The sequence below is a fragment of the Phodopus roborovskii genome, unplaced genomic scaffold (assembly GCF_943737965.1).
Source record: "Phodopus roborovskii unplaced genomic scaffold, PHOROB, whole genome shotgun sequence".
Lineage (NCBI taxonomy): Eukaryota > Metazoa > Chordata > Mammalia > Rodentia > Cricetidae > Phodopus > Phodopus roborovskii.
The window spans coordinates 1,970,921-2,043,009 of NW_026126629.1; the positions used below are offsets into that span (position 1 = coordinate 1,970,921).

The 72,089-nt window shown below is 40.2% G+C and overlaps 1 protein-coding gene across 1 annotated transcript; it reads left to right on the plus strand.

Annotated features, from left to right (window-relative positions):
• The first annotated feature begins 30,832 nt into the window (after positions 1-30,832).
• LOC127238278 (putative sperm motility kinase W) lies at positions 30,833-37,894 on the plus strand. The gene is made up of 3 exons (XM_051206829.1): positions 30,833-32,331; positions 32,979-33,131; positions 37,774-37,894. The coding sequence occupies exons 1-3, from the start codon at positions 30,833-30,835 to the stop codon at positions 37,892-37,894; spliced, it is 1,773 nt and encodes a 590-aa protein (XP_051062786.1).
• Positions 37,895-72,089: the final 34,195 nt, after the last annotated feature.

Genomic DNA, 72,089 nt, shown 5'->3' on the forward strand with positions numbered 1-72,089 from the left:
GACACGAAGGAGACACAGGAAAAAAAAAAAACTGTTGAAATTTGCCAAGACAAAGGTGGACAAGCTCCAAAAAGTTCCCCCCTCATGTAAATGTCTGCAGACATTCTGCAAACCGACAAGAAAGGTATGCCCAAAGTTTGCCAAAACAAGGAGGGAGAGTCCTTCAATCCCCTGCTTCATAAAAAGCCTGTCAGATATTCTTGGCCTGTATGCTGAAGATGGATGCCTCCATTTTGCAAGAGATACTTGAGTGAGTGTTCAGACATCCACATGTCTGTCCTTTCTATAGGCTTGGAAATGGCTTGCACTGCATTTGTTCTTTACTAAGTTAATATTATGTCCTGGGGCCTTTGATGGAGTTGGACAGTAGGTAGTTTTTTAGAAGGTAAATTAGGTAAAGAGCTTTGAACTTATCAAGACAGAGCAAATAAAGAAGTATATTCTCCAAGTATTCCAGCACATTTTAAATATAATTCTTGCCCCATAATTGTTCTGATTGTCTGTAGTTTTACTGTGTTAGTGTTAAAACTTTTTCTTTTTATTTAGGTAAAAAGAGATTAAAGTTGTACAATAATATTTTTGTATACCATGAAGAAGTGTCACTCAGCTTGTTTTAATAAAAAGCTGAATGTTCAGTAGGTAGGCAGGAATGACAGGACAGAGCAAACACAAGTAAGAAGGTTGAGTTGACAGCTGTTTAGAAAGGGAACAGACCTGTAGGAAAAGGGCAAAAAGCTATGAGATATTTGACAATATGTAAATAAATAAAAATGGGTTAGGATTTTTAAAATTTGTTTTATTTAATTTGTTCTTATTTTATATATCAATCCTAGTTCCAGCTCCCTCCCATTCTCCCATGCCTTGCACAGAACCCCATGCCATCCCCCATCTACTTCCTAGGGAGAGTGAGGCCTTTCTTGAGTGTCATCAAAGCCTGACAATCATTTGGGGGTAGTGCCTAGTCCCTTCTCCTTGTCTCTACATTAAGGAAGTATTCCACCATGTGGAATTGGCTCCTGAGGTCCGTTCCTGCAGTAGGGGATACACCCTGGTTCCATTGTCAGAGGTACCATATCACAGGTCTTTTGACTGAGACCCATGTTCATGGGGTCTGGTTCAGTCTTATGCTTGTTTCTCAGCTATCAGTCGGGGGTATAGGAGCTCCCCTTTATTTAGGTAAGCTGTTTCTGTGGGTTTCCCCAGCATGGCTTTGACCATTTTGCTCATCACTTCTGCTTCTCTGCTACTGGATTACAGGAGTTTCTCTCAGTGTTCAGCTGTGGGTGTCTAATCATGCTTCCATCAGCTACTGGAGAAGATTCTAGGATGGCATATAAAGGAGTCCTCAATCTCATTATCAGGGAATGTCATTTAAGGTAGCCTCTCCAACCACTATTGTTTGATTGTTAGTTGGGGTCATCCTTGTTGGTGTTTGGACATTTCCCTAGTGTGAGATTTCTCTTGAAACCTATTATGTGTCCCTCCATTATGATACCTCTTTTCTTGTCTCCTCTATTCCTCCCACGACTCAGTCTTCTGAGTCCCTCATGTACACTTTCACCCTCCTCCTCTCTCCTTTTGTTTCTCCTGAATACCCACTCAGGAGATCTCGTCCCTTTCTTCTTCTGTGAGGGACCATGTAGGTCTCTCTTATTGTCCTCCTTGTATCCTAGCTTCTCTGGAAATGTGGATTGTTGGTTACCATTTTTTGCTCTATGGCTAAAAACCAAATACAAGTGACTACATACCATGTTTGTCATTATGTGACAGACAGGGTTACCTCACTCAGAATGGTTTCTTCAAGTTCCATCAATTTGCCTGATAATTTCAAGATTCCATCACTCTTCCTGTTCTTTTCTTTTTTTTTCTTTTTCTTTCTTTTTTTTTTTTTTTAATTTTGTTATACTCTATAGTTCCCCATAGTATAAATGTACCATATTTTATGTATCCATTCTTTGGTTGAGCAGCATCTAGGTTGCTTTCAGTATCTGTCTATTAAAAACAATGCTGCTATGAATATAAATGAACACGAATGTGCATCTTTTGGGTATATGTCTAAGGGTGGAATCCCTGGATCTTGTGGTAGACTGATTCCCACCTTCTGGAGAAACCACCATATAGATTTACAAAATGGCTGTACATATTTGCACTCCCATGAGCAGTAGAGCACTGTACCTATTTTCCTTATGTTCTCCAGCATAAACTGTCATTGGTGGTTTTGAATTTATCCAATCTTGCCCGAGTAAGGTGGTATTTCAGAGCAGTTTTGATTTGCATTTTCCTGATAGCTAAGGTTCTTATGCACTTTCTTAAGTGTCTTTTGTCCATTTTAGATTTTTCTATCAACAATTCTCTGTTGTGTTTTGTACCCAAGTTTTAAATTGGATTATTTGTTGTTGTTGTGACTAGCTTCTTTTTTTGTTCCTGTATTTCTGAGATCAGTCCCCTGTCTGATGTAGGTTTGGTAAAGATCTTCCCTTTCTGTGGGTTGCTGTTTGGTCTAATTCATTGTGTCCTTTGCCTTACAGAAGCTTCTCAGTTTCAGGAGGTCCCATTTATTATTTTTTGATGTCAATCTGTGCTTCTGGTGTTTTGTTCAGGAAGAGGTCTCCTGTGCCAAGTTGTTCAAGGGTACCTCTCACTTTGTCTTCTAAGAGGTTCAGTGTGGTTGGGTTTCTGTTGAGGTCTTTGATCCATTTGGACTTAAGTTTTGAATAATGCGATAGATATGGGTTTATCTGCAGTCTTCTATACACCATCATCTAGTTGTGCCAGTACCATTTGTTGAAAATGCTTTCTTTTTTTCCATTTTAGCTGCTTTGTCAAAAATCAGGTGTTCATAAGTGTGTGGGTTAATATAGGTGTTTTTATTTCAATTCCATTTGTATACCTTACTATTTTCATGCATTACCAAGCTATTTTCAAGACTATAGCTCTATATTAGAGCTTGAAAACTGTGGTGATGATGCCTGTAGAAGTTTCATATTGTACAGGGTTGTTTTGGCTATGACTAGGAGACAAGAAAGATTCAGGGATAGGTATAAGCGTGTTCAACATGTAAGTCTTGAGAGCACTGGTGTCCAGAACCTCTCTTCTGTAAGATAGGCCATGTGGAAACACTTAAATTAATAGAAATGAATTAGTATTTAAGACAGAGTTAGCCAATAAAAGGCTAACAGCTTTATAAGAGCTACAGCATCTCCGTGTGTTATTTGTGGCTGTCATGTCAGTGGAACCGGGAGGGCAATAACTGCTCATAACAAAATGGCATCTGTAATGTGGCTACTAAGAACTTCCCCTTACATTTAACAAAAAACTTAAAAAAGGTCTTCAGAAACAAAAGAACAGAGACAAGCAAGGCTTGTTGGTAATAGTATTTTTCTAGTGGGCTCTGTTTTGTTGTAGACAATCAGAGATTTGTGTGGTTCCTTTGAGAGATATTTCCTGACTCAACATATAGGCAAAATACTACAAGTCTTTTAAAGAACTCTACTAACAACTTAATGGTGTTACAAGAGCTGGCTATGACAGTGACAACATCTCCAAGTCAGTTGCATGCACAGCTCACAGATCTGCCACCCCCTCCACACACACCCCTGTCATCTTTGATAGACTGCGGTCAATTCAGCTGTGGTTTTAGTTTAATCAAAGTTGTTTAACAGATAAAAGATCCATGGCAAGAAAAAGATTTACACTAGAGACAGATTCTGATTAAGAAAAACCTCAAAAGGTATATAATGTGTTTTAAGATATACATTGGCTTGGGAGAGAACATGATAAAGTGGTTAAAAAAAAATGGAAAGAGAGTAGCTGGGTGTTGGTGGCACATGCCGTAATTCCAGCTTCCGGGAGGCAGAGGCTAGAAGATCTTTGTGACTTCCAAGTGAACCTGGTGAATAGAGTTAATTCCAGGATGTGCAGTAGTTACACAGAGAAACCTTGTCTCAATAAATAAAAAAATAGAAATAGAAAAAATAAAATAATAAAAAAATCTACATAAAGATGGAAATCACCAAATGATTCTTGATGCTCTAAACTATTACATTGTCTTTAAATTGTTTGAATGTTGAGGAAATAACAATAGTTGTTTTAAAAAAAAAGCTGCTGGTTTAATCCAATTTATATATTTTAAAAATGCTTTGAATTCAAAATTTAAGTTCAAGGACAGCTTAGTGGGAAAAGGATTTCTAATTTTGTTTCCACAGAAATCAAAAGCTGTGGATTCCTTCCAGACTAACATGGTTAGTAAAGCAAGACCCCAAATGCATTGGACAAGAGCGCCTTGCAGACTACTATAGTCTGGGTTCGTACATCTTAGAATCCCATGACAAGACCCTCTACCAGGAGGAAGCAGTTTGGAAGGAACGATGCCCAAATTCCCAAATACTGCCTATAAATATATGTTTTCATTAAATGGGGTTGACTATTGATAGTTATTGACCACAACCAGTCTTTTTCAATGTATAATGGGGATTATGGCATGTATATGAATACCTTTTTTGGAATGTACTACAACCAGTCTTTTTAAATGTATAATGGGGATTATGGCATTTATATGAATACTTTTTTGGAATGCATTATCACGTATTGATACAAATTTAACATCATTTTTGTGATATGTATATTTTTCACTTGTTTAGCTATTGTGTTTATATAGCACATTGAGAAAAGAAATGTATTGCTTTTTTTCTGTTTTTTTTCCCCCTTTTTCGCCAAGCCTCTGCCTGAGGTGAGGCTGGGGCAAATTCAGGCTGCACCCCTTTCCTGAAAAATCTCTGGGTTAGTTCCAAATGTCCCTCTCCCTTTAGCCTATGCCTAGAAAATAGAGTCTTAATACACTTCTCTACACCCTACCCCACCCAGAACCTGCCCTTCCTCTACCCTTTGTTCTACTGGGCCAGCTGATCGAATAATCTGGTTGAGTACTGGGCCAGTTGGAGGTTCCACAACTCCTCCTTCTCCTGAGAACTTCCAGGACCTTTTCTAAGCACACTGGATCCGTGTATTCATGTGAGACCACCCTGAGACTCTGCTTACCTGATCTTTGACCCCCATCAGTGGGCCTCTGCCAGAGGTGAGTGTGGGACCAGTTCAGGCAGAATCCCCCTTACACCTTTCTATGGAACTCCCTGGGTTAACCCAAATCTCATTCCCCCCTATATCCTTTCCCTAGATAGTACAGTGCCAGTACTCTGATCCACAAACTACCCCAACTAGAACCTGCTATGCCCCTACCCTGTGTAGTTCTGGGCTGGCTGACTCATGGCTCTGGTTGAGTACCTGGCCAGAGTGAAGGTCCAATAGGCCTCCACCTCTGGGGAACATCCTGGATCTGCCACTAGCACTCTGGGTCTGCCTATCCATGCGAGACCACCCTGTGTCTCAGCCTGCTTGATCCTACCCTTTGCAGGGCTTCTGATGGAGGAGAGACCTACTAGAGAGGATGTGCTACATCCAGAGTGACAGAAATCAAATTCCTGCTCCACCTATGCGCACAGGGAGAGTAGGAGAGAGAGAGAGAGAGAGAGAGAGAGAGAGAGAGAGAGAGAGAGAGAGAGAGAGAGCCTCCATTTGTACCGACTGGAAGAAGTGATAGAAAGACAGCAATATAAGAAAACACCCAACAAGAGAAAGACAAGCCTGACACCACCAGAATTTATGGACCCTACACAAATTAGACCTGAAAACACCAAAGCAGAGGAAGTAGAAGCGAACAATGTAAAAAATTACTTATCAAAATTACACCTGACTTCTCCATGGAAATTCTCAAAGCCATAAGTTCCTGGATAGATGTTCCACAAGTACAAAGAGTCCACGGATGCCAGCCTAGACTTCTATACCAAGCAAAACTCTTAATTATTGTAGACAGAGAACACAAAATATTCAATGTCAAAGTCAGATTTTCACAATACATATCACAATACAGCCCTACAGAAAGTTGGCAAAGAAAACTTCAACTCGCTGGTTTGTTCCCTGATCCTGCTGCACCTGTGTCCTTTCCCCATCGAGAACACCCTTGGAGCTCTGATACACCCCCACCCATCCCCACCTCGAGCCTGCCCCACCTACCCTGTGCCCTACCTCGCCCACTGTCCTGCTTTTCTGCCCTGGTTGAGCATGGGGCAGAGGGTGGAGCCAACAGTCCACCCAACTTTAGAGACTTCTCAGAGCAACTCTGAACAAAGGAGACCTCTCTATCCTTGTGGGACCACTGGTAATTTCCACCTGCTTGGTCTCTGACCCTACCTCCAGTCCACTGCTGGAGTCCCAGGCCCCTCCCAGAGATCTGCCTATGTCTGCGGGTCCACTCTGAGTTCCTGGAAGCAAGATCCTTGACCCCCAAAGCAGGGCCTCTGCTAAAGAAAGAGGCCTCAGCTGGAGAGTGCCAGTTTCAAGTGAGATCAGATTATCCTGCAGAAACTTCCCAAGTTTCAGCTCAGCCTTTGTCCTCTTCCTTTTGCCATTGCCTAGAGCCATTGGCTAGAGGCATCTTCTACTGGATCCTCAGACCTGACCCCATCCCTGGGTCCCTGTCTGCAGAGAGACCTCCTATAGAGAGAGCATCAACCACCCAGAGATACAGATATTGAATCTCTGACCCACATAAGCCCACTGGGAAAGTACCATAGAGAGAGGAAGAGACACCTATCAAAAGAAGTTATGTGAAGACATAAATACAAGAAAACACCTAACAACAGAAAGACAAGCATGACACCACCAGAATCTAGGGAATCTACTCCAACTAGAACGGAAAACAACAACAAAGCAGAAGATGCAGAAGGGAACGACTTAAAAAATACCCTAATAAAAATGATATAGGCTCTCAAAGAAGATGTGAGAAAATTTTTAAAGAAATGGAGGAAAAAAAAAAACAAAAAAAGTGGAAGAAATGAACACATTCCTTAAGGATAGCAAAGATAGTACAAAAAGCCAAGAAAAAAAAATAAGAATATGAAGATATTGGTTCAAGACTTAAAAACTGAAATAGAGAAACTAAAAGCAACACAAACCGAAGAAATGCTGGAAATAGAAAAACTGGGCAATATCTCGGGAACTACAGACACAAGCATAACCAAGAGAATTCAAGAGATCGAACAGAGAATCTCGGGCTCAGAAGATAAACTAGAAGAAGTAGATACATCGACCAAAGAAAATCATAAATCCAACAAATCCTTAACACAAAACATCCAGGAAATGTGGGACACCATGAAAAGGCCAAACCTAAGAAGAATAGGCATAGAGAAAGGTGAAGAAGCCTAGCTCAAAGGTGCTGAAAACATATTCAAAAAAATCATCTGCTCCACAAGGAACCTTCTCTAAAATCGACCACATACTAGGTGGCATAAGAAACCTCAACAGATACAATAGAATAGGAATAGTCCCCTGTATCTTATCAGACCAATATGCTTTAAAATTGGAATTCAACAACAGAAATAGCAGAAAACCTGGAAACTGAACAATGTGCAATTGCACTACACCTGGGTCAAAGAAGAAATAAAGAAGGAAATTAAAGACTTTCTAATATTCAACGAGATTGAGGACACAACATACCCAAACTTATGGGACACCTTGAAAGCAGTGCTACGAGGGAAGTTCATTGCACTAAGTGCCCATATGAAGATATCAGAGGATAGTAACATAAGAGAATTAACAGCACAACTGAAAGCCTTAGAACAGAGAGAAGCAAACTCACCCCATAGGAGTAGATGCCAGGAAATAATCAACTTGAGGGCTGAAATAAACAAAATAAAAACCTGGAGAACAATAAAAAAATCAATGCAATGAAGAGGTGGTTTTTTGAGAAAATCAACAAGATAGTGAAACCTTTATCGAAACTCACGAAAAAGCAGAGAGAGAACAAGCAAACTAACAAAATCAGAAATGAAAAGGGGAACATAACAACGGACATAGAAGAAATCCAGACAATTTTCAGGTCATACTTTGAAAATCAGTATTTACAAAAATTGAAAATTCAAAGAAAATGGACAAATTTCTGGATAACTATCACTTACCTAAATTAAATCAAAAAAAGACAAACAATGTAAATAGTCCTATAACCTGCAACGAAATAGAAGCAGTCATTGAAAGTCTTCGAACCAAAAACAGTCCAGGGCCAGATGGATTCAGTGCAGAATTCTACCAGACATTCAAGGAAGAACTAATACCAATACTCCTCAAACACTTACAAAAAACAAAAACAGAAGGTTCATTGCCAAACTCTTTCGATGATGCAACAATACCCTTGGTACCCAAGCCTCACAAAGACACAACTAATAAAGAAAACTAAAGACCAATATCCCTGATGAACATCGATGCAAAAATACTCAATAAATACTGGCAAACAGAATTCAAGAATACATCAGAGAAAATATCCACCATGACCAAGTAGGCTTCATCTCTGGAATGCAGGGATGGTTTAACATATGAAAATCTATCAACGTGATCCACCATATAAACAAATTGAAAAAGAAAAACCATATGATTCTCTCCCTAGATGCGGAAAAAGCCTTCAACAAAATTCAACACCCTTTTATGATAGAGTTCTTGGAGAGGTCAGGGATAACAGCAACATACCTAAACATAATAAGAGCAATATACAGCAAACTGACTGCCAACATCAAACTGAATGGAGAGAAACTTAAGCCAATTCCTCTAAAATCAGGAATAACACAAGGCTGCCTTCTCTCTCCATATCTCTTCAATATCATACTAGAAGTTCTAGCTAATGCTATAAGATGACAAAAGGAGCTCAAGGGGATCCAAATTGGAAAGGAAGAAGTCAAACTGTCTCTATTTGCAGATGATAGGATAGTTTACGTAAGTGACCCAATAAACTCTACCAGGAAACTCCTACAGCTGATAAACACCTTCAGCAAACTAGCACGATACAAGATAAACTCAAAAAAATCAGTAGCCCTACTTTTTTCAGACAACAAAGACACAGAGAAACAAATCAGAGAAACATCACCCTTTACAATAGCCACAAGCAACATAAAGCATCTTGGGATAATGCTTCTTAACAAATAAAAGACCTATATAATAAGCATTTTGTGACTCTAAAGAAAGAAATTAAAGAAGATACCAGAAAATGGAAAGATCTCCCATGTTCTTTGATAGGTAGGATTAACATAGTAAAAATGGCAATCTTGCCAAAAGCAATCTACAGATTAAATGCAATCCTCGTTAAAATCCCACCACATTTCTACACCGACCTTGAAAGGATAATAATCAACTTTATATGGAAAAACAAAAGACCCAGGATAGCCAAAACAACCCTGTACAATAAAAGAACTTCAGGAGGCATCACCATTCCTGACTTTAAGCTCCACTACAGATAGTTCTGAAAACAGCCTGGTATTGGCATAAAAACAGACAGGTAGCCCAATGGAATCGAATTGAAAATCCTGATATTGACCCACACACCTATGAACACCTGATTTTCCACAAAACAGCTAAAATTATATAATGGGGCGAAGACAACATCTTCAACAAATGGTGCTGGCACAACTGGATGAGGATGTGTAGAAGACTGCAGATAGACCCATGTCTGTAGCCAAGCACAAAACTCAAGTCCAAATGGATCAAAGATCTCAACATCAATCCAGCCACATTGAACCTCTTAGAAGAGAAAGTAGGAAGTACCCTTGAATAAATTGGTATAGTAAACCCCCTGCCTGACATAACTCCAGGGGCACAGACATTGAGAAAAACAATTAAAAAATGGGACCTCTTCAAACTTGGAAGATTCTTTAAGGCAAAGGACACAGTAGACAAGACCAAATGGCAGCCCACAGACTGGGAAAAATTTTCACCAATCCTATATCCGACAAAGGGCTGATCCCCAAAATATACAAAGAACTCAAGAAACTAGTCAACAAAACACCAATTAACCCTATGAAAAATGGGGTAAGAACTGAAGAAATAATTCTTAAAAGACAATATCAAAAAGGCTGTAAGATACTTAAGAAAGTGCTCCACATCCTTAGCTAATATTAAAAACACCAATGACGACTCATGGTGGAGGGGATGTGGAGAAATGGGAACACTCCAACACTGCTGTTGGGAGATCAGTACTGCGGTTCCTCAGGAAAATGGGAATTAGTTTACCACAGGACCCGGCAATCGCCCTCTTAGGTATATACCCAAAGGATTCAAATCCATGCAACAAAGACATCTGTTCAACTATGTTCATAGCAGCACTATTTGTAATAGCAAGAACATGGAAGCAACCTAGATGCTCCTCAATTGAAGAATGGATAATGAAGATGTGGCACATCTACACAATGGATTACTACTTTGCAGAAAAAAATAATGGTATCTTGAAATTCGCAGGCAAGTGGATGGCACTTGACGAAACCATCCTGAATGAGGTAACCCAGTCACAAAAAGAGGAATATACTATGTACTCATTCATATATTGGCTTTAGACCTAGATTAAAGGATCACCAGCCTATAATTCACACCAGCAGAGTAACTAGGATACAAGGTGTATTCTAAGAGATTCATATACAGTCCCTCACAGAACTGGGATGTGACAAGTCCCCCAGAGCACAGTAGAAGTGGGGGGGGGGGAGTGAATGGAGAGATAAGTACAATAAAAAGAGGGGAGAAAAGGAAAACACATGCGACTAGGAAGATTGACCCTGGTTAGGAATGGAAGGCAAGAGAGAGAGAGAGACAGAAAGAGAGAGAGAGAGAGAGAGAGAGAGAGAGAGAGAGAGAGAGAGAGAGAGGGAGCCAATATTGGTTTGAAGAAAAAATTGAACACAAGGAAAGGTCTAGAGAACTACAAGACTGCTGCCAAGTAATAATTTGACCTTCCCTGGAAAGGCTACCATAAATGCCCTTCCCGGAGAGTGAGATCGACAACTAACTTATCCATGGAGCCCTCAACTAATGCCTGTTGAAAACAGGATCAAACACCCATACATAAACACTGAGTCGAACTAGAACCCAGATGCAGATGGAGAGGACAAGACCATGCGGGAGAAACACATAGAGACAGCTTACCTGAACAAGGAGGAGCTAAGGGCCACTAGACTGATAGCTGGGAAGCCAGCATAGGACTGACTCAGGCCCCCATGAATATGGGTGTCAGCCAGAAGGACTGAGCAGTCTAAGAGACCTCAGACAGTGGAGCCTGGATGTATCCCTTGTGCACAAAAGGACTTTGCAAACATATCCCCCATGGAGGGATAACTGCCTTAATCTAGAGACAGGAGAGAAGCCCTAGTCCCTACTTCACTGGACCTGTCAGATCTTCATGACCCCAACTGTATGGCATTCCCCTACATATCGAATTGGGGTGGGGGGATGGGAAGGGAGGGTGTTTAGAGTGCATGTGAGAGGGCAGAGAGGGTAAAAGGGAGGGAAGGAGGGAGGGAAGAATGGCGGGAGGGAGGGAGGGAGGAAGGGAGAGGGATCGACATGTAAAATAATAAATTAAATTGAAAAAAAAATGCTTTGACTCCAAAATTTAAGTTCAAGGACAAGTTACTGGGAAAAAGGATTTCTATTTTTGTTTCCACAGAACATGAAAAGATGTGGATTCCTTCCAGACTAATGTGGTTTGATCACACCAGACCGCCTGAAACATAGTACAAGGAGATCCTACATTAAAAACAGCTGGACAAAACAGCCCTACAGACTACAGCCAGGATATCTGAACCTTCTTCGAATCCCCCATGACAGCGCCCCTTACCAGCAGGAAGTAGTTTGGAAAGAACAACGCCCCAATTCCCAAATATTGTGTATAAATGTTTGTTTTCATTTAATTGGACTTTGTTATATAAAAGTAAATAAAATAATAATGAAAAAATAAATTGGAGAGGAAGAAGTCAAACGTTCACTATTTGCAGATCATATGATAGTTAAAAGAAATGGCTTGAAAACTCTACCAAGGAAATCCTACAGGTCTGTGATTGGAGGGGGAACTAGGAGAAACAGAAGGGGAAGAGAGGCAATCCCGTGGGACTAGGAAGATTGAGTCAATGGAGGAAGAGAAGAGACAAAAAAGAAGAGAGAGAGAAAGAGTGAGAGAGAAAGAGAGAGAGGAGAGAGACCATAAAAGAGGGAGCCATTATAGGTTTGAAGAGAAATGTTCAGAGAACTATAAAACTGACCCCAACAAAAAATTGAGCAACAGTTGAAAAGGTCCATAAATTTCCTTCCCTGATAATGTGATCCAGGACTAAGTTATCCACCATTATGGAGCCCTCATCTAGGAAACAGAAGCAAACCCCTACAACTTTGTGTTCTTTTATGCCTTTTATTCTTAGGTTTGGCCTGTTCTAGGTGTTCCTCATTTTTTATGTGAAGGATTTGTTGTATTTAAAATTTCCTTTTTTGATGAATCTATTTCCTCTAGTTTATCCTTAGCATCTGAGTGTCTGTCTTCCATGGCTTGTATTCTGTTGGTTATGTTTGCACCTGTAGTTCCTGATTATTTTTCCAGTATTTCTTTTTCCAGTATTCCCTCAGTTTTGTGTTTTCTTCTTTGTCTAATTCAGTTTTCAAGTCTTGAACTGTTTGAGTTGTTTCCTTCATCTGAGTGATTTTTTCTTCTTCTTCTTCTTGGCTTTCCTTATTGTCTTGAAGATATTTATTCATTTCTTGCAATTTTTTGTTTGTTTTTTCTTTAAGTTATTTTCTCATATCTTCTTTGAGTGCCTATATCATTTTTATGAAGTTATTCCTTAAGTTGTTCTGTTTTGCTTCATCTGCTTTTGTGTATTCAGGTACAGTTGTAGAGTTTCTAGATTGAGGTTATGTCATGCTTGTCTTTCTCCTGTTGGATGTTTCCTTGTATTGCTTTCTTCCCATAGCTTCTTCAATTGGGTGCACGAGGATTCTTTCTATCTTCCCTACTCTCCCAGCGGGCATAGGTGGGTCAGGTTTTGATGTCTGTAACTCTGCATGGTCCAAGCTCTTTAGGAGGTTTCTACTCTGTCAGAGGCCTGGTGATGGGGTTCAAAGATCAGGAAGGTAGAAGGACTGAGTTTGGTCCCACTTGGATAGGCAAGTCCAGTGTTATCAGAAGAGATCCCGGAAATTCTTGGGAGGTGGAGGGGTTGTTGGAGTCCCACTGTGGCCCAGTGCTCATCCAGAAGCAATGGAGCTGCAGGCCAGGTAGGACACATGATGGGGGGAAGCTAGGGTTTGGGTGGGGTGGTTGTGCATCAGATTACTAGGACTGTACTGTGTAGGGCCAGGATATAGGGGGTAGGGAGATTTGGGGGTTACCCAATGAGTTAACCATGGTATGGTTTGTGGGCATTCGCCTGAACTGGTTTCATAGTTACCTCCATCAGGATAAGACTATGGGGGTCAAATATCAGGGAGACAGGGACTCAGGTTGGTCCTGCATGAATCAGCAAGTCCAGTGTACTCAGAGTCGACCACAAAATTCTCTGGATGTGGAGGCATTGTTCGACATGCACTTTGGCGCAATGCACAACAACTGCAATGGAGCATCTGCCTAGTGAGTCACAGTGTGGCATATATTAGTGTTGTTTACATGGCAGTTTTGTGAGACTACGAAGAGTGGGAGTTGGAGTGTCTCTTATTCATTTGTCTGCTCTTGAACCCCTTTACCTCCTATTGGGGTGTCTGGTCCAGTCTCAATATGAGGGTTTGTTCCTTGTCTTATTGTATATTTTCATGCACTCTAAGGCCTACTCTTTCTGAAGAGAAATAGAAGGGTGCTGGATCTAGGGGAGGGGCAAATAGGGGAATCTAGGAGGAGTGGAAAGGGGAGAACTGTGGTCAGGATGTATTGTATGAAAGAAGCCTTTATTTCCCATGAAAAAATTAAAAAATGTTTTTACAGAGGTCCTGAATTTTGCATTCTATCTTGAACAAATGACACAATGGAGCTGTCCATAAACCTTATACCAATGGTCTCAGTTTGTAAATTTGAGTCAATATAGCATGGTGATAGGCTTGGAAATGATGTATTCATTCAATGCCATCAGTGCCAAAATATTTGTCCACTGGTAACCCTGTAGATGATCATAAGGATGTAGGAAACTAGAAACTACTGTTTAATTCAGAGTTTGTTAAGTGAGTGTGGTGATTTGAAAAAAAATGGCCTGCATAGTGGGTGGCACTCTTAGGGTGCATGAAGTTGTAGGAGTGTGTGTCGCATTGTTGGAGGCAATGTATCACTGTAGTGGTAAATTCTGAGGTCTCCTTTGCTCATTCTTTGCACAGTGTGAAACTCAAACCATGTTCTCTTACCTGCAAGTGATGGTGTAGGACTCTCAGCTCCTTCTCCAGCACCAAGTTTGCCTGTGTGCTGCCATGCCACATCTGGATGACAATGGATTGAATCTCTGAAAATGTAAACCAAACCAACTAAATGATTTTGTTTTGTAAGACCAAGTATCTCTTCACAGCAATAGAGACCCTTATAAGACAGTGAGTTGTGAGGGTTAGTATTTCCTGAGAGTCTCCCCTCATCCCTTAGCTGCTGGGACATAATCCATATCCCCAAAATATCCAGCCTGAAGGAATGCTTGTGCTCTGCTGTGAGACTACTCTAATTGATCATCCCTTGTTTGATAATCCTAAATCAGAAAGACTCTCAAATTAGAAGGTCTCTCAGCATTGATTTGACACCACAATGCTGACACATGGCACACTGGTGCCTTTTAAGATAACACTTGTGTCTCAATTGTAAAACATGTCATTACCAAAAACCTTGTTTGGATCTGTAGATGGGAATTTCCAGGTCTCCCTCATCGGAACAGTTCTATGGTGGTATAATTTATCACTGGCCTGGTACCCTACACCTGTTACCCCTTTCAAGATGTCACTGACAAGCCAGGCCCTCCTTTGGTGAGCAAGCATGCTGATGACATCACAGTCTATTGTAAGGAGTAGGGTTTTTCTGCCCACCATTGGTCTGGTCCCGCCGCCACACCAGCCCCAATTAAAACACTGATACTCTGTATTAGATGTAATGCTGTTGGACAGGTATTTGTTCATTACTGTCTTAATTATTAACCCATTTCTATTAATCTCCACGTGGTTTTAATCTTACCAGGGAATGGGGTAGACGTCTGATCTCCCCAACCTCTCCATGTTGACTCCTCCTTACTACTTCGTCTTTTCTCCTTGTCTCCTAGTCCCTCCTATCTTCCTTTTTTATTGGCCAACAGTGCTTTATTCATTAAGCAGTTTGAGAATCATATATACTGAATGACATCTCCCTTCATCTCCTCTTTTCTGTCTAAATAAAAAGAAGGGTTTTAACTTTTACATTGCAAAATATATAACACAACAGTTAGTAAGTAAGATTCACAGTTAGCAATAGTTAGTCCACTAATATTTAGCATGATTAAAAGGAATTATTCTATCATCTATCCTTTATTTGTAAGTCTAAAGTTCTATATTTAACTTAACTTTAAGCCTAACTAAGGAAAACTATAACCATAACTATGTGTATTCAACTCCTTAAAACACCACAGAAGGATAGTATATGAACTTCAGAAATGACAGAGACATCTTGCCTTGTCAGTCACCCGAAGTTTTTTTGTAATCTTCCATCTTCAGCCAATAGGCCATAGGATACTTTAAACTGTCTTCTTGTATTGGCAGTTTGTCAGTCACTTTTCTCTGTCCTGCAAGCTGTCTGGCAGACTCTTCCATGAAGCAGGAACTGTGTAGCAATGTCCATCTTGTATCAGCAGTCACTTTTCTGTGTGTCCTGCATGTCCAGTTTATACAGCACAGAGTCAAACAGTCCAGACAAATGGCTAGTCTTGCCATATTGAAAGTAAACAACTTAATGCCTTTCTTCAATGTTCATCTTCCTTTTTGAGACAGTGGTGTTGCCAAGAGCAGTTTTGTCTCACTGGCAAGAAAAACCCTAAACCATTTTAAATGCTATATTCTGTAGGTCTTTGAAAGGTTTGAAGAATTCCTATCTATCTCAAATACATCTCTGTGTATCTTGAAAAACTTAACTAACTTAACTCTAAGCTTTGACTATCATAGCTAACTATCTATAATCTGTACTAATTTATACATTGCATTTCTAAATGAGCTTTATAAACACAATACCTAAACAACAGGAGAAATATACATATCACAAAATTGACCTTAAATTGTATCAATAAATGAAAATCCATTCCAAAACAAAGTATTTATATCTATACCATAATCCCCTTTTTACCTTTATAAAAATTGGTTGTGATAATTAACCAGTTATAACCAACCACATTTAAATGAAAACAAACATTTATAAACACTATTTGGGGATTTGGGCATCATTCTTTCCAAACTTCTTCCTGCTGGTAGGGAGCGCTGTCATGGGGATCCTGAGAAGAGTCAGAAATCCTGGCTATAGACTGCAAGGCTTCCTTGTTCAAGCTGTTTTGAATGTAGGATCACCGGTGATTCTGTTTCTGGGGGTCTGGCTTGATCAAACCACATTAGTCTGGAAGGAATCCACAGCTTTTCATTTTCTGTGGAAACAAAAATAGAAATCGTTTTGCCCAGTAACTTGTCCTTAGACTTAAATTTTGGAGTCAAAGCATTCTTAAAATATATAAATTGAATCAATCCAGGAGTATTTTCTTTAACGGTTGTTTTCTCAGCAGTCAAACGATATAAAGACAACAGAAGAGCATATAGTATCCACAGTTTTTCTGTGCTTTCCATCTTTACATGGCTTTTTTACTTCTGTTTCCGTTAGTTGTTTTTTGTTTTTTTGTTTTTTTGGTTTTTTTTGTTTGTTTGTTTGTTTGTTTGTTTTTTGAGTCAGGGTTTCTCTGTGTAACTTTTATCTGTCCTGGAATTCACTCTGCATACTAGGGTTACTTTGCAATGACAAAGATCTTCTTGCCTCTGTCTCCAGAGTGCTGGGATTAAAGGCGTGTGTCACCACACCCAACTCCTCTCTATTTAAAATCATTTTATTCCTTTTCTCTCCCAAGCCTACATATGTTTTAGAACGCTGTAACCCTTTAGTGGTTTTTCTTAATGTGAATCTGTCTTTACTGCAAACCTTTATCTTTGGCCATGAGTCTGTTAAAGAACAACATTGCTAAAAAGAAAGTCATAGTTGTTTCTGCTGTGGTTTATCAAAGATGGTAGCAGGTACCTTTACCGCCAGCTGTAAGAGCTGTACTCACCGCCTTGGTCTATGCTGCACTCAGCAGCATGCTGTCAGGTTGTAGATGTGGTCACTTCTGTTGCTAGCTCTCATACACACCAGTAAATTGTGTACATAGTGCCAACACATGTTAGTGTGTTTCAAGTCTACACTTTAGTCTCATTTGTACTTAAGCCATTAGGGGACTGCAATGATCAGGTATGGTATAGGCTTTGACCATTTCTGACACAAACACACAGAGCCCCAGAAAAGGATATGCCCTTCTGGTGGGAGGAAGACCCAAGCTTTCTTGGTGAAGATGCCTATGAGACCTTAGTCACTAGAATTGATCTGCTGTTGGTGTCCATGTTAGTGATGTGTTGTCACCTGCCCTCTATGCCAGGTCTCAACCACATTTGCTAAAGACCATGTTTATTGTTTCCTATTCTATTGTAATAGAAGTTCATATGGAATCTTAAGAAAGAAAGAACATCTCGGGTTTACTTCTGGAGGGATAAGAGCTCATGCTGCTGGGTTAGAGGAGTAGAAACCAGCTGAAATCTTGAAGGCACTAGCAGGAGAGTGAGAGTGTCACAATCTCAGTGTCAAGAAGGAAGTAGAGAGCACAAATGCAGACTGTGCACATTCATCTCAGGGACAGTCCCAATGATAGACTTCTGTCACTCAAGCACCACCATATTAAACTCCCAAAGTGTATCATCAACTGCCCTTGTGTGCCCATGTGTTCAAATGGCCAATTTGTAAGTGACATTTTTAATTCAAAGTCCTACAGTGGTTTCATTAACTCATGTCAGATGTGTTGAGCATTTGGTTTCTAGTTTGGGAAATTGTTGAATACAAGGGTGTGGACCTATGTCACTGGGGGATAGAGAACTTCCAATGCTGGATCACCAGCCATGTAACTACCAGGTTATAGGGACCAAGAAGCTCCCACCACCATGGCATCCATTTCTCCGGAAATCCTTTCCATAAATCAACACATTTTCCCTAGAGTTTATTCTGGTCTAGGATCTTGTCTAAGACATGAGAAATATACTCAAGGCACTGGCTGTCGTACAGAACCTGATCTAAATCACTGTCAGTTCTGACATGTCATGATTGATCAGTTGTTTGTGGTGACATCACAAGGAGACCTTAGGAAGACTTCTAGAAAACAGTGCATGTTAGGGCCTGCATGACCAGTGCTCCCATCCATGTATCTCAGGGTATCCATTTGTTGCCTTCAGGGCAGATGGACTTAAATATGGCTCTGACAGACTAGAAATCTCCAATCCATTGCATGATGGACAATGACTTGTGAGTGAAATAAAGTCTTTATTGTCATTCCTTGCATTTGATCAGTGTTTTCTCACAGCATCAGAGTGTGCAATTAATCTATGTGTCTGGGTGTAAGTTTCTTCTTTTGTTTGTTATTGTATGAATCATGGACTTGATACGGTCTCCTGACTGGGTGTGACTTCCACTACTCCTGTCCCAGTCTTAGTATTTCCATGGATCCAGGGATCTGACACTATAATGCAAGTGTCTTTAAAAGCATTATATCTTCATAATGTAAGATTGTGGGGAGATCATTACTTCCAGTTAAAATTGTAGTAAAGGGCTATAATAAAAAAAAAAAGGATGGCATGTTATTGGTAACAAAATAAACACACAAGCAAAAAAGAGATACTGTGATCGGTGGCATGGTGCTGAACACTCAGAGGAAAATCCAACTCATGAACTATAAAAGAAGCCCAAAACACGCACTGTAAAAATGTCAGTATCTTCAACAAACAGTGTTGGTCAAACTTCTTTCCTGCACATGGATGGACCCAAATTGATCCATGCTTGCCACACTGCACAAAACTGAACTTCAAATGGATCAAAGGGCTCTTTATAAAACCGGACACAGGTAGCCTGGTAGAAGAGAAAATAAAGACTAGGCTTGAACTCATTGGCACAGGAAATCTTTCTGGACAGAAAATTATTAGCACTCATAGTAAGAACAGCTAATAGTAAATTAGACCTCATGAAACTGAGAAGCTTCTTCAAAGGAAAGGACACCATCATTCAGACAAAGTGGCAGCCTCCATGTAGAATTGGGCAAGATTTTGTTTTTATAAACCACATAACTTGTAGAGCAATAATATCCAATATAGAACAACACAAACTAGGTAGCAGAATAACAAATAACTGAATTTGAAAAATAGTCACAGGTCAAAATAGAGATGTTTTAAGAGATAAACTCAAGTGGCTGAGCAAAGCCAATAACAACAGTGAAACAGGGGGAAAATATAATTCAAATAGTCCAAGACTTGAAAGGTGAAATGGACACAATTAAAAACACAAACAGAGGAAATGCTGCAAGTAGAATGTCCAGGTAAACAATCATAAACCAGAGATTCAGGCATAACCAAAAAGAACACAAGACATAGGAGAGAGAATCTCAGGTGTGGAAGATTCACTGTAGAAAATAGACTCAGTGACAAAGAAAGAGTTAAGTCCAATAAATTCTTTAACACAAACTATCCGGGAAAGCTGGGACAGTGTGAAAAGGCCAAACTTAAGAATAGTAGGAATAGAAGAAGGCAAAAAAGCCGAGCTCAAAATCGCAGACAACCTATACAACAAAATTATAGAAGACATATTTCACAACCTAATGTAGGGCATGCTTATACAACTACTAGAGGCTAAAAGAACACCAAAGACTGGATTTTAAAAAAATATAAAAACAAACAAACAAACAAAAACAACAGAAATCACCTTGAGACATAATAATCAAAACACTAAACATACAGAATAAAGAAATCATATTAGGAGCCGCAAAGAAAAAAGACCAAGTAACTTAGAAAGGCAGACCTATCAGAATGACATCTGACTTCTCAATGGAAACTCTGAAAACCAGAAGGTACTGGATAGGTGTTCTACAGACAATAAGAGACCACCTATACCAGCCCAGACTACTATAACCAGCGAAGATTTCAATCACTGTTATTGAGGAAAACAAGATAATCCAGTTCAAAACCAGTTTTAAACAATATATATTTACAAAACTGGGCATACAGAAAGTATTGGAAGGAAAACTCCCACCAATCAAGTTAACTACACTCATAAAAACACAGGTAATAAATTCCACATTACCAAAAGACTAAAAAAGTTTGTGGGTTACACACACACAATACCATATATAATAAGAAATTTCAAAACAAACTAGAATCAACAATCACTGGTAAATAATATCCCTCCCTATTTCATGTGTTAATTTGCTTCTAAAAAGACACAGGTAATAGAATTGATAGGAAGAAAGATTCCATTTTTCTGGTGTACACAGTAAACATACCTCAACTTCAAAGAGAAACATTATCTCAGAGTAAAAAGTTGGGAAAAGGTTTTCCAAACAAATTAGCATAAGAAATATTCTATGGCTCTACTGCCAGGCCTTTCCTAGAGGTGAGTCTGGGCACATATCAGGTGTCCTCTCCCTTACACCCTCCCCTGAGAACTCGCTGGGTTGGCCCAGATCCTACTTCTCCTGTATCGTGTTCCCATGGAGAGTGGTCTTGGAGCTCAGATACACCCCCACCCATCCACACAGAGAGCCTACCCTCCTCCTACCCTGTGCCCTACCCTGCCCACTGTCCCACAGCTCTGGTTGAGCACTGGGACAGAGGGTGGAGCCAACAGACCAGACAACTTCAGGGAACTTCTGGGAGAGGATCTGAACACAGGAGACCTGCCCATCAATGAGGGACCACCCATAATTTCTGCCTGCCTAGTCTCTGACACCCACCTCTGGTCCTTTACTGGAGTCCCAGGCCCCTTCCAGAGATCCACCTATCTCTGCCAGACCCCTTTGAGTTCCTGCTAGCAGGATCCTTGACCCCATAGCAGGGATTCTGCTAATGAGACCTCAGCTAGAGATTACCAGGCCCAGGCTACATCTGCCTATAGGAACATCCAGAGACCCGGCCTTCAGGATCTTTGACCCCCATTGCCAGCCTTCTGCTGGAGCCTGATCACTGACCCCCATACTCGGGCCCCTGCCTGTGGAGAGACCTCCTAGAGTGCTTGGACCACCCAGAGCTACAGACAACAAACCTCTGAACCACATAAGCCCACTGGGAAAGTACCATAGAGAGGGGGAGAGATGCCACCAACACCTACTGGAAGAAGCTATGGGAAGACAGCCATACAAGAAAACACCTAACAACAGAAAGACAAGCATGACTCCACCAGAATCTACAGATTCTACACCAACTAGACCAGAACACAACAAAGCAAGTGAAGCAGAAGGGAATGACTTAAAAGTTATCGTCATACAAATGATAGAGGCCCTCAAAGAAGATGTGAGAAAATTCCTTAAAGAAATGGAAGAGAAAACAAACAAAAAAGTGGAAGAAATGAACAAATTTCTTAAGGAAATTAAAGAAAGTACAGAAAGCCAAGAAAAAGCAATTAAACAGGTGAAGGAAACAGTTCAAGACTTGAAAACTGAAATAGAGAAAATAAAGGCAACACAAATTGAAGTAATGCTGGAAATAGAAAAACTGGGCAAAAGATCGGGAAGTACAGACAGAAGCATAACCAACAGAACTCAGCAGATGGAAGAGAGATTCGAACTCCATCTATAAATGGAGAAAACAAGATAATTACTGACAAAACCAGATTTTCCCAATACGTATCCACAAATGCAGTCCTACAGAAATGATTGGAAGGAAAACTCCAACCCAAGGAAGGTAACTATGCCAACAAATATGTAGGCAACAGACAATCTAACTACACCAGAAACCAAGGGTAAAGCAGGACAAATAAATTCAAAATACCACTGCCAACAACAAATCTAAAACAAACAAGCATCAACAATCAATGGTCCTTACTCACCCTCAACATTAATAGTGTTAACTCACCTATAAAAAGACACAGCACAGGCTAACAGAATGGGTACGAAGATAGAATCTATCCTTCTGCTGCATACAGCTTCAAAGATTGACATTACCTCAGGGGAAAGGGTTGGGAAAAGATCTTCCAATCAAATGGACCCAAGAAATAAGCAGGTGTGGCTATCCTAATATCTAACAAGTTAGATTTCAAACCAAAATTAATCAAAAGAGATGAAGACTGGCATTTAGTATTCATCGCAGGAGAAATCCATCAACACAAAGTCTCAGTTCTGAACTTCTATGCCCCACATACAAAGACACCCACATTCATAAAAGAAATGCTACTAAATCTCAAACCTCACTTAAAACCTCCCAAAGTTATAGTTGGAGACTTCAACACACCATTCCCACCACTATACAGGACCTCCAATCAGAAACTCAACAAAGAAACAAAAGAACTAACAGAAGTTATGTCTCAACTGGGTTTAACAGCCATCTATAGAACATTTCATCCAAACACAAAAGAATATACCTTCTCTGCTCCACATGGACCCTTCTCTAAAATCAACAACATACTTGGTGGCATAACAAACCTCAACAGATACAAGGGAATTAGAATTGTCCCCTGTATCATATCAGACCACAATGATTTGTAATTGGAATTCAACAACAACACAAATCACAGAAAACCTGCAAAGTCATGGAAACTGAACAGTGTGCAATTGCACCACACTTGGGTCAAAGAAGAAATAAAGAAAGAAATTAAGGTCTTTCTAAAATTCAACCAGAATGAGGACACAACATACCCCAACTTATGGGATACCTTGAAAGCAGTGTTATGAGGAACTTCATTGCACTAATTGCCTATATGAAGAAAACAGGATAGTCACATAAGAGAATTAACAGCACAACTGAAAGCCTTACAACAAAAACAAGCAAACTCACCCTGGTGGAGTAGACGCCAGGAAATAGTCAACTTGAGTGCTGAAATCAACAAAATAGAAACCAGGAGAACAATACAAAACAATCAATGCAAAAATGAGGTGGTTGTTTGAGAAAATCAAGAAGATAGACAAACCTTGATCAAAAGTAAGGATAAAGCAGAGAACATGCAAATTAACAAAATCAGAAACAAAAAGGGGAACATAACGGGGGACCTAGAGGAAATCCAGACAATTTTCAAGTCATACTTTGAAAACCTGTATTCCACAAAAATTAAAATTCAAAGGAAATGGACAAATTTCTGGGTAACTATCACTTACCAAAATTAAATCAAGAACAGACAAAAAATTAAATAGACCTATAACATGCAATGAAATAGAAGCAGTCATTAAAGACTTCAAAAAAAAAAAAAAAAGAAAAAGAAAAGAAAAAAAAGCCCAGGGCCAGATGGAGTCAGTGCAGAATTATGCCAAGAACTAATACCAATACTCCTCAAAATGTTCCACACAATAGAAACAGAAGTTTCATTGCCAAACTCTTTTTACGAGGCCACAATAACCTTGGTACCCAAGCCTCACAAAGACACAACTAAGAAAGTAAACTACACATCAATGCAGTATGTACTCACTCATATATGGAATTTAGACCTAGATGAAAAGTTCACCAGCCTATAATTCACAACACCAGAGGAACTAGGATACAAGCTGTATTCTAAGAGATTCATATTAATTCCCTCACAGAACTGGTAATGGACAAGTCCCCCAGAGCTCAGGAGAAGTGGGGGGGGGGCAGCGAATGGAGAGAGAAGTAGGAGAAAATGAGGGGGAGGAAAGGAGACCGTGTGCGACCAGGAAGATTGAGCCTGGTTAGGAATAGAAGACAGGAAAGAGAGAGAGAGACAGACACACAGAGAGAGAACATAAAAGACGGAGCCAATACTGGTTTGAAGATAAAATTGAACACAAAGAAAGGTCTAGAGAACTACAAGACAGTTCCAACCTAATAATTTGACCTTCCCTGGAAAGGCTACCATAAATGCCCTTCCCGGATAGTGAGATCAACAACTAACTTCTCCATGGAGCCCTCAACTAATGCCTGTTGAATACAGGATCAAACACCCATACATAAACACTGAGTCAAAGTAGAACCCAGATGCAGAGGGAGAGGACAAGACCATGCGGCAGAAACACATAGAGACAGTTTACCTGAACAAGGAGGAGCCAAGGGCCACTAGACTGATAGCTGGGAAGCCAGCATGGGACTGACTCAGGCCCCCATGAATATGGGTCTCAGCCAGAAGAAATGAGCAGTTTAAGGGTCCTCAGACAGTGGAGCCAGGATGTATCCCTTGTGCACAAAAGGACTTTGCGAACACATAACCTATGGAGGGATAACTGCCTTAATCTAGAGACAGGAGAGTAGCCCTAGTCCCTACTTGACATGACCTGTCAGATCTACATGACCCCAACTGGATGGCATTCCCCTACATATGGAATTGGGGTGGGGGGATGAGAGGGGAGGGTGTTTAGAGTGCATGTGAGAGGGCAGAGAGGGTAAATGGGAGGGAAGGAGGAAAGGATGGAGGCAAGGAGGGAGGGAAGGAGAGAGGGAGGGAGAGGGAACTGGGATCGACATGTAAAATAGTAAATCAAATAAAAAAATGCTTTGACTCCAAAATTTAAGTTGAAGGACAAGTTACTGGGGAAAAGGATTTCTATTTTTGTTTCCACAGAAAATGAAAATATGTGGATTCCTTCCAGACTAATGTGGTTTGATCATGCCAGACAGCCTGAAACAGAGTACCAGGTGATCCTACATTCAAAACAGCTGGACAAAGCATCCCTACAGTCTACAGCCAGGAGATCTGACTCTTCTTCGAATCCCCCATGACAGTGCCCCTTACCAGCAGGAAGTAGTTTGGAAAGAACGTCGCCCAATTCCCAAATATTGTGTATCAATGTTTGCTTTCATTGAATTGGACTTTGTTATATGAAATAAATTTAAAAAATACAAAAAATAAAAAGGTATAAAATTGAAAAAAAAAAAGTCAGTAACAAGACAAGGCTGCCCTCTCTCTCTCCATATCTCTTCAATATCGTACCTGAAGTTCCAGCTAAAGAGATCAAAAACTAACTTATCCATGTAGCCCTCACCTGTTACCTCTTGGAAATAGAAGCAAACACCCATTCCTAAACCCTGAGTCGAACTAAAACCCTGATGCAGATGGACAGGAGAAGACCAGGCTGAAGAAAAACATAGTGACCTTTGACCTCAACAAGGAGGAGCTAACTCACCCAGAGACTGATAGCTGGGAAGCCAGCATGGTACTGACTCAGTGCCCCCTGTATATGGGTCTCAGCCAGAAGGACTGAGCAGTCTAAAAGACCTCAGACAGAGGATCCAGGATGTATTCCTGGTGCACAAATGGGCCTTGTGAACACATCCCCCATGGAGGGATACTGCCTTAACCTAGTCCCTACTTCAAATGACCTGTCAGATCTACATGACCCCAGCTGGATGGCATTGACCTACATGTGGAATTGGGGTGGGAGGATGGGAAGGGAGGGTGGTCAGGGTGCATGTTTGGGGGCAGATAGGGTAAGAGTGAGGGAGGGAGAAGGAACTGGGATCGACATGTAAAATAATAAATTACATAAAAAGAGAGAGAGAGAGAGAGAAATGGTTCCACATCCTAAACTCTCAGGGACATGACAATCAAATGAATTCAGAGATTTACCTTACACTATGAGAATGTCTTAGATCAATAAACCAAGTGACTGCTCCTTCTGGCAAGGACTTGTGGTAAGAGAAACAGTCATCCATTGCTGATAAGAATGCAAGTCTGTTTTGTTCAGCTACCATAAAACCCATCGTGGAATGTCCTCAGAATGATTAAAACCAAACTACCTGAAGATCCAGGTATACAACTCTTGGGCATAAACCCCCAAATGCCTTTACCAATGTGATCTAAGTGAATCTCTTTCATGCAGGTGGATAGTATCTTATTCATCCCCTGTAGAAGTCTTTCTTTCTCTGCCCTGAAAGACAAACAAATAGGTTACACACAGTCTGACCTTACAGGTTATTAGGAAATTAGGGACGACAGTGCCTGTGTCTAATCTGTGGTGACACAACGAACTTAGAGGCCATTACATAGGAGCACTAAGGACTGTCATGATGGGAGAGTATAGCTACAGTAAGAGATGAGGCACAAACTGAGAATCTCTCCACACTATTCCTGAAAGGAGAGCATGGGCAGTGTTTGGAAGACAGTGTATTCCTGGAGCATAGAAAATGTAGGGATTTGATGTGTGCATCAATTAAATGAGAGGGGGCTGTGGGCAGAGAGAGAACCACTGATTGATTGTGTTCATCATGACACCTATAATGTAACTTGACCATGCCTAACAAGAGAAACATGCTTATGATTGCAGAAATAATAATTGGAGAGGACAGGGACAAGTCAGAAGAATATTGAGATTACAATGCCATATAATCAACTGAACAATTTTGCTGATGTCCATGCCATTAGTGTTCCCATTGACTTAAGTTTTCTTAACTCTGAGGTTAAGTAAATCTACCTCCTGCAAGTAGACCGTTCACAAGTATTAAATATCATCCATTAGAAAAGTTGGTTGTAGAATGGCTGGAGACAAGTATGTAAGATTAAAAAATTTCAAAAAATCGCTGTGCCTTGCCAAGATGTGATTGGACCGTTGCATGTGACATCACTTGGATTCCATGTGAGGTAAGATACATATCGTCCAATGAAAGACCACCACCCTGGAATGTCATTTGTCATTGTGCTTCAGAGAAGCAGTTGGTCAAGGTGGAGTGAGCAGTTGGACTCAGCTGTTTCTCTTTTCATTTTGACTTTTCCAAACCTGTGGATCGCGACATAGTGGGTGAGTTTCCCAGGTTTTCAACTTGGCCTTTTGTCACTGGTCTATATATTCCTTTATTTACATCACTGGTTTGCGTTTTGATTTCTGCATGTAAGTTTTTTTTTTTCTCATTTCACCCAATTAACATTTATCAGCTCTTTTTGTATTCATTTTTGTGATTGTTACTGTGTATTTATATATGAAATGCTACAATAGTAGCTGTATAGGATGAAGAATTTAGTCTGAGTCCCATTTCTGCCTATACTGCATTTCGATGTCATTTTCCTAATCTTTTTCACTTTCCCATCCATTGAATGTGAGGAGAAAACCCAAAGGAAGAAAGGTTCTCCCCACTGCTTGTTCAAGACCCTCCAGGAAAAAAATGGGACATTGTTGTTTGTGGAACTGGAATTTTGAAAGTAACACTATCTCCAGTTTCATGATTTTATCATAAACGTATCGGATCATACCTTTGATGACTGATCATGGGACTTGAGTAATGTTACATTATGCTATCTTGTGTATCAGTTTGTGTGAGTGTAGGCATCATGATGTTCCTGTGTGAAGGCTTCTGGATCACGATGTATAGTGTGAATGTGGTGTGAATATGGTGTGAGCTATCTCTCCTGGGCGTTTATCTGAGATTAAGGATTTTCTAATTTCCTAGTCAAGCCATTGCCTTACACTAGGTCCCTTTAAAGTTTTATTCAGTTGGTCTGAGAACAAGGGCAATGCATATCCATGAACATGTTGAAAACGGTCCTTCCCTCACATGTTAGGCTAGTGAAATACTTGGAGAACGTTGCTTTTACATGGTCAGGTAAAGAATTCATCAGTGGATTGTCTCGGTGACTGTAAAAAGTTTTTCTTGATACTCAGTATTTTCAGTGTTTTGTTAAGTTTTGTTTCATATACATTAAGTTTTACTCTCATTTATTATTTCCCCTTGTAGGATATATTTTCTCTTTTATCAGGTGATGGAGGTATGGGGCAGAGTTACCAGAGGGATAGTGATGCTAGGAGTCAAACCTCCTTTCAGAAAAAATGTTGTTAATGTTAATGGACACTCTGTGGTTGTCTGAAGGAGTTTAATCCCATCAGAGTATTTGTCCACAACTCAAGGTTTGTGAGAGGGAGATGGTATAACACCAAGAAAGAGGCTTGGTTAACATGAGACCTGTACTCCAGGACAGAGGAAGGGATCTGGACTTGAGGCCACTAGAAGAGCTCATTGATTATAATCAGGGTGTAGATGGGAGAGGTATTATCAATGTGTGATTGTGTGACAGCAATGAATCTATTTTGACATTTGGGGAAGGAGCAGGGGTGGGGTGTGGATGGAAAACAGCTCTGTTTACTAAGAACATTTATCCCAGGGGGGAATTTGTAAACTGAAAAAAAAAATTTAAAAATCACAATGGCTTTGTTTTGACCTTTGATTGGTCCATCGCATGTGACATCACAGGGAGTCCTTGTGAGGTGTGCTAGTCCCTAGCCAATAAAATTGCATTGCCTGAGACTTGGCTTTGTCTGTACTTCAGAGCATCAGTTGGTTCTTGGGAGAGCAGTTGGTCTCAGTTGTTTGCCATACACTTAGCCTTTTCCCCATCCTGTTGGATCTGGACATAGTGACTGTATTTCCCAATTTTTAGTGTGCTTTTGGCTTTGGCGTTTGACATTTATTTATGCTTTTATTTACATAATTGGTTTGGGTTTCAGTCAAACTGTTTTTCATTTCATACCCGTGTTCTTGTGTATTTTAGACATTTATCGGTATTCATTAACTGTATAGAATGATAAATTTGATCATAACTTTGAAATATTGCTTTCCTCTAATTTGATCATATTATTCTGCTATATTTCCTTTCCCACCAATACTGAATTTCACAAGTATTTCCCACTGTATAAAGGTTATCTATCCCCTTGCCTGATCATGACCTTTGGGAAAGAAACTGTGACACCTGTGTTTGTGGAACTGCATGTCCTGAAGAAGGCATTGCCTTTCACTGATTTCTGGCTATATATAGGACTTACCCCAGTGATGTGTACATGCTATGCTTTGACAATTTGTGCACATTAATGAATGTTTTGTTCCTGGTTAAAGATACCTTGATCATGAGTTATGGTCTTAATTTGGTGTTGAATTTGATGTGCACTGTCTATGATTCTCATTGAGGTTTTCCAACCTTTCAGTCAAGGATATTGCCTGAAAATAAGATCTTTTTAAAATGTCTCATATGGTTTGAAAATTAGGGTAATGTTTCCTTTACGAACAGAACTTGAACTGTTCCTTCCCTTGGTTTGAGAAGTACTGAATGACTTGTGGAACATTGCCATTAGCTGTTGCTGTCCAGTTTGTTGTTCATGAATCCTGGGATTTAGGTTTGCGGTTTCATATTTATATTCATGTTTTTCATTTATATTTATTCTTCTTTCATAAGTACATCCTGGCTGCAGCTTCCCCTCCCTCCAATGCTCCTGTGTCCCTCAGATCTACTGCTTCTCTGTTTCCCTTCAGAAAACATCAGATAGCACCTGAACACAGCAAAAGAAGATGTAATAAGATTATTTTTAAATTTTGCCTTTGTTCTAGTCTTGATCTGACCTTCTATTTACACTTTCATAATTAAAGAATACCCAATTTTAATATCAAAAATTCATTATTTAATTTCTCTGCCATTTCTTTTCTCTTATAAAGATTTTCAGTATTTAACTAAATAATTACATAGTACATATAATATGTACTATGTGTAGTATATATTCTATTTATTATACCAATGATTATTATGTATATTATAACAAAATATATAACAATATTATTTTAATAATCACAATTATTTAATATGTGTGTTATATTACCTAAGCACAAATATATATATATATATAAATTTTGTATATTAACAATAAGTAATTGCATTATAACTTTCATACAGTTCTGTAGTGTACATTGATGCTACTTCACTGTAAAATTTACATACTCCCCCATTGTTTGAACTGATATTATGACTTGTATCATTGCACAGACACCTTCTTTCCTCCAGACGCAAAAGCTGTTCACGTGTTTTGTTTCAGGAAAAACTGAACCTAGAGTTAGCTCTTTCCTACAACACAACAGTGCTCTAGTCACTGTATTGAATGTGGACTCTTCCCCACAGTCTCCTTCTACGCTCTGCTGTTGTTCTATTTGCTTGCTATATTTTCTTCTTAAACTGCCGTGTGAGTCTGTTTGCCTTGTGAAAAAAAGGCTATTGAGTTTGTTGCTGAAATGGATGTGTACTATCAAGACTCTCATCGAAGATTTTTCTCATGTGTGTTCACTTAGTAAAGGAAGTTAACTTGCTGTATTCATTGAACTTATTTGTTTGTGGGATCAGCAGAGTAAGAGTGGCACAGGGAAGAGTTTGGGTGTGTTCCTTTGCTTCCTCTATCTTCATTTATTATCTATCACTGGTCCTCCTATTTCTAGAAAGTACTGAACGATCCACAGAATCCATAATATTTGGGTTCTGCCATGAATGGAGCACTGCTTATTGCAAGTCCAAAATTGTTAGTTTTTGCTCATGTGTTTACATGCTTTCATTTTACCTTAATTCAATATTTATACCTGAGTGGGTATAAATTCCGGAAAATCCCTCAGGACTATAGTTCTATCAGTTACACCATCAATGGTTGTATAATGGAATCTGTGTCTGATCTCCGTTGATGAGCTTGATTGAGCAGTTTGCATTGTGGCACATCCATGAAAATAACTAGCTCATTCTGTCAGGGATCTCAACATGTGCTTTGCACTCCCACTTTACTGACTCCAACAGAACCTTCTTTGATCCCCATCTACTGCTGTGGGTTTGGGTTCTTCAAGTATTTTTATATCAAAGGAGATCATCATTAGGATATCACACATTTCATTAAGAGAATTCAAAACTATAAACATTCCCCATAAACCTACATTATTATTATTATTTTTTTTTAGCACTGTGTGCCTCTTAAATTTCTGAGGAGATAAAGTGGTTGGAATTGAGCATAACACCATGGCCAGCCACATGGAAGAGGACATTCTTGAAAAGGATTTCAAGATGTTACTATCTTTAGGTTCTGGTTCATTTGGGGAGGTGAAGCTGGCCTGCCACCTTCCCACACATACACGAGTGGCTGTCAAGGTCCTGGAGAAAAGCATCAACAGTGTGGCTGACATCAGCAGTGAAGTAAACATCCTTCAGTCTGTAGAACACAGGAACATCGTTCGATTTTTTCACATGATCGACACACTGACGACCACTTACATGATCATGGAATATGTGGCAGGCATAGATCTGGAGAGCTGCGTCAGGGCAGCGGGCTGTCTAGAGGAGGAGGAGGCTAGACCGCTTTTCCAGCAGGTCGTGTCAGCAGTGTACTTCCTCCACCAAAGACACATCGTGCACCGTGATATAAAATTAGAAAACATCTTACTGGACGCAGCAGGAAACGCCAAGCTGTGTGACTTTGGTATGGCAACTAAAGTCACCGAGGGGCAGATGTTGGAGGAGATCTGTGGTTCCTTGCTCTATTGGGCCCCAGAGATCTTGGCAAGGAAACCCTATGATGGAATGGCAGGTGACATGTGGAGCCTGGGTGTCGTTCTCTACGTCCTGGTAACAGGGCACTTCCCATATGTCGAAATCACCCCTGATGGTATGCACCGGCTCATCACCACCACAATGTGTCCCATTCCCCACCACCTATCAAAATCGTGCCACATCATCCTGGCACGTTTACTCATGGTCCCCACCTGGTACAGAATAACAATACGTCAGCTTGTGGAACGACCATGGCTGGGCCACATTCCAGAACACGTACCACCCGACACTAAAGAAATCCTTCCCAGGGTCGTGGAGACTATGTGCAGCATGGGCTATACGTGTAAAGAGATTGTATCATCCCTAAAGCACCGGCAAGCAAATAATGTAACAGCAACCATAAATATCCTCAAATTCAAACTGAGCTGTGGGCATAGCCATCTACAAGATAAGTCCCGGATAAACATGGTCTCTTCAGGTCTTCTCAGCCTCCCTCGGCCCTTGAGGAGAGCTAGTGAACCAGCTCTTCCTGCTGTGGAGAATCATTTTCACCAAGCGCATGTGGAAGGCACAGGCAAGGGATGCAGAAGCTCCCCCATGGTCAGGAGACACCCCTGCCTGGAGCTGATGCCCTGTCCTGATATTAAAGTCCCAGAAAGAGATAGTTCAATGGCTGATATCACCAATACTGCAACAAGGGACATGGCAGTCAACAGGAACTCAGCTGACATTCTTCCTGTCAGTGTCTCTTCTACTGAACCATCCCTGGATGAAACAGCCACTGGGTTTGAGAACATGGGCTTCTCCATAGAGGAGCCATCCATGGGGTCTGACATTCAGAGTGACCAGTCCCAGGTGGCAAACCCAAGATCTGGCACCAGGCCATTCAGGGGCTGGAAACTGATGAGGAAGCACATTTCCAATGCACTGAGGGTGCTGTGCTGCTGCTGCTGCTGCCTGCCCACCCCCAGGTGAGCCTCGACCCCTTGTTTCTGGGGCTTCAGAGGAAGGAGGGACCATGGAGTTTTAAGTGCACTGCAGTAGGTTTAGTCACCCCGATGAATTGTTCCATTGTATTTTCAAGAAATTATTTTACACTCATGTTAAATGACAGTTGTATCCACTGAGAGGGCACAGAATTTAAGATGTCTGGTACGTTAGACGCAATATGCCATAGTTTTCTTTTCATGTAATTGCCTGGAAAATGAGATAGCATAGCATGGGAAGTGCCAGATAGGAAGGAAGGGTGTGATTTTGGCCAATGTGGGCAAAGGTTCAGAATAGCTGAACATTGGTACCAAACCTTGTTCTGTCCAAGTTGCTAATAGAGATGCTTTCATGTTTCCTTCTGCTTTGAAGTGTGGAAAACGAAATGGCCTAGTAGAACACCAACTCTGGTGAGGAGTGACTGCTCAGAAGGGAACCAGGATGGATGGATGGACAGATCTGCAGAATGTCAACACCGAGCTATCCAAGTCACCAGGTTCCTGCATCCATCCTCGTGCTATTGTGTGATGTGCATGTTTGCTTCTCCTTCAGCTTCCTCCAGCACCAGCAGTTGTTGTTGTACCCAGACGTGCTCATTAGGCACGTTTACCCAATGACCCTATCTCCCTAGCTTTTTCCTTTTAGGACCTACAGACGGCATGGCAAATGGCTGCTTCTACATCCAGGAGTGCCTTCTGTACCAGTCTAGGCTGCTCATCATCATTTTCACTTTAGCCATTCCAACTTATTCTGTGACTGTTTTGGAAAGTACAGCAAGAAATGTGTAAGTCCTCTGGGGGAAGGAGATGGTTACTAATTGAGAAACAGGATTGAAGTAGGAAAAAGGGAAATGTGGGGCAGTGTAGAGTAATGAATACAGTCTGTCGGGGGACTTCCTGTCAACATCTGCTATGAAAGAGATAAATGTTTTGATCTCTGACAGGGTTTCTGTACAAGCTAGTGAAGGATCAAGGGTCCCGTGAAGTCCATATTGGGACAGAGATTAGGAGCAGCCAGCAATTAGGTTTACAGGAACTGCTCTGGTCATCCTAGCATGTAAGGTACACAAAAGGATGCTGCCTTGGAAATGTCATCTTGTTATTACCCACTGAGCTAGGATGTTGTTGGAGTAAATGTCAGGTCTTGGCCAGTGGAGTCCCATCTTCCTCTGTTCTGAGTAATCCTGTCTGCCAGTCACTAATTGAGGTGCTTCCATTATTCTTTGGGTGTTTAGTTGGAGGAAATGAAATGTCCCACTTAACACAGCTTCTTGCTGTGAAATAGGAAGGAATTTGGTCACAAATCTGTGTCTTGTGCAGCAAGATGTAAGGGCTACAGGACTTAGTTAGTATCCATCCTGCAACAATTCAGCCTCAGCTACCACATTCCCAAAGCGTTCCTTCCTCTGCCACACTCTCATGTTGTTCTTCATTCCTGAACAGTCACATGTAGCTTGTAGCCAGTTAAGATATACTTCCCTGTTTTTGTGGTCTCGAAGAACCAGGCTTCCATGCATCAAATAGGGTTGCTTCTGTGAACAGGACAGAATATATTCAGCTCTGTGGCATCAATCCTCTTTGATCACTCAGGTCCCTCCAAACTGCTTTCTGATTGTCTTTAGGAACATAATCAGGTAGTGCAAAACCAGTGGGAAATGGGCATTTGAGGTAGCCTCTCCACTATTGCTAAGATTATTACTTGGGGTCTTCCTTGTAAATCTCTGGACAATCCCCAGTGCCAGACTTCTTTTTTAAACCTATAATGGCTCCCTCTATTATGGTCTCTGTTTTCTTTCTCTCCTCTATTCTTCCCCTGACCTTATCCTCATGTCCCAACATGTCCTCCTTCCCCTCCTCTTCTGCCATTCTGTTTCTCTTAACTCCCTCTGTCTTCCACATATGCTCACAATTTGCTCATCAGGTCTTGTCTCTTTTTTCTTTTCTGGGACACAATGTATGACTCTCTTAGTGTCTTCCTTTCTTCCTAGTTTTCTGCTGTGTGGTAGGTAGGCAGGTGATCCTTTGCTCTGTGTCTTGCATACATATATGAGTGAGTACATACCATGTTTGTCTTTTTGTGACAAGGTTACCTTACCTATGATGGTTTCTACTAGTTCCATCCATTTGCCTGAGACTCTCAAGATTCCATTTTTCCCTCTTCCGTGTAGTACACCACTGTTTAAATGTAGTACACTTTATCCATTATTTCTTCAGTTAGGGGTATTTAGTTTGCTTCTAGATTCTGGCTATTACAAATAAAGCTACTATGAATATAGTTGAACAAATATCCTTATTGCATGTAGGTGCATGTTTTGGTTATGTGTGTATGAGTGGAATTCTGGATCATGGGGTAGAATGATTGTCATTTCCTGAGTAACCACAATACTGATTTCCAAAATTGCTGTACAAGTTTTCACTCCCACCATCAAGGGAGGAGTGTTTCCCTTTCTCCACATCCTCTCCAGCATAAAGCATCTGTGGGTTAGTGGTAGTGATTATAATTTCATTCCAGTGGTCTACCTGTCTATTTTTTGCACTAATACCAAGCTGTTTTCAGAACTGTAGCTCTATAATAAATCTTGAAGTCAGGGATCTTTATACATCCAGAAGTTCATTTATTGTACATGTTTGTTTTACCTATCCTGTTTTTTTCCCATATTACATTAAATACTGTTCTTTCAAGTTCTGTGAAGAATTGTGCTGTGATTTTGATGGGGATTGCATTGAATCTGTAGATTGCTTTATGCAAGATTGCCATTTTTACTATGTTTATCCTACCTATCCAACAGCATGGGAGATCTTCCAACTTTCTGGTATTTTGTTTAGTTTCTTTCTTTAAAGATGTAAAATTATCACTATATATGTCTTTCAGTTGTTTTTTTTTTTTTTTTTTTTTTTTTTTTAGCGTTAACCCAAGATATTTCATGTTGCTTGTGGCTATTGTAAAGGGTGATATTTCTCTGATTACATTCTCAGCCCCGTTCTTGTGTGTATATCCTAGGTCTACAGATTTTTTGATTTAATCTTGTATCCTGTCACTTTGCTGAATCTTTTTATTAGCTGTAGGACTCCCCTGTTGCAGTTTTTCGGGTCACTTGTGTAAACTATCATATCATATTCAAATAGTCAAGTTTGACTTCTTCCTTTCTAATTTGAACCCTTTTGATCTCTGTTTGGCTTCTTATTGCTCTCACTAGTACTTCAGGTAGAAAATTTCAAGAGATATGGAGAGTGTGGGCAGCCTTAATGAGTCAAGTCATGTTTACGTGTGTATGTTTTCTGGAAATTTTCAAATACTGACATTCAGTGTGTGCTCTTTGACCCACATCCTCTTCATATATTAATCTCATTTTTGTATTGAAACTGTCATGTGTCCTTTGCAATTGACTTATTAACAGTTTCCCTTTGTGGATATGCATATTTTCAGGTCTGACTTGAGTATCATCCATGGCACATTACTATTTCCTAAATGAGTGACAGAGTTGAGCTGGAGAACATAAGATTGCATTGTACAGAGGCTCATGAGACAATTTGCAGATGGAGGATTTAGAGCGGATGGAGACAGAATGGAGTCTCCATGGGGAGCGGAATGAGTGCTGGGGTAAGAACAGTGGAGACTAAGTGCTATAATTTCAGATTCCCTTTGCGTCCTTTTCATATTTAAAGTGATGAACTTTGTAAATCAGGAGACACAGGGATGTGATTTGCATCTGTGGCCTGAAAGAGCAGATGTAGGAGCCATGTAGGAGTTCCAGATGGGAGTGTGCCCACTTGACCACCATGGTGTGTCTCTGCTCAGAACAGGAGGAGGTAAGTCATTTACCATAGGATTCTCCCCAGGAAACCATAGTTCATAAGGAAAAGTGTTTCAGGGCTGCAATTCACAGCATCCTTGACAGAGGATGCTCTTAGACAAGACCATGTCCAAGGTGCTCATGAATGAACACACCCTGTGCACCAGTCTCAGGGAAATACCTGAGTACTCACTAATTTGTCCATCCCTTCTGGTTTCTGGTCCCAGTGAAGTGTTTTCCCCCTATGAGTGCAAAAGATCTCTTTGGCCTTCTTCCTCTTCCTCTCATCCCAGTGGTTGTGTTTGTAGACTTCTTTTATCTCTGAGTCCTGTTCATCAGAAAGGCCCTGTCACACTGCATACTCATGTAGTTTGTGATGGGGCCTCACTGTAGGGAGTTTTCTCAGGAACATCTTTTTCTCTTACAGGAAACTGCAGCAAGCTGGAGGAAAATGGGTACCACTTTGCATGGAATGCTGGGACTTTGCTCCACTTTGCAAGTGGGTAGAGCTTTCCTTGCCTAGGGAAGAGTGTTCAGATATGGGGTCAGCACTTTTACAATTACTTTGTACCCTGGTCCCACGCTGTAAAGGATTCAGGTGTTGTCAGCCTTTCTGACTAAGAGCTAGGGCTTTTAGCCTGGTTGTCATTTTGTTTTTCCTGCTGTGTTACTTCCTAATTGAAACCAGTGCCTGGGCAAGGGATAATTGCCTCCTGTGGCAGGCCATGTAATCTCTGAAGAGACACCACAAGTGGACCAGGGTCTCCAAGCCCATATAATGGTCTGTAAGAATGTGAATCTTAGAATGTAGACATGATCATGTGTTCAGATATTTACTGTGCCAACTGTTAATATCATTGGTCACTGGAGGGAACATATTGTAGCCTTTATTTAGACTGTTATCTGAGAGAAGTCAGCTAGTGACCAGGCTCTCACACTTAACACCCTTCTTTCTGACTGTGTGCATGATGGAGGCAACAGTAACAGATGCAGTCAATACCAGCTATTTGTGCCTACATCTTTCCACACCCTACCCAAACTTTCCCAGTACTGTTCACCTCCCTGTGGAGAAAATTGAGTCTCTCAGATGCTCAATAGCTTGCTCTTGTGTACAGTTTAAATTCCTTTGACCAATTCATGATAACCTTTTTGGTACCATCCTGGGTCAATTGTATTTTCCAATGTCAACCTCAGAATGCTAATTGGCAACCCTTTCCCTCCTCAGATCTCCAGGTCATTTTAGACATGTTCTGTGACAAACTTCATTTTTACCACATGTGCATCCTAAATCATCTAGGCAAGTTTCAAATGAGGTGGGGTGAAGGAAGCACAGTTCCCAGATATAGACATGTCAGCGGGAAAATTCAACTCCTGAATTCTCGAGCCAATGAACAGCACTTGATCATGAAAGCAGGAAAAACCAATCCCTGCAATCAGAGCTTTCTAAGAGAGCACACTGAGTTCTCCATTAGGAAGGTCATATAGGAAGAAAATGGACATTGACCCAACCTTACTTGTTCCTAAATTGCATCAAAATCAACCTGCTATTTTCTGTATGGCAATGGGTTTAGGTTTGTTGTATAAATCTTTCTGCTAGCATCATCTTTGGTTTTAAATCTGCCTTCTCTTTTAGGTGCCTGGCCACATCCTGTATGATGGACACCAAAACTCCTGACCTGAGGATGTGCACAGAGTTCATTACTGACATTGGAGGAGGAGTGCACTTGTCACCTCCCCTTCTTCTGGAAGACTAACTAGTCATCGTCTGAGCACTTGAGAAGCTCAGAGTGTTCACTCCACATTATGAGGACAATGCAATGGTTGGTCTTCCACCTTTCAAGTTTACTAGACCTGAGGAATCTTAGGAGAGTCTCCTTAGGAGAGTCTCCTTGTGAAAGCCTCCCAGTGGCTAGTTATTCCTGAATCACTGCACAGCTAAGATTCTTTGCATTTTGACAGTGCAGAAAGTTACCCATGCCTTTTTGTACTCACTGACAACACTGACAGCATTCCTAACCTAAGAAAGTATTTAAGAAGAGCCTTGGGAAATGAATGTCCTTCTCTTTCAGATCTCTAGCCTGGATATTCTGAGCAGGGCAGTGTCCACAGACCTCCTCACTGTCATGATCATGGAGAACTGAAGTCACACAGTGGTATTCATAGAGAATACCAATCTCAGTGGTATTCATAGAATTAGACTACAAATAATTCTGTTTTGTTGTTATACAATTTAAATTAAAATCAATCTTATATCGTGTGCCAATCCCTGCTCCCCCTTCTTTCCATTCTCACATTCCTCCCTCCAGTGCCCCATCTTACCCTTTCCAGTCCCCAGGAAGATTGAGACCTCCCAAAGTGATCATCAAACTCTATTACATCATTTGGTGTAGATGTTTGACCTTCCCCTTTTTTTCTAGGCTGTGAGACATCCCCCATAGGGAAAGGGCTCCCAAATCCCATTCATGCAGTAGGAATATATACTGGTTTCAGCTGTCTTAACCTTTGCTCATTCTTCCTTCTTATCTATAACTAGATTTCAGGTGTTCATCTCAGTGTTTACCTGTGTATCTCTGCTCCTGTTTCTATCAGCTTCTCAATGAAGACTGTATGATGGGATTCAAGGTAGTCATCTCTCTCATTATATGGGAAGTTCATTTTAGGTAGCCTCTCAACAATGCTTAGATTCTTATTTATTTATTTATTTATTTATTTATTTATTTATTTATTTATTTATTCATTTAATGTAACCAAGTCCATTAAATGAAAACAAACATAGACAATATTTGGGAATTTGGGCATCTTTCTTCCCAAACTATTTCCTGCTGGTAAGGGGCGCTGTCATGGGGGATTTGAAGAAGATTCAGAAATCCGGCTGTAGTCTGTAAGGCTGCGTATTCCAGCTGTTTTGAATGTAGGATCACCTGGTACTCTGTTTCAGGTGGTCTGGCTTGATGAAACCACAGTAGTCTGGAAGGAATCCACATATTTTCATTTTCTGTGGAAACAAAAATAGAAATCCTTTTTCCCCAGTAACTTGTCCTTGAACTTAAATTTTGGAGTAACAACATTTTTTATAATTTAATTTATTATTTTACATGTAGATCCCAGTTCCCTCTCCCTCCCTCCGTCCTTCCCTCCCCCTCTCTCCCTCTCTCCCTTCTTCCCTCCCTTTTACCCTCTCTGCCCTCTCACATGGACTCTAACCCACCTCCCCTCCCATCCCCCCACCCCAATTCCATATGTAAGGGAATGACATCCAGTTGGGGTCATGTAGGTCTGAGAGGTCATGTGACGTAGGGACTAGGGCTTCTCTCCTGTCTCTAGATTAAGGCAGTTATCCCTCCATGGGTTATGTGTTCGCAAAGTACTATTTTACACCAGGGATACATTCTGGCTCCACTGTCTGAGGTCTCTTAAACTGCTCATTCCTTGTGGCTGAGACCCATATTCAGGGGGGCCTCAGTCAGTTCCATACTGGCATCCCAGCTATCAGTCTGGTGGCCAGTTAGCTCCTCCTTGTTCAGGTAAGCTGTGTCTATGTGTTTCTTCTTCCTGGTCTTGTCTTCTCCGTCTGCATCTGAGTTCTAGTTCGAGTCAGTGTTTATGTATGGGTGTTTGCTCCTGTTTCCAACAGGCATTAGTTGAGGGCTCCATTGATAAGTTAGTTGTTACCACACTCTCTGGGAAGGGCATTATGGTAGCCTTTCCCCGGAAGCTCAAATTGTTATTTGGAAGCAGTCTTGTACTTCTCTAGACCTTTCTTTGTGTTCAATTTTATCTTCAAACCAATATTGGTTCCCTCTTTTATGTTCTCTCTCTCTCTCTCTCTCTCTCTCTCTCTCTCTCTCTCTCTCTCTCTCTCTCTCTCTCTCTCTTTCCTGTCCTCTATTTCTAACCAGGCTCAGTCTTCCTGGTCCCACATGATTTCCTTTCATCCCCCTCATTTTCTCCTACTTCTCTCTCCATTCGCTGCCCCCCCCCCACTTCCCCTGAGCTCTAGGGGACTTGTCCATCCTAACCATGTTTAGATTCTTAATGTGATCATCCTTGTGGCTCACTGGAGATATCCCTCATTAAGGTATCTCTTTTCTGTCTCTCCTCTGTTTTTCCCTAAATCGACCTTCTAGTTCTCTCATGGTCTCCTCTCTCTCCCTTTCTCTCCTCCTCTTTCCTTTCATCCCCCTCTCTACATTCTCCCTATTTACTTGGGATATCGTGTCCATTTTCCCTTTATTACAGGCCAATGTCAGCTACTCTGGGGTAACCTTTTGCTCTGTTTCTAACATCTGCTTTTGAGTGAGTACATACCATATTTTTCTTTCTGTGTTTGGATTACCTCCTTTGTGATGGTTTCTTCTAGTTCCATGCATTGACTAGGAATTTGAATACTTAATTTTTTCCCAGCTGAGTTGTACTCCATTGTATAAATGTATCAAATTTTCTGTATGCATTCTTCATTTGAAAGGTATTTAAATTTTTATGAGTATAGTTAACTTGCTTGGTTGCAATTTTCTTTCCAATATTTTCTGTATGTCTAGATTTGTGGATGTGTATTGTTTTAATCTGGTTTTGAAATGGAATATCTTGTTTTCTCCAATAATAGTGATTGAAATCTTTGCTGGTTATAGTAGTCTGGGCATGTATTCATGGTCTCTTAGTGTCTGTAGAACACCTATCCAGTACCTTCTGGTTTTCAGAGTTTCCATTGAGAAGTCAGATGTCATTCTGATAGGTCTGCCTTTGTAAGTTACTTGACCTTTTTTCTTTGCAGCTCCTAATATGATTTCTTTATTCTGTATGTTTAGTGTTTTGATTATTATGTTTCTAGGGGACTTTTTTTTTTGGTTTGGGTTTATTTTATTTATTTATTTTTTGATCCAGTCTTTTGGTGTTCTATTAGCCTCTTGTGGTTTTATAAGCATGCCCCACATTAGCTTGTGAAATTTGTCTTCTATGATTTTGTTGAATAGATTGTCTCCGACTTTGAGCTCGGCTTTTTCGCCTTCTTCTATTCCTACTATTCTTAGGATTGGCCTTTTCACGGTGTCACATCTTTCCTCGATATTTTGTGTTAGGGATTTATTGCACATAACACTTTCATTGTCTATGATGCTACTTTCTTCAGTGAATCTTCCACATCTGAGATTCTCTGTCCTATGTCTTGTGTTCTTTTTAGTTATGCCTGAATCTGTGGCTTCTGATTGTTTACCTGGACATTGTACTTGCAGCATTCCCTCTGTTTGTGTTCTTTAATGAGTTCATTTCTGCTTTCAAGTCTTGTACTATTTGAATTCTATTTTCCCCATTTCACCGTTGTTATTGTCTTGCTTGAATTCAGGCCATCTCCTCCCCCACATTTCCTGGGAACTCATTTTGTTAGCCCTGAATCTCTGTGGATTTTCTTAACCAGAAAAGGTTTTATAACATCCTTATTCCTGTATTCTTTATGACTCTGAATCCATTTGCCCTATGGTACCAAGGCAGCCACCTGTTCTAGCAGAAACTGGCCCTCTTTAATCATCTTTGCTTATGCTTTCCCTGATCTTAGGAACATAAACTCCTTAGGCCCTTTACTTTCATATGTTGCAGGGTAGCTGGTAGCCTTGCCCATAAGGTTCTCATTTCCTCAATTACATTATGTGTCAGGTTTTATGTCCTTCAGCAAAGCTTTGGCGCCAATATTGAATTTTGCTGTGCTCTTTTTATTCTTAAATTGTATATTTGAATTTCATTTTGCCCTGCTTGTTCATTTTCATTGTAAAACTGCCTAAGAGTGATTGCTAATAACCACATGACCGAGTCACTATCTGGATATTTTAAAATGTCTTCTGCCATTGAGATTAGTTCAAAGCATTTCAGTTTAACCTGAGATGATTCATAGGAGAAGGGTAAAAAGCCGCCACGTACTTTGCAAAAGTACCACAATTATGGTGTCTAGCCCACTTGCTAATACTATTGCATTGGAAACTTCTTGAGCTAGGCCCCCATAGTCCACATTGCTCTCAGCAATATTATCTTTCATTCCTTGAATTAGATGGCTCATTTGGCTCCCAGTTACAATATCCAATAACTTTCTTAATTCAAAGTCCTAAAATCTTCCCTGGTCCTCCAAAACCAGTGCCATCAGTCCTGTCACAGCAATACCACATTGCTAGTACCAACTTCTGTCTTAGTTAGTTTTATATTGTTGTGAAAAAAAAATACAAAAACTACTTACCAAAACACTTTAAACTTGGATGTCATGGTTCCAGAGAGTTAGAGTCCATGGCAGTTATGGTAGGTTGCATGGCTGCAGACAGGTAGGCATGTTGCTAGAGCAGTAACTAAGACATCACATCTGATCCACAAACACAAGGCAGACAGACAGCTAACTGGGAATGACAAAGACTTTTTAATCCAAAAACCATCTTTAAGAGACACCTCTTTTAACCTGGCCATATCTCCTAATCCCTTTAATAAAGTTCGAATTTGGCCAATTTTATGCATATCACAACTATTGCCTTAATTATATCTCAAAGGTTTTGATATTTGTATTTACATTTTTACTCAACTCTTGGGATTTAAAATTTTTTCTTCTGGATTTCTTCAGTGAAACATCAGTTTGTGAACATTATATACAATTTATTGCTATTGATATCCATTTAATATCAGTTATTTCCATTTTCCTTCATTTTAGAAGACTTGTTTTGTTTCCTAATATGGGATCAATATTGGAAGCATTTCAATGGGCTGCTGAGAAAGATGTATTTTTTAAATTTATTCCTTTTAGAATTTCATACATGGGTACTGAATTTATAATATATTTAGTCATATCTCTTTGCATTCCAAGTACTTCTCCCACACGCCCTCTCAAATTATTGACATCTTTAATTATTATTGTCACATCCTCTTTGGGTTAAGTGTGTGTGTGTTTGTGTGTGTGTGCGAGGGTTTGTGTGTGTGTGTGCGCATGGGTTTGTGTGTGTGTGTGAGAGAGATAGATTTGCTAAGTAGATGTGTTGTTGCTCAGAATTATATGTGTTCAGGGTCACCAATTGGGATTGGTTATCTCAACAGGAATCTATCCCTGGGGAAATCTTTCTCCCTCTTTTAGCAGCAGTTAGTTGTCCAAGCTCTTCACTGTGGATGGGATCTCTCCCCATGTGTGTTGAGTTTTTACAAGATGTCACTGCTTAGTTCTTATTTAGGTGACAATATTGTTATATACTAATGGGTATAGCTTCAGGTCAAATATAGAAAATGGCACCTCACAACAAGCATACAGATCCTATGGCTCTTAGAATGATTCTGTGGTGTCACAAAGTTTGGTTTAATAAAAAGTTAAACAGCCAATAGCTAAGCAGGATTTTGGAGGCAGAGAGAAATGTGGAAGGAAGAATGTAGTGTCGCCAGGTGGACAGAGAGAAGACAGGCAAGTAAAGAGGCAAATGCCATGAGTCGTGTGGCAAAATAGATAAATAAAAAAATGGGTTAATTTAGGTTATGAGAGCTACCATCTGGATTTTCATAATTAATAATAAGTCTTTGTGTTGTCTGTTTGTGAGCTGGCAGGTAGGACATAGAAGGACTAACAACATGTAGTTCCCAATTTCCAGGCACATATTTTCACGTAAGACCCAAGAAAGCACTAAATAAATAGATACCTAACAAAAACAGAATCAAAATTGGCATCCTAGTTTCTCAGTCTCTCATGTACACACCATAGAATGATTTGCTTCCCAGTCTCAGTGTACAGTCCAGAGAATCCAGCATGCCACGAACTAAGCTGTATGGTAGTTTACGATTTTGCTTCTGCAGACAGAAAAGTTTACAAATATGTATGAAAGCAAGTTCAGTTGGGGAAAACCCCTCTAAATAGAATACAGTGTGTTTGAGAATGTGGATGGGCTCAAGATAAAAAAGAGAAAAACAGTATAGACAGTCATAAAAATGAAAAAATAAAGAGTTTAATCATAATGGAGTAAAGTATTTATAGAAAGAGTAAAGTAATGAAAATAAGAATAAACCCCATAGAGATGGCAAATTAACAGGGAGCCTCGATATTATATATTATTGTGGTGTTTAAATTTTTAAATTGCTAATCAACAAACAATATCTGTTGTGACACATTGGATTATGGGAATTGCTAAATTAAACAAACCCATATATTTTAAAAATGTCTTAACTTCAAAATTGCGGAAGAGGTCAGGCTTTTGTTTCTACAGAATATGAAAAGCTATGGATTCCCTCAAGTTTGAAGAGGATCAGGTTTGATTGGAGGACTCCCTGAACATTCTGGCTACAGACATAAAGCAATACATATAAAAATTACAAGAAGTGTAAGTATATTTTACCTACTCAGATTTAAAACAGAAATTTATCTTTGGGTGGCATGTGTACAACACACAGTGCACACTTGTATGAATGAAGATATGTGTACATTACCTTTCAAAGTTTCTGTGTTTTCAGAGCCATGAGACCAGACCAATGAAACAGGTGGCCCTGTTGATCCAGACTCTCTCTGAGTGCCTGTGTTGCAGTTTCCACTGAGTTTTGCATGTAGAACAACTTCAGACTGTTGGTTGAGATGATCTACCCTACCAAACTATTCTAGCTAGGACGTGGCGATTTTCCTACATTTTTCAGATTCTCCGCAAAGATTCAAGGACCCCCAGACAACAGGAACCAGTCCAAGGAACTTATAACTGTCATTTGAAAGTGATACGGTTGGTGGGTTTTGGTCATTCAGTAGGTTATGAATATTTGTTACCTTATAGGGGTGTTGCTTACAAATTGTTATTGGTCATTGTCAGAGAGAAAGATAAAGAAAGGAGAATAGTTTCAAGGATGTCTTTGTGAAGAGAAAAGAGGGGATATAGCATAAAAATGATGAGATAAAGATTCGTTGAATCTACATTTGAAAAACCATTCATCTCAAATATTTTATATTTGTATGGATTTTTGTATACTGAAAAAAATGTAAGGGTTTTTTATTAGAAGATACTGTACATCCATTTCTGTTATTATTTAAAGTATTGTAGCAATGTAGCTCACTTAACAATTTCATATGAATTTGTGGTCCTTGTAAGTCATTATTACAAACTAGGAAAGTAAAAAAGTATAGGTTAGCAGTTAGTCACTTATAACTATCAAATTTGTAGTCATGTTAGGTATCTTTCCAATGTCAAACAGATATATTTTAGATATATAGATGTCCTTAAAACACTTAGTACGTCTTATAGAATACAACATTTATAATGTTTTGTTCACAAAGAGCTTTTCATGATACTAAGACATGTCTATTATTGGTAGCAACAATTTAAATCAAACTTCATAAGGAGTTTACTTTCAATGTGGCAAAACTAGCCAATGGACCAGAAACTGCTCTTGTCTTGACTGTGTGCTGTACACAGTGGACACGAAGGAGACACAGGAAAAAAAAAAACTGTTGAACTTTGCCAAGACAAAGGTGGGCAAGCTCCAAAAAGTTCCCCCCTCATGTAAATGTCTGCAGACATTCTGCAAACCGACAAGAAAGGTATGCCCAAAGTTTGCCAAAACAAGGAGGGAGAGTCCTTCAATCCCCTGCTTCATAAAAAGCCTGTCAGATATTCTTGGCCTGTATGCTGAAGATGGATGCCTCCATGTTGCAAGAGATACTTGAGTGACTGTTCAGACATCCACATGTCTGTCCTTTCTATAGGCTTGGAAATGGCTTGCAATGCATTTCCTCTTTACTAAGTTAATATTATGTCCAGGGACCTTTGATGCAGTTGAACAGTAGGTAGTTTTATAGAAGGTAAATTAGGTAAAGAGCTTTGAACTTATCAAGACAGAGCAAATAAAGAAGTATATTCTCCAAGTATTCCAGCATATTTTAAATATAATTCTTGCCCCATAATTGTTCTGATTGTCTGTAGTTTTACTGTGTTAGTGTTAAAACTTTTTCTTTTTATTTAGGTAAAAAGAGACTAAAGTAGTACAATAATATTTTTGTATACCATGAAGAAGTGTCACTCAGCTTGTTTTAATAAAATCTGAATGTTCAGTAGGTAGGCAGGAATGACAGGACAGAGCAAACACAAGTAAGAAGGTTGAGTTGACAGCTGTTTAGAAAGGGAACAGACCTGTAGGAAAAGGGCAAAAAGCTATGAGATATTTGACAATATGTAAATAAATAAAAATGGGTTAGGATTTTTAAAATTTGTTTGATTTAATTTGTTCTTATTTTATATATCAATCCTAGTTCCAGCTCCCTCCCATTCTCCCATGCCTTGCACAGAACCCCATGCCATCCCCCATCTACTTCCTAGGGAGAGTGAGGCCTTTCTTGAGTGTCATCAAAGCCTGACAATCATTTGGGGGTAGTGCCTAGTCCCTTCTCCTTGTCTCTACATTAAGGAAGTATTCCTCCATGAGGAATTGGCTCCTGAAGTCTGTTCCTGCAGTAGGGGATAAACCCTGGTTCCATTGTCAGAGGTACCATATCCCAGGCCTTTTGACTGAGACCCATGTTCATGGGGTCTGGTTCAGTCTTATGCTTGTTTCTCATCTATCAGTCGGGGGTAGAGGAGCTCCCCTTTATTTAGGTAAGCTGTTTCTGTGGGTTTCACCAGCATGGCTTTGACCATTTTGCTCATCACTTCTGCCTCTCTGCTACTGGATTACCGGAGTTTCTCTCAGTGTTCAGCTGTGGGTGTCTAATCATACTTTCATCAGCTACTGGATGAAGATTCTAGGATGGCATATAAAGGAGTCCTCAATCTCATTATCAGGGAAAGGCATTTAAGGTAGCCTCTCCAACCACTATTGTTTGATTGTTAGTTGGGGTCATCCTTGTTGATCTTTGGACATTTCCCTAGAGTGAGATTTCTTTTGAAACCTATTATGTGTCCCTCCATTATGATACCTCTTTTCTTGTCTCCTCTATTCCTCCCACGACTCAGTCTTCTGAGTCGCTCATGTACACTTTCACCCTCCTCCTCTCTCCTTTTGTTTCTCCTGTATACCCACTCAGGAGATCTCGTCCCTTTCTTCTTTTGTGAGGGACCATGATTGTCTCTCTTATTGTCCTCCTTGTATCCTAGCTTCTCTGGAAATGTGGATTGTTGGTTACCATTTTTTGCTCTATGGCTAAAAACCAAATACAAGTGACTACATACCATGTTTGTCATTATGTGACTGGGTTACCTCACTCAGAATGGTTTCTTCAAGTTCCATCCATTTGCCTGATAATTTCAAGATTCCATCACTCTTCCTGTTCTTTTCTTTTTCTTTCTTTTTTTTTTTTAATTTTGTTCTACTCTGAAGTTCCCCATAGTGTAAATGTACCACATTTTATGTATCCATTCTTTAGTTGAGCAGCATCTAGGTTGCTTTCAGGATCTGTCTATTACAAACAATGCTGCTTTGAATATAAATGAACATGAATGTGCATGTTTTGGGTATATGTCTAAGGGTGGAATCCCTGGATCTTGGGTAGACTGATTCCCACCTTCTGGAGAAACCACCATATAGATTTACAAAATGGCTGTACATATTTGCACTCCCATGAGCAGTAGAGCACTGTACCTATTTTCCTTATCTTCTCCAGCATAAACTGTCATTGGTGGTTTTGAATTTATCCAATCTTGGCTGAGTAAGGTGCTATTTCAGAGCAGTTTTGATTTGCATTTTCCTGATAGCTAAGGTTCTTATGCACTTTCTTAAGTGTCTTTTGTCCATTTTAGATTTTTCTATCAACAATTCTGTTGTGTTTTGTACCCAAGTTTTAAATTGGATTATTTGTTGTTGTTGTGACTAGCTTCTTGTTTTGTTCCTGTATTTCTGAGATCAGTCCCCTGTCAGATGTAGGTTTGGCAAAGATCTTCCCTTTCTGTGGGTTGCTGTTTGGTCTAATTCATTGTGTCCTTTGCCTTACAGAAGCTTCTCAGTTTCAGGAGTTCCCATTTATTATTTTTTGATGTCAATCTGTGCTTCTGGTGTTTTGTTCAGGAAGAGGTCTCCTGTGCCAAGTTGTTCAAGGGTACCTCTCACTTTGTCTTCTAAGAGGTTCAGTGTGGTTGGGTTTCTGTTGAGGTCTTTGATCCATTTGGACTTAAGTTTTGAATAATACGATAGATATGGGTTTATCTGCAGTCTTCTATACACCATCATCTAGTTGTGCCAGTATCATTTGTTGAAAATGCTTTCTTTTTTTCCATTTTAGCTGCTTTGTCAAAAATCAGGTGTTTTTAAGTGTGTGGGTTAATATAGGTGTTTTTAATTCAATTCCATTTCATGCATTACCAAGCTATTTTCAAGACTATAGCTCTATATTAGAGCTTGAAATCTGTGGTGATGATGCCTGTAGAAGTTATATATTGTACAGGGTTGTTTTGGCTATGACTAGGAGACAAGAAAGATTCAGGGATAGGTAGAAGCGTATTCAACATGTAAGTCTTGAGAGCACTGGTGTCCAGAACCTCTCTTCTGTAAGATAGGCCATGTGGAAACACTTAGATTAATAGAAATGAATTAGTATTTAAGACAGAGTTAGCCAATAAACGGCTAGCAGCTTTATAAGAGCTACAGCATCTCCGTGTGTTATTTGTGGCTGTCATGTCAGTGGAACCGGGAGGGCAATAACTGCTCAAAACAAAATGGCATCTGCAATGTGGCTACTAAGAACTTCCACTTACATTTAACAAAAACCTTAAAAAAGGTCTTCAGAAACAAAAGAACAGAGACAAGCAAGGCTTGTTGGTAATAGTATTTTTCTAGCGGGCTCTGTTTTGTTGTAGACAATCAGAGATTTGTGTGGTTCCTTTGAGAGATATTTCCTGACTCAACATATAGGCAAAATACTACAAGAACTCTACTATCAACTTAATGGTGTTACAAGAGCTAGCTATGACAGTGACCACATCTCCAAATAGTTGCATGCTGCTATATGGTAGAGTACACCAAGCCAGTGAGCACAGCTCACAGATCTGCCCACCCCCCTCCACACACCCCCTGTCATCTTTGATAGACTGCGGTCAATTCAGCTGTGGTTTTAGATAATCATAGTTGTTTAACAGATAAAAGATCCATGGCAAGAAAAAGATTTACACTAGAGACAGATTCTGATTAAGAAAAACCTCAAAAGGTTTACAATGTGTTTTAAGATATACATTGGCTTGGGAGAGAACATGATGTAGTGGTTAAAAAAAATGGAAAGAGAGTAGCTGGGTGTTGGTGGCACATGCCATAATTCCAGCTTCCAGAAGGCAGAGGCTAGAAGATCTCTGTGACTTCCAAGTGAACCTGGTGAGTAGAGTTAATTCCAGTATGTGCAGTAGTTACACAGAGAAACCTTGTCTCAATAAATAAAAAATAGAAATAGAAAAAATAAAATAATAAAAAATCTACATAAAGATGGAAACCACCAAATGATTCTTGATACTCTAAACTATTACATTGTCTTTAAATTGTTTGAATGTTGAGGAAATAACAATAGTTGTTTTAAAAAAAAGCTGCTGGTTTAATCCAATTTATATATTTTAAAATTGCTTTGAATTCAAAATTTAAGTTCAAGGACAGCTTAGTGGGAAAAGGATTTCTAAATCTGTTTCCACAGAAATCAAAAGCTGTGGATTCCTTCCAGACTAACATGGTTAGTAAAGCAAGACCCCAAATGCATTGGACAAGTGCACCTTGCAGACTACTACAGCCTGGTTTGTACATCTTAGAATCCCATGAAAAGACCCTCTACCAGAAGGAAGCAGTTTGGAAGGAACGTTGCCCAAATTCCCAAATACTGCCTATAAATATTTGTTTTCATTAAATGGGGTTGACTACAGATAGTTATTGACCACAACCAGTCTTTTTCAATGTATAATGGGGATTTTGGCATGTATATGAATACTTTTTTTGGAATGTACTACAACCAGTCTTTTTAAATGTATAATGGGGATTATGGCATTTATATGAATACTTTTTTGGAATGCATTATCACATATTGATACAAATTTAACATCAATTTTGTGATAGGTATATTTTTCTCTTGTTTAGCTATTGTGTATATATAGCCAATTGAGAAAAGAAATGTATTGCTTTTTTCTGTTTTTTTTTTTTCCCCTTTTTGGCCAAGCCTCTGCCTGAGGTGTGGCTGGGGCAAGTTCAGGCTGCACCCCTTTCCTGAAAAATCTCTGGGTTAGTTCCAAATGTCCCTCTCCCTTTAGCCTATGCCTAGAAAATAGAGTCTTAATACTCTGCTCTACACCCTACCCCACCCAGAACCTGCCCTTCCTCTACCCTTTGATCTACTGGGCCAGCTGATCGAATAATCTGGTTGAGTACTGGACCAGTTGGAGGTTCCACAACTCCTCCTTCTCCTGAGAACTTCCAGGACCTTTTCTAAGCACACTGGATCCGTGCATTCATGTGAGACCACCCTGAGACTCTGCTTACCTGATCTTTGACCCCCATCAGTGGGCCTCTGCCAGAGGTGAGTGTGGGACCAGTTCAGGCAGAATCCCCCTTACACCTTTCTATGGAACTCCCTGGGTTAACCCAAATCTCATTCCCCCCTATATCCTTTCCCTAGATAGTACAGTGCCAGTACTCTGATCCACAAACTACCCCAACTAGAACCTGCTATGCCCCTACCCTGTGTAGTTCTGGGCTGCCTGACTCATGGCTCTGGTTGAGTACCTGGCCAGAGTGAAGGTCCAATAGGCCTCCACCTCTGGGGAACATCCTGGATCTGCCACTAGCACTCTGGGTCTGCCTATCCATGCGAGACCACCCTGTGTCTCAGCCTGCTTGATCCTACCCTTTGCAGGGCTTCTGATGGAGGAGAGACCTACTAGAGAGGATGTGCTACATCCAGAGTGACAGAAATCAAATTCCTGCTCCACCTATGCGCACAGGGAGAGTAGGAGAGACAGAGAGAGATGGAGAGAGAGAGAGAGAGAGAGAGAGAGAAAGAGAGAGAGAGCCTGCATTTGTACCGACTGGAAGAAGTGATAGAAAGACAGCAATATAAGAAAACACCCAACAAGAGAAAGACAGGCCTGACACCACCAAAATTTATGGACCCTACACCAATTAGACCTGAAAACACCAAAGCAGAGGAAGCAGAAGCGAACAATGTAAAAAATTACTTATCAAAATTACACCTGACTTCTCCATGGAAATTCTCAAAGCCATAAGTTCCTGGATAGATGTTCCACAAGTACTAAGAGTCCACAGATGCCAGCCTAGACTTCTATACCAGGCAAAACTCTTAATTATTGTAGACAGAGAACACAAAATATTCAATGTCAAAGTCAGATTTTCACAATACATATCACAATACAGCCCTACAGAAAGTTCGCAAAGAAAACTTCAACTCGCTGGTTTGTTCCCTGATCCTGCTGCACCTGTGTCCTTTCCCCATCGAGAACACCCTTGGAGCTCTGATACACCCCCACCCATCCGCACCTTGAGCCTGCCACACCTACCCAGTGCTCTACCTCGCCCACTGTCCTGCTTTTCTGCCCTGGTTGAGCATGGGGCAGAGGGTGGAGCCAACAGTCCACCCAACTTTAGAGACTTCTCAGAGCAACTCTGAACAAAGGAGACCTCCCTATCCTTGCAGGACCACTGGTAATTTCCACCTGCTTGGTCTCTGACCCCACCTCCAGTTCACTGCTGGTGTCCCAGGCCCCTCCCAGAGATCTGCCTATCTCTGCTGGTCCACTCTGAGTTCCTGGAAGCAAGATCCTTGACCCCCAAAGCAGGGCCTCTGCTAAAGAAAGAGGCCTCAGCTGGAGAGTGCCAGTTTCAAGTGAGATCAGATTATCCTGCAGAAACTTCCCAAGTTTCAGCTCAGCCTTTGTCCTCTTCCTTTTGCCATTGCCTAGAGCCATTGGCTAGAGGCATCTTCTACTGCATCCTCAGACCTGAACCCATCCCTGGGTCCCTGTCTGCAGAGAGACCTCCTATAGAGAGAGCATCGACCACCCAGAGATACAGATATTGAATCTCTGACCCACATAAGCCCACTGGGAAAGTACCATAGAGAGAGGAGGAGACACCTATCAAAAGAAGTTATGTGAAGACATAAATACAAGAAAACACTTAACAACAGAAAGACAAGCATGACACCACCAGAATCTAGGGAATCTACTCCAACAAGAACGGAAAACAACAACAAAGTAGAGGAAGCAGAAGGGAACGACTTAAAAAATACCCTAATAAAAATGAAAGAGGCCCTCAATGAAGATGTGAGAAAATTTTGAAAGAAATGGAGGGAAAAAAAAAACAACAAAAAAGTGGAAGAAATGAACATATTCCTTAAGGATAGGAAAGATAGTACAGAAAGCCAAGGGAAAAAAAAATAAGCATATGAAGATATTGGTTCAAGACTTAAAAACTGAAATAGAGAAAATAAAAGCAACACAAACCGAAGAAATGCTGGAAATAGAAAAACTGGGCAATATCTTGGGAACTACAGACACAAGCATAACCAAGAGAATTCAAGAGATCGAACAGAGAATCTCGGGCTCAGAAGATAAACTAGAAGAAGTAGATACATCGACCAAAGAAAATCATAAATCCAACAAATCCTTAACAGAAAACATCCAGGAAATATGGGACACCATGAACAGGCCAAACCTAAGAATAATAGGCATAGAGAAAGGTGAAGAAGCCTAGCTCAAAGGTGCTGAAAACATATTCAACATAATCATCTGCTCCACAAGAACCTTCTCTAAAATCGACCACATACTAGATGGCATAAGAAACCCCAACAGATACAATAGAATAGGAATAATCCCCTGTATCTTATCAGACCAACATGCTTTAAAATTGGAATTCAACAACAAAAATAGCAGAAAACCTGGAAACTGAACAATGTGCAATTGCACTACACCTGGGTCAAAGAAGAAATAAAGAAGGAAATTAAAGACTTTCTAATATTCAACGAGATTGAGGACACAACATACCCAAACTTATGGGACCCATTGAAAGCAGTGCTACGAGGGAAGTTCATTGCACTAAGCGCCCATATGAAGATATCAGAGGATAGTCACATAAGAGAATTAACAGCACAACTGAAAGCCTTAGAACAGAGAGAAGCAAACTCACCCCATAGGAGTAGACGCCAGGAAACAATCAACTTGAGGGCTGAAATCAACAAAATAAAAACCTGGAGAACAATAAAAAAACCAATGCAATGAAGAGGTGGTTTTTTGACAAAATCAACAAGATAGTGAAACCTTTATCCAAACTCACGAAAAAGCAGGGAGGGAACATGCAAACTAACAAAATCAGAAATGAAAATGGGAACATAACAACGGACACAGAAGAAATCCAGACAATTTTCAGGTCATACTTTGAAAATCAGCATTTACAAAAATTGAAAATTCAAAGAAATTGGACAAATTTCTGGATAACTATCACTTACTTAAATTAAATCAAAAACAGACAAACAATGTAAATAGTCCTATAACCCACAACGAAATAGAAGCAGTCATTGAAAGTCTTCGAACCAAAAACAGTCCAGGGCCAGATGGATTCAGTGCAGAATTCTACCAGACATTCAAGGAAGAACTAATACCAATACTCCTCAAAGACAAAAAATAAAAACAGAAGGTTCATTGCCAAACTCTTTTGATGATGCAACAATACCCTTGGTACCCAAGCCTCACAAAGTCACAACTATTAAAGAAAACTACAGACCAATATCCCTGATAAACATCGATGCAAAAATACTCAATAAATACTGGCAAACTGAATTCAAGAATACATCAGAGAAAACATCCACCATGACCAAGTAGGCTTCATCTCTGGAATGCAGGGATTGTTTAACATATGAAAATCTATCAACATGATCCACCATATAAACAAATTGAAAAAGAAAAACCATATGATTATTTCCCTAGATGCGGAAAAAGCCTTCGACAAAATTAAAAACACTTTTATGATAGAGGTCTTGGAGAGGTCAGGGATAACAGCAACATACCTCAACATAATAAGAGCAATATACAGCAAACTGACTGCCAACATCAAACTGAATGGAGAGAAACTTAAGCCAATTCCTCTAAAATCAGGAACAACACTAGGCTGCCTTCTCTCTCCATATCTCTTCAATATCATACTAGAAGTTCTAGCTAATGCTATAAGATGACAAAAGGAGCTCAAGGGGATCCAAATTGGAAAGGAAGAAGTCAAACTGTCTCTATTTGCAGATGATAGGATAGTTTACATAAGCAACCCAATAAACTCTACCAGGAAACTCCTACAGCTGATAAACACCTTCAGCAAACTAGCAGGATACAAGATAAACTCAAAAAAATCAGTAGCCCTACCTACTTTTTTCAGACAACAAAGACACACAGAAACAAATCAGAGAAACATCAACCTTTACAACAGCCACAGCAACATAAAGTATCTTGGGATAATGCTTCTGAACAAATAAAAGACCTATATAATAAGCATTTTGTGATGCTAAAGAAAGAAATTAAAGAAGATACCAGAAAATGGAAAGATCTCCCATGCTCTTGGATATGTAGGATTAACATAGTAAAAATGGCAATATTGCCAAAAGCAATCTACAGATTAAATGCAATTCTCGTTAAAATCCCACCACATTTCTTCACCGACCTTGAAAGGATAATAATCAACTTTATATGGAAAAACAAAAGACCCAGGATAGCCAAAACAACCCTATACAATAAAAGAACTTCAGGAGGCATCACCATTCCTGACTTTAAGCTCCACTACAGATAGTTCTGAAAACAGCCTGGTATTGGCATAAAAACAGACAGGTAGACCAATGGAATCGAATTGAAAATCCTGATATTAACCCACATACCTATGAACACCTGATTTTCCACAAAAAAGCTAAAATTATATAATGGGGCGAAGACAACATCTTCAACAAATGGTGCTGGCACAATTGGATGAGGGTGTTTAGAAGACTGCAGATAGACCCATGTCTGTAGCCAAGCACAAAACTCAAGTCCAAATGGATCAAAGATCTCAATATCAATCCAGCCACATTGAACCTCTTAGAAGAGAAAGTAGGAGGTACCCTTGAATAAATTGGTATAGGAGACCCCCTGCCTGACATAACTCCAGGGGCACAGACACTGAGAGAAACAATTAAAAAATGGGACCTCTTCAAACTTGGAAGATTCTTTAAGGCAAAGGACACAGTAGACAAGACCAAATGGCAGCCCACAGACTGGGAAAAGATTTTCACCAATCCTATATCCGACAAAGGGCTGATCTCCAAAATATACAAAGAACTCAAGAAACTAGTCAACAAAACACCAATTAACCCTATGAAAAATGGGGTACAGAACTGATGAAATAATTCTTAAAAGACAATATCAAAAAGGCTGTAAGATACTTAAGAAAGTGTTCCACATCCTTAGCTAATATTAGAAACACCAATGACGACTCATGGTGGAGGGGATGTGGAGAAATGGGAACACTCCTCCACTGCTGGTGGGAGATCAGTACTGCGGTTCCTCAGGAAAATGGGAATTAGTTTAAAACAGGACCCAGCAATCCCCCTCTTAGGAATATACCCAAAGGATTCACATCCATGCAACAAAGACATCTGTTCAACTATGTTCATAGCAGCACTATTTGTAATAGCAAGAACATGGAATCAACCTAGATGCTCCTCAATTGAAGAATGGATAATGAAGATGTGGCACATCTACACAATGGATTACTACTTTGCAGAAAAAAAATAATGGTATCTTGAAATTCGCAGGCAAGTGGATGGCACTTGAAGAAACAATCCTGAATGAGGTAACCCAGTCACAAAAAGAGGAATATACTATGTACTCATTCATATATTGGCTTTAGACTTAGATTAAAGGATCACAGGCCTATAATTCACACCAGCAGAGTAACTAGGATACAAGGTGTATTCTAAGAGATTCATATATACTCCCTCACAGAACTGGGATGGGACAAGTCCCCCAGAGCACAGTAGAAGTGGGGGGGGGGAGTGAATGGAGAGATAAGTACGAGAAAAAGAGAGGAGAAAAGGAAAACACATGCGACTAGGAAGATTGACCCTGGTTAGGAATGGAAGGCAAGAGAGAGAGACAGAGAGACAGAGAGACAGAGAGAGAGAGAGAGAGAACATAAAAGAGGGAGCCAATATTGGTTTGAAGATAAAATTGAACACAATGAAATGTCTAGAGAACTACAAGACTGCTGCCAACTAATAATTTGACCTTCCCTGGAAAGGCTACCATAAATGCCCTTCCCGGAGAGTGAGATCAACAACTAACTTCTCCATGGAGCCCTCAACTAATGCCTGTTGAAAACAGGATCAAACATCCATACATAAACACTGAGTCGAACTAGAACCCAGATGCAGATGGGGAGGACAAGACCATGCGGCAGAAACACATAAAGACAGCTTACCTGAAAAAGGAGGAGCTAAGGGCCACTAGACTGATAGCTGGGAAGCCAGCATGGGACTGACTCAGGCCCCCCTGAATATGGGTCTCAGCCAGAAGGACTGAGCAGTCTAAGAGACCTCAGACAGTGGAGCCTGGATGTATCCCTTGTGCACAAAAGGACTTTGCAAACATATCCCCCATGGAGGGATAACTGCCTTAACCTAGAGACAGGAGAGAAGCCCTAGTCCCTACTTCACAGGACCTGTCAGATCTACATGACCCCAACTGTATGGCATTCCCCTACATATCGAATTGGGGTGGGGGGATGGGAAGGGAGGGTGTTTAGAGTGCATGTGAGAGGGCAGAGAGGGTAAAAGGGAGGGAAGGAGTGAGGGAGGAATGGCGGGAGGGTGGGAGGGAGGAAGGGAAAGGGATAGACATGTAAAATAATAAATTAAATTGAAAAAAAAATGCTTTGACTCCAAAATTTAAGTTCAAGGTCAAGTTACTGGGGAAAAGGATTTCTATTTTTGTTTCCACAGAAAATGAAAAGATGTGGATTCCTTCCAGACTAATGTGGTTTGATCACACCAGACCGCCTGAAACATAGTACAAGGAGATCCTACATTCAAAACAGCTGGACAAAGCAGCCCTACAGACTACAGCCAGGATATCTGAACCTTCTTCGAATCCCCCATGACAGCGCCCCTTACCAGCAGGAAGTAGTTTGGAAAGAACGACGCCCAAATTCCCAAATATTGTGTATAAATGTTTGTTTTCATTTAATTGGACTTTGTTATATAAAATTAAATAAAATAATAATGAAAAAATAAATTGGAGAGGAAGAAGTCAAACGTTCACTATTTACAGATCATATGATAGTTAAAAGAAATGGCTTGAAAACTCTACCAAGGAAATCCTACAGGTCTGTGATTGGAGGGGGAACTAGGAGAAACAGAAGGGGAAGAGAGGTAATCCCGTGGGACTAGGAAGATTGAGTCAATGGAGCAAGAGAAGAGACAAAAAAGAAGAGAAAGAGAAAGAGTGAGACAGAGAGAGAGGAGAGAGACCATAAAAGAGGGAGCCATTATAGGTTTCAAGAGAAATGTTCAGAGAACTACAAAACTGACCCCAACAAAAAATTGAGCAACAGTTGAAAAGGTCCATAAATTTCCTTCCCTGATAATGTGATCCAGGACTAAGTTATCCACCATTATGGAGCCCTCATCTAGGAAACAGAAGCAAACCCCTACAACTTTGTGTTCTTTCATGCCTTTTATTCTTAGGTTTGGCCTGTTCTAGGTGTTCCTCATTTTTTATGTGAAGGATTTGTTGAATTTAAAATTTCCTTTTTTGATGAATCTATTTCCTCTAGTTTATCCTTAGCATCTGAGTGTCTGTCTTCCATGGCTTGTATTCTGTTGGTTCTGTTTGCACCTGTAGTTCCTGATTGTTTTTCAAGTATTTCTTTTTCCAGTATTCCCTCAGTTTTGTGTTTTCTTCTTTGTCTATTTCAGTTTTCAAGTCTTGAACTGTTTGAGTTGTTTCCTTCATCTGAGTGATTTTTTCTTCTTCTTCTTGGCTTTCCTTATTTTCTTTAAGAGATGTATTCATTTCTTGCAATTTTTTGTTTGTTTTTTCCATTTCTTTAGGTTATTTTCTCATATCTTCTTTGAGTGCCTATATCATTTTTATGAAGTTATTCCTTAAGTTGTTCTGTTTTGCTTCATCTGCGTTTGTGTATTCAGGTACAGTTGTAGAGTTTCTAGATTGAGGTTATGCCATGCTTATCTTTCTCCTGTTGGATGTTTCCTTGTATTGCTGTCTTCCCATAGCTTCTTCCTTTGGGTGCACGAGGATTCTTTCTCTCTTCCCTACTCTCCCGGCGGGCATAGGTGGGTCAGGTTTTGATGTCTGTAACTCTGCATGGTCCAAGCTCTTTAGGAGGTTTCTACTCTGTCAGAGGCCTGGTGATGGGGTTCAAAGATCAGGAAGGTAGAAGGACTGAGTTTGGTCCCACTTGGATAGGCAAGTCCAGTGTGATCAGAAGAGATCCAGGAAATTCTTAGGAGGTGGAGGGGTTGTTGGAGTCCCACTGTGGCCCAGTGCTCATCCTGAGCAATGGAGCTGCAGGCCAGGTAGGACACACAATGGGGGGAAGGCAGGGTTTGGGTGGGGTCGTTGTAAATCAGATTACTAGGACTGTACTGTGTAGGGCCAGGATATAGGGGGTAGGGAGATTTGGGGGTTACCCAATGAGTTAACCATGTTACGGTTTGTGGGCATTCGCCTGAACTAGTTTCATAGTCACCTCCATCAGAGATAAGACTATGAGGGTCAAATATCAGGGAGACAGGGACTCAGGGTGGTCCTGCATGAATCAGCAGGTCCAGTGTACTCAGAGTCAACCACAAAATTCTCTGGATGTGGAGGCATTGTTAGACATGCACTTTGGCCCAGTGCACAACAACTGCAATGGAGCATCTGCCTAGTGAGCCACAGTGTGGCATATATTAGTGTTGTTAACATGGCAGTTTTGTGGGACTATGAAGAGTGGGAGTTGGAGTGTCTCTGATTCATTTCTCTGCTCTTGAACCCCTTTACCTCCTACTGGGGTGTCTGATCCAGTCTCAATATGAGGGTTTGTTCCTTGTCTTATTGTATATTTTCATGCACTCTAAGGCCTACTCTTTCTGAAGAGAAATAGAAGGGTGCTGGATCTAGGGGAGGGGCAAATAGGGGAATCTAGGAGGAGTGGAAAGGGGAGAACTGTGGTCAGGATGTATTGTATGAAAGAAGCCTTTATTTCCCGTGAAAAAATTAAAAAATGTTTTTACAGAGGTCCTGAATTTTGCATTCTATCATGAACAAATGACACAATGGAGCTGTCCATAAACCTTATACCAATGGTCTCAGTTTGTAAATTTGAGTCAATACAGCATGGTGATAGGCTTGGAAATGATGTATTCATTCAATGCCATCAGTGCCAAAATATTTGTCCACTGGTAACCCTGTAGATGATCATAAGGATGTAGGATCCTAGAAACTACTGTTTAATTCAGAGTTTGTTTAGTGTGGTGGTTTGAAAAAAAAAATGGCCTGCATAGTGGGGGGCACTCTTAGGGTGCATGAAGTTGTAGGAGTGTGTGTCGCATTGTTGGAGGCAATGTATCACTGTAGTGGTAAATTCTGAGGTCTCCTTTGCTCATTCTTTGCACAGTGTGAAACTCAAACCATGTTCTCTTACCTGCAAGTGATGGTGTAGGACTGACTCTCAGCTCCTTCTCCAGCACCAAGTTTGCCTGTGTGCTGCCATGCCACATCTGGATGACAATGGATTGAATCTCTGAAAATGTAAACCAAACCAACTAAATGATTTTGTTTTGTAAGACCAAGTATCTCTTCACAGCAATAGAGACCCTTATAAGACAGTGAGTTGTGAGGGTTAGTATTTCCTGAGAGTCTCCCCTCATCCCTTAGCTGCTGGGAAATAATCCATATCCTCAAAATATCCAGCCTGAAGGAATGCTTGTGCTCTGCTGTGAGACTACTCTAATTGGTCATCCCTTGTTTGATAATCCTAAATCAGAAAGACTCTCAAATTAGAAGGTCTCTCAGCATTGATTTGACACCACAATGCTGACACATGGCACACTGGTGCCTTTTAAGATAACACTTGTGTCTCAATTGTAAAACATGTCATTACCAAAAACCTTGTTTGGATCTGTAGATGGGAATTTCCAGGTCTCCCTCATCGGAACAGTTCTATGGTGGTATAATTTATCACTGGCCTGGTACCCTACACCTGTTACCCCTTTCAAGATGTCACTGACAAGCCAGGCCCTCCTTTGGTGAGCAAGCATGCTGATGACATCACAGTCTATTGTAAGGAGTAGGGTTTTTCTGCCCACCATTGGTCTGGTCCCGCCGCCACACCAGCCCCAATTAAAACACTGATACTCTGTATTAGATGTAATGCTGTTGGACAGGTATTTGTTCATTACTGTCTTAATTATTAACCCATTTCTATTAATCTCCATGTGGTTTTAATCTTACCAGGGAATGGGGTAGACGTCTGATCTCCCCAACCTCTCCATGTTGACTCCTCCTTGCTACTTCGTCTTTTCTCCTTGTCTCCTAGTCCCTCCTATCTTCCTTTTTTATTGGCCAACAGTGCTTTATTCATTAAGCAGTTTGAGAATCATATATACTGAATGACATCTCCCTTCATCTCCTCTTTTCTGTCTAAATAAAAAGAAGGGTTTTAACTTTTACATTGCAAAATATATAACACAACAGTTAGTAAGTAAGATTCACAGTTAGCAATAGTTAGTCCACTAATATTTAGCATGATTAAAAGGAATTATTCTATCATCTATCCTTTATTTGTAAGTCTAAAGTTCTATATTTAACTTAACTTTAAGCCTAACTAAGGAAAACTATAACCATAACTATGTGTATTCAACTCCTTAAAACACCACAGAAGGATAGTATATGAACTTCAGAAATGACAGAGACATCTTGCCTTGTCAGTCACCCGAAGTTTTTTTGTAATCTTCCATCTTCAGCCAATAGGCCATAGGATACTTTAAACTGTCTTCTTGTATTGGCAGTTTGTCAGTCACTTTTCTCTGTCCTGCAAGCTGTCTGGCAGACTCTTCCATGAAGCAGGAACTGTGTAGCAATGTCCATCTTGTATCAGCAGTCACTTTTCTGTGTGTCCTGCATGTCCAGTTTATACAGCACAGAGTCAAACAGTCCAGACAAATGGCTAGTCTTGCCATATTGAAAGTAAACAACTTAATGCCTTTCTTCAATGTTCATCTTCCTTTTTGAGACAGTGGTGTTGCCAAGAGCAGTTTTGTCTCACTGGCAAGAAAAACCCTAAACCATTTTAAATGCTATATTATGTAGGTCTTTGAAAGGTTTGAAGAATTCCTATCTATCTCAAATACATCTCTGTGTATCTTGAAAAACTTAACTAACTTAACTCTAAGCTTTGACTATCATAGCTAACTATCTATAATCTGTACTAATTTATACATTGCATTTCTAAATGAGCTTTATAAACACAATACCTAAACAACAGGAGAAATATACATATCACAAAATTGACCTTAAATTGTATCAATAAATGAAAATCCATTCCAAAACAAAGTATTTATATCTATACCATAATCCCCTTTTTACCTTTATAAAAATTGGTTGTGATAATTAACCAGTTATAACCAACCACATTTAAATGAAAACAAACATTTATAAACACTATTTGGGGATTTGGGCATCATTCTTTCCAAACTTCTTCCTGCTGGTAGGGAGCACTGTCATGGGGATCCTGAGAAGAGTCAGAAATCCTGGCTATAGACTGCAAGGCTTCCTTGTTCAAGCTGTTTTGAATGTAGGATGACCTGTGATTCTGTTTCTGGGGGTCTGGCTTGATCAAACCACATTAGTCTGGAAGGAATCCACAGCTTTTCATTTTCTGTGGGAACAAAAATAGAAATCGTTTTGCCCAGTAACTTGTCCTTAGACTTAAATTTTGGAGTCAAAGCATTCTTAAAATATATAAATTGAATCAATCCAGGAGTATTTTCTTTAACGGTTGTTTTCTCAGCAGTCAAACGATATAAAGACAACAGAAGAGCATATAGTATCCACAGTTTTTCTGTGCTTTCCATCTTTACATGGCTTTTTTACTTCTGTTTCTGTTAGTTGTTTTTTGTTTTTTTTTTTTTTGTTTTGTTTTGTATTGTTTTGTTTTGTTTTGTTTTTTGAGTCAGGGTTTCTCTGTGTAACTTTTATCTGTCCTGGAATTCACTCTGCATACTAGGGTTACTTTGCAATGACAAAGATCTTCTTGCCTCTGTCTCCAGAGTGCTGGGATTAAAGGCGTGTGTCACCACACCCAACTCCTCTCTATTTAAAATCATTTTATTCCTTTTCTCTCCCAAGCCTACATATGTTTTAGAATGCTGTAAACCTTTAGTGGTTTTTTTTAATGTGAATCTGTCTTTACTGCAAACCTTCATCTTTGGCCATGAGTCTGTTAAAGAACAACATTGCTAAAAAGAAAGTCATAGTTGTTTCTGCTGTGGTTTATCAAAGATGGTAGCAGGTAACTTTACCGCCAGCTGTAAGAGCTGTGCTCACCGCCTTGGTCTATGCTGCACTCAGCAGCATGCTGTCAGGTTGTAGATGTGGTCACTTCTGTTGCTAGCTCTCATACACACCAGTAAATTGTGTACATAGTGTCAACACATGTTAGTGTGGTTCAAGTCTACACTTTAGTCTCATTTGTACCTACGCCATTAGGGGACTGCAATGATCAGGTATGGTATAGTCTTTGACCATTTCTGACACAAACACACAGAGCCCCTGAAAAGGATATGCCCTTCTGGTGGGAGGAAGACCCAAGCTTTCTTGATGAAGATGCCTATGAGACCTGAGTCACTAGAATTGATCTGCTGTTGGTGTTGTGTATATCTGGTGTTAGTGATGTGTTGTCACCTGCCCTCTATGCCAGGTCTCAACCACATTTCCTAAAGCCCATGTTTATTGTTTCCTATTCTATTGTGATAGAAGTTCATATGGAATCTTAAGAAATAAAGAACATCTTGGCTTTATTTCTGGAGGGATAAGAGCTCATGCTGCTGGGTTAGAGGAGTAGAAACCAGCTGAAATCTTGAAGGCACTAGCAGGAGAGTGAGAGTGTCACAAGCTCAGTGTCAAGCAGGAAGTAGAGAGCACAAATGCAGACTGTGCACATTCATCTCAGGGACAGTCCCAATGATAGACTTCTGTCACTCAAGCACCACCATATTAAATTCCCAAAGTGTACCATCAACTGCCCTTGTGTGCCCATGTGTTCAAATGGCCAATTTGTAAGTGACATTTTTAATTCAAAGTCCTACAGTGGTTTCATTAACTCATGTCAGATGTGTTGAGCATTTGGTTTCTAGTTTGGGAAATTGTTGAATACAAGGGTGTGGACCTATGTCACTGGGGGATAGAGAACTTCCAATGCTGGATCACCAGCCACGTAACTACCAGGTTATAGGGACCAAGAAGCTCCCACCACCATGGCATCCATTTCTCCTGAAATCCTTTCCATAAATCAACACATTCTGGTCTGGGATCTTGTCTAAGACATGAGAAATATACTCAAGGCACTGGCTGTCGTACAGAACCTGATCTAAATCACTGTCAGTTCTGACATGTCATGATTGATCAATTGTTTGTGGTGACATCACAAGGAGACCTTAGGAAGACTTCTAGAAAACAGTGCATGTTAGGGACTGCATGACCAGTGCTCCCATCCATGTATCTCAGGTTATCCATTGGTTGCCATCAGGGCAGATGGACTTAAATATGGCTCTGACAGACTAGGAATCTCCAATCCATTGCATGATGGACAATGACTTGTGAGTGAAATAAAGTCTTTATTGTCATTCCTTGCATTTGATCAGTGTTTTCTCACAGCATCAGAGTGTGCAATTAATCTATGTGTCTGGGTTTAAGTTTCTTCTTTTGTTTGTTATTGTATGAATCATGGACTTGATATGGTCTCCTGACTGGGTGTGACTTCCACTACTCCTGTCCCAGTCTTAGTATTTCCATGGATCCAGGCATCTGACACTATAATGCAAGTGTCTTTAAAAGCACTATATCTTCATAATGTAAGATTGTGGGGAGATCATTCCTTCCAGTTAAAGTTGTAGTATAGGGCTATAATAAAAAAAAGCATGGCATGTTATTGGTAACAAAATAAACACACAAGCAAAAAAGAGATACTGTGATCTGTGGCATGGTGCTGAAAACTCAGAGGAAAATCCAACTCATGAACTATAAAAGAAGCCCAAAACACGCACTGTAAAAATGTCAGTATCTTCAACAAACAGTGTTTGTCAAACTTCTTGCCTGCACATGGATGAACCCAAATTGATCCATGCTTGCCACACTGCACAAAACTGAACTTCAAATGGATCAAATGGTTCTTTATAAAACCGGACACAGGTAGCCTGGTAGAAGAGAAAATAAAGACTAGGCTTGAACTCATTGGCACAAGAAATCTTTCTGGTCAGAAAACTATTAGCACTCATACTAAGAACAGCTATTAGTAAATTAGACCTCATGAAACTGAGAAGCTTCTTCAAAGGAAAGGACACCATCATTCAGACAAAGTGGCAGCCTCCATGTAGAATTGGGCAAGATTTTGTTTTTATAAACCACATAACTTGTAGAGCAACAATATCCAATATAGAACAACACAAACTAGGCAGCAGAATAACAAATAACTGAATTTGAAAAATAGTCACAGGTCAAAATAGAGATGTTTTAAGAGATAAACTCAAGTGGCTGAGCAAAGCCAATAACAACAGTGAAACAGGGGGAAAATATAATTCAAATAGTCCAAGACTTGAAAGGTGAAATGGACACAATTAAAAACACAAACAGAGGAAATGCTGCAAGTAGAATGTCCAGGTAAACAATCATAAACCAGAGATTCAGGCATAACCAAAAAGAACACAAGACATAGGAGAGAGAATCTCAGGTGTGGAAGATTCACTGTAGAAAATAGACTCAGTGACAAAGACAGAGTTAAGTCCAATAAATTCTTTAACACAAACTATCCTGGAAAGCTGGGACAGTGTGAAAAGGCCAAACTTAAGAATAGTAGGAATAGAAGAAGGCAAAAAAGCCGAGCTCAAAATCTCAGACAACCTATACAACAAAAGTATAGAAGACATATTTCACAACCTAATGTAGGGCATGCTTATACAACTACTAGAGGCTAAAAGAACACCAAAGACTGGATTTAAAAAATATATAAAAACAAACAAACAAACAAAAACAACAGAAATCACCTTGAGACAATAATCAAAACACTAAACATACAGAATAAAGAAATCATATTAGGAGCTGCAAAGAAAAAATGTCAAGTAATTTACAAAGGCAGACCTATCAGAATGACATCTGACTTATCAATGGAAACTCTGAAAACCAGAAGGTACTGGATAGGTGTTCTACAGACACTAAGAGACCACCTATACCAGCCCAGACTACTATAACCAGCGAAGATTTCAATCACTATTATTGAGGAAAACAAGATAATCCAGTTCAAAACCAGTTTTAAACAATATATATTTACAAAACTGGGCATACAGAAAGTATTGGGAGGAAAACTCCCACCAATCAAGTTAACTACACTCATAAAAACACAGGTAATAGATAATTCCACATTACCAAAAGACTAAAAAAGGTTGTGGGGTACACACACACAATACCATATATAATAAGAAATTTCCAAACAAACTAGAATCAACAATCACTGGTAAATAATATCCCTCCCTATTTCATGTGTTAATTTGCTTCTAAAAAGACACAGGTAATAGAATTGATAGGAAGAAAGATTCCATTTTTCTGCTGTACACAGTAAACATACCTCAACTTCAAAGAGAAACATTATCTCAGAGTAAAAAGTTGGGAAAAGGTTTTCCAAACAAATTAGCATAAGAAATATTCTATGGCTCTACTGCCAGGCCTTTCCTAGAGGTGAGTCTGGGCCCATATCAGGTGTCCTCTCCCTTACACCCTCCCCTGAGAACTCCCTGGGTTGGCCCAGATCCCACTTCTCCTGTATCATATTCCCATGGAGAGTGGTCTTGGAGCTCAGATACACCCCCCCATCCACACAGAGAGCCTACCCTCCTCCTACCCTGTGCCCTACCATGCCCACTGTCCCGCAGCTCTGGTTGAGCACTGGGACAGAGGGTGGAGCCAACAGACCAGACAACTTCGGGGAACTTCTGGGAGAGGATCTGAACACAGGAGACCTGCCCATCAATGAGGGACCACCCATAATTTCTGCCTGCCTGGTCTCTGACACCCACCACTGGTCCTTTACTGGAGTCCCAGGCCCCTTCCAGAAATCCACCTATCTCTGCCAGACCACTTTGAGTTCCTGCTAGCAGGATCCTTGACCCCATAGCAGGGATTCTGCTAAAGAGACCTCAGCTAGAGATGACCAGGCCCAGGCTAGATCTGCCTATAGGCACAAGGAACATCCAGAGACCCGGCCTTCAGGATCTTTGACCCCCTTTGCCAGCCTTCTCCTGGAGCCTGATCACTGACCCCCATACTCGGGCCGCTGCCTGTGGAGAGACCTCCTAGAGTGCTTGGACCACCCAGAGCTACAGACATCAAACCTCTGAACCACATAAGCCCACTGGGAAAGTACCATAGAGAGAGGGAGAGATGCCACCAACACCTACTGGAAGAAGCTATGGGAAGACAGCCATACAAGAAAACACCTAACAACAGAAAGACAAGCATGACTCCACCAGAATCTAGGGATTCTACACCAACTAGACCAGAACACAACAACAAAGCAAGTGAAGCAGAAGGGAATGACTTAAAAGTTATCCTCATACAAATGATAGAGGCCCTCAAAGAAGATGTGAGAAAATTACATAAAGAAATGGAAGAGAAAACAAACAAAAAAGTGGAAGAAATGAACAAATTTCTTAAGGAAATTAAAGAAAGTACAGAAAGCCAAGAAAAAGCAATTAAACAGGTGAAGGAAACAGTTCAAGACTTGAAAACTGAAATAGAGAAAATAAAGGCAACACAAATTGAAGTAATGCTGGAAATAGAAAAACTGGGCAAAAGATCGGGAAGTACAGACAGAAGCATAACCAACAGAACTCAGCAGATGGAAGAGAGATTCGAACTCCATCTATAAATGGAGAAAACAAGATAATTACTGACAAAACCAGATTTTCCCAATACGTATCCACAAATCCAGTCCTACAGAAAGTATTGGAAGGAAAACTCCAACCCAAGGAAGGTAACTATGCCAACAAATATGTAGGCAACAGACAATCTAACTACACCAGAAACCAAGGGTAAAGCAGGACAAATAAATTCAAAATACCACTGCCAACAACAAATCTAAAACAAAAAAGCATCAACAATCAATGTTCCTTACTCACCCTCAACATTAATAGTGTTAACTCACCTATAAAAAGACACAGCACAGGCTAACAGAATGGGTACGAAGATAGAATCTATCCTTCTGCTGCATACAGCTTCAAAGATTGACATTACCTCAGGGGAAAGGGTTGGGAAAAGATCTTCCACTCAAATGGACCCAAGAAATAAGCAGGTGTGGCTATCCTAATATCTAACAAGTTAGACTTCAAACCAAAATTAATCAAAAGAGATGAAGACTGGCATTTAGTATTCATCGCAGGAGAAATCCATCAACACAAAGTCTCAGTTCTGAACATCTATGCCCCACATACAAAGACACCCACATTCATAAAAGAAATGCTACTAAATCTCAAACCTCACTTAAAACCTCACAAAGTTATAGTTGGAGACTTCAACACACCATTCACACCACTATACAGGACCTCCAATCAGAAACTCAACAAAGAAACAAAAGAACTAACAGAAGTTATGTCTCAACTGGGTTTAACAGCCATCTATAGAACATTTCATCCAAACACAAAAGAATATACCTTCTCTGCTCCACATGGACCCTTCTCTAAAATCGACAACATACTTGGTGGCATAACAAACCTCAACAGATACAAGGGAATTGGAATTGTCCCCTCTATCATATCAGACCACAATGATTTATAATTGGAATCCAACAACAACACAAATCACAGAAAACCTGCAAAGTCATGGAAACTGAACAGTGTGCAATTGCACCACACTTGGGTCAAAGAAGAAATAAAGAAAGAAATTAAGGTCTTTCTAAAATTCAACCAGAATGAGGACACAACATACCCCAACTTATGGGATACCTTGAAAGCAGTGTTATGAGGAACTTCATTGCACTAATTGCCTATATGAAGAAAACAGGATAGTCACATAAGAGAATTAACAGCACATCTGAAAGCCTTACAACAAAAACAAGGAAACGCACCCTGGTGGAGTAGATGCCAGGAAATAGTCAACTTGAGTGCTGAAATCAACAAAATAGAAACCAGGAGAACAATACAAAAGAATCAATGCAAAAATGAGGTGGTTGTTTGAGAAAATCAACAAGATAGACAAACCTATATCCAAAGTAAGGATACAGCAGAGAACAAGAAAATTAACAAAATCAGAAACGAAAAGGGGAACATAACAAGGGACCTAGAGGAAATCCAGATAATTTTCAAATCATACCTTGAAAACCTGTATTCCACAAAAATTAAAATTCAAAGGAAATGGACAAATTTCTGGGTAACTATCACTTACCAAAATTACATCAAGAACAGACAAAAAATTAAATAGACCTATAACATGCAATGAAATAGAAGCAGTCATTAAAGACTTCCAAAAAAAAAGCCCAGGGCCAGATGGAGTCAGTGCAGAATTATACCAAGAACTAATGCCAATACTCCTCAAAATGTTCCACAGAATAGAAACAGAAGTTTCGTTGCCAAACTCTTTTTATGAGGCCACAATAACCTTGGTACCCAAGCCTCACAAATACACAACTAAGAAAGAAAACTACACATCAATGCAGTATGTACTCACTCATATATGGATTTTAGACCTAGATCAAAAGTTCACCAGCCTATAATTCACAACACCAGAGGAACTAGGATACAAGGTGTATTCTAAGAGATTCATATTAAGTCCCTCACAGAACTGGTAATGGACAAGTCCCCCAGAGCTCAGGGGAAGTGGGGGTGGGGACAGCGAATGGAGAGAGAAGTAGGAGAAAACGAGGGGGAGGAAAGGAAACCATGTGCGACCAGGAAGATTGAGCCTGGTTAGGAATACAAGACAGGAAAGAGAGAGAGAGACAGACACACAGAGAGAGAACATAAAAGACGGAGCCAATACTGCTTTGAAGATAAAATTGAACACAAAGAAAGGTCTAGAGAACTACAAGACTGCTCCCACCTAACAATTTGAGCTTCCCTAAAAAGGCTATCATAAATGCCCTTCCCGGAGAGTAAGATCAACAACTAACTTCTCCATGGAGCCGTCAACTAATGCCTGTTGAAAACAGGATCAAACACCCATACATAAACACTGAGTCAAAGTAGAACCCAGATGCAGAGGGAGAGGACAAGACCATGAGGCAGAAACACATAGAGACAGCTTACCTGAACAAGGAGGAGCTAAGGGCCACTAGACTGATAGCTGGGAAGCCAGCATGGGACTGACTCAGGCCCCCCTGAATATGGGTCTCAGCCCCAAGAAGTGAGGAGTTTAAGGGACCTTAGTCAGTGGAGCCAGGATGAAGCCCTGGTGCACAAAAGGACTTTGCGAACACAACACATCCCCTATGGAGGGATAACTGCCTTAATCTAGAGACAGGAGAGAGGCCTAGTCCCTACTTGACATTACCTGTCAGATCTACATGACCCCAACTGGATGGCATTCCCCTACATATGGAATTGGGGTGGGGGGATGAGAGGGGAGGGTGTTTAGAGTGCATGTGAGAGGGCAGAGAGGGTAAATGGGAGGGAAGGAGGAAAGGATGGAGGCAAGGAGAGAGGGAAGGAGAGAGGGAGGGAGGGGGAACTGGGATCGACATGTAAAATAATAAATCAAATAAAAAAAACGCTTTGACTCCAAAATTTAAGTTGAAGGACAAGTTACTGGGGAAAAGGATTTCTATTTTTGTTTCCACAGAAAATGAAAAGATGTGGATTCCTTCCAGACTAATGTGGTTTGATCACACCAGACCGCCTGAAACAGAGTACCAGGTGATCCTACATTCAAAACAGCTGGACAAAGCAGCCCTACAGTCTACACCCAGGAGATCTGACTCTTCTTCGAATCCCCCATGACAGTGCCCCTTACCAGCAGGAAGTAGTTTGGAAAGAACATCGCCCAAATTCCCAAATATTGTGTATCAATGTTTGCATTCATTGAATTGGACTTTGTTATATGAAATAAATTAAAAAAATACAAAAATTAAAAAGGTATAAAATTGAAAAAAAAAAAGTCAGTTACAAGACAAGGCTGCCCTCTCTCTCCGTATCTCTTCAACATCGTACCTGAAGTTCCAGCTAAAGAGATCAACAACTAACTTATCCATGTAGCCCTCACCTGTTACCTCTTGGAAATAGAAGCAAACACCCATTCCTAAACCCTGAGTCGAACTAAAACCCTGATGCAGATGGACAGGAGAAGACCAGGCTGAAGAAAAACATAGTAACCTTTGACCTCAACAAGGAGGAGCTAACTCGCCCAGAGACTGATAGCTGGGAAGCCAGCATGGGACTGAATCAGTGCCCATGGGTCTCAGCCAGAAGGACTGAGCAGTCTAAAAGACCTCAGACAGAGGATCCAGGATGTATTCCTGGTGCACAAAAGGGCCTGGTGAACACATCCCCCATGGAGGGATACTGCCTTAACCTAGTCCCTACTTCAAATGACCTTTCAGATCTACATGACCCCAAGTGGATGGCGTTGACCTACATGTGGAATTGGGGTGAGAGGATGGGAAGAGAGGGTAGTCAGGGTGCATGTTTGGGGGCAGATAGGGTAAGAGTGAGGGAGGGAGAAGGAACTGGGATCGACATGTAAAATAATAAATTATAAAAAAAGAGAGAGAGAGAGAGAAATGGTTCCACATCCTAAACTCTCAGGGACATGACAATCAAATGAATTCAGAGATTTACCTTACACTATGAGAATGTCTTAGATCAATAAACCAAGTGTCTGCTCCTTCTGGCAAGGACTTGTGGTAAGAGAAACACTCATCCATTGCTGATAGGAATGCAAGTCTGTTTGGTTCAGCTACCATAGAAACCATTGTGGAATGTCCTCAGAATGATTAAAACCAAACTACCTGAAGATCCAGGTATACAACTCATGGGAATAAACCCCCAAGTACCTTTACCAATGAGATCTAGCTGAATATCTTTTATGCAGGTGGATAGTATCTTATTCATCCTCTGTAGAAGTCTTCCTTTCTCTGCCCTGAAAGACAAACAAATAGGTTACACACAGTCTGATCTTACAGGTTATTAGGAAATTAGGGAAGACAGTGCCTGTGTCTAATCTGTGGTGACACAGCGAACTTAGAGGACATTACTTAGAAGCACTAAGGACTGTCATGATGGGAGAGTATAGCTACAGTAAGAGATGAGGCACAAACTGAGAAGCTTTCCTCACTATTCCTGAAAGGAGAGCATGGGCAGTGTTTGGAAGACAGTGTCTTCCTGGAGCATAGAAAATGTAGGGATTTGATTCAGGGAGCTGCTACATATGTGTGCATCAATTAAATGAGAGGGGGCTGCGGGCAGAGAGAGAACCACTGATTGATTGTGTTCATCATGACAACTATAATGTAACTTGACCATGCCTGACTAGAGAAACATGCTTACGATTGCAGAAATCGTAATTGGAGAGGACAGGGACAAGTCAGAAGAATATTGCGATTACAATGCCATATAATCAACTGAACAATTTTGCTGATGTCCATGCCATTAGTGTTCCCATTGACTTAAGTTTTCTTAACTCTGAGGTTAAGTAAATCTACCTCCTGCAAGTAGACCGTTCACAAGTATTAAATATCATCCATTAGAAAAGTTGGTTGTAGAATGGCTGGAGACAAGTATGTAAGATTAAA

What these genes read in the sequence shown, in the direction of transcription:
- LOC127238278 (XM_051206829.1), top strand. Translation starts at nt 30,833, where the DNA reads ATGGCCAGCCACATGGAAGAGGACATTCTTGAAAAGGATTTCAAGATG. An exon ending in TGCTGCCTGCCCACCCCCAG is followed by an intron (nt 32,332 to 32,978) that starts GTGAGCCTCGAC and finishes CTATCTCCCTAG; the next exon opens with CTTTTTCCTTTTAGGACCTA. An exon ending in GAAAGTACAGCAAGAAATGT is followed by an intron (nt 33,132 to 37,773) that starts GTAAGTCCTCTG and finishes CTTCTCTTTTAG; the next exon opens with GTGCCTGGCCACATCCTGTA.